At 37.9% G+C, this 72,089-nt stretch overlaps 1 protein-coding gene across 2 annotated transcripts; it reads left to right on the forward strand.

The window, feature by feature from the left end:
• The first annotated feature begins 26,307 nt into the window (after nucleotides 1-26,307).
• Nucleotides 26,308-56,639, forward strand: RAD21 (RAD21 cohesin complex component). 2 transcript variants are annotated; one of them, XM_046016514.1, is made up of 14 exons: nucleotides 26,308-26,495; nucleotides 34,181-34,355; nucleotides 39,630-39,759; nucleotides 41,981-42,080; nucleotides 43,656-43,762; nucleotides 44,843-45,049; nucleotides 45,505-45,630; nucleotides 45,970-46,092; nucleotides 47,797-48,020; nucleotides 49,011-49,170; nucleotides 49,593-49,741; nucleotides 52,113-52,262; nucleotides 54,202-54,285; nucleotides 54,923-56,639. In XM_046016514.1, the coding sequence occupies exons 2-14, from the start codon at nucleotides 34,212-34,214 to the stop codon at nucleotides 55,112-55,114; spliced, it is 1,896 nt and encodes a 631-aa protein (XP_045872470.1). In that variant the 5' UTR covers nucleotides 26,308-26,495; nucleotides 34,181-34,211; the 3' UTR covers nucleotides 55,115-56,639. The 2 variants fall into 2 exon arrangements, with proteins under 2 accessions (XP_045872470.1, XP_045872478.1); XM_046016522.1 differs by lacking the exon at nucleotides 26,308-26,495 and adding an exon at nucleotides 26,784-26,918.
• Nucleotides 56,640-72,089: the final 15,450 nt, after the last annotated feature.

Below are 72,089 nucleotides of genomic sequence, written 5' to 3' on the forward strand. Positions count from 1 at the left end.
GCTCAGCGGGAGCCTGCTTCCCCCCCTCTCTCTTTGCCTGTCTCTCTGCCTACTTGTGATCTCTGTCTGTCAAATAAATAAATAAAATCTTTTAAAAATAAATAAATAAAATAAAATCTTAAAAAAAAGAAAGTCTGCATAGAAAATGTCTAACAGAGTATTTATTATAGAAAGTGTTTAATACAGAATTTCATGTTTATCATTTGTTTTAAATTCTAAAAGGAAGGCAAAATGATTAATATAAAAGGATGAACTTGTATGGAATGTTGTTCAATTTTTACCATCTGAACCGCGCTCCTGAAAAGTACCTCAATCTCAAGGCACTGCAGCCTGGCAGTCTAATGACTGAATCAACAATTTCTGACATTGGCTGGGAACTGATTTTTGTCTGTATCACATGTGTTAAAAAAATTCATTTAATCCCAAAGAAACATCTTCTTAAAGTAAAATAGAATGAGAATCACCTAATTAAATCAATGAACAAACTGCCATCTTTGGCAAAACCAATCTCAGCATAGCAGCAAAGGTTTTTTCCATCAGGGAAAAGGACTTTCCTTCAACCCTGAATTTAGGACAAACTCTACAGAACTAGAGTTCCATGAACTATTAATTTAACAGATAAGAACTAACTCCAAGATGTTTCATGCTACTTAAAGTGAAAGATTCATTTGCCTCTGAGCTACACTCAGAAAACTTAAGATAGTAAAAGGCTTCTCAACATAAATGAACTAAGAAAATTACATGAAAGTCAATTTGCTCTCCTACTTGGAAACTTTCAACTTCTGAGATGAAAAAAATGAGTATAATTTTCTATAAATTTATGGATTCAACCACATGAATGCAAGCACCAGTAATATGTTTGGGAACATGGGAAGTTATCGCTGGCTTCTCTACTTTCCCACTAGAAAACCCAAAGACTCCTGCTGTCCTGTATTTCATAAAGTGGACTACTTGGTCTCTATGGTCTGTATTGGAACAAGAATAATAAATGTAATCCGGGATGAGTTGTAAAACCATATTAGATGTGCTGGAATTGCACAATTTAAAGGAGACACTGGATTTTTGATCCTATCTTAGGCTTCAGGCAGAATTTTTATTTCCTTTTATTGGGAAAGAACTGCAGGATGCAGCAGAGACCACTGGTAAAATTAAATTTCCAAAAGCCAAGTAAGCATTACCTGACAGTTGAGCACATGGTTACGGAGTCAGACAGACCTAAGTTCAAAGAGTGTGCCTGCTACTTATAGCAGATACTTAAACCTCCTTAAGTCTCAGTTTCTCTTATCTGTGAAATGGGATAAAAATATTAACTATAGTAGAATAAATATATGTATATAGATAAATGTAAATATATAAATATAGATAAAATATGTATGGAGATAACATAATATGTGCATAAAATAATTTATTTCTTCTGAGAAACTAAATGGTGTCATGTCTTTCACTCACCACCTATCAAAGCTCCTTTAATAAAATAGAGAAGGCTCAAGAATAGCAGTGATTATCCATATCATTATTACAACTATTGACAAGAATTAACAATATTAGCCCAGTAGTTAAAATTGCAGTCTACGAACCTAGATTTTCAAGATTTAAATACAACCCCCACCCTATTCTAGTAACCTTGGATAAGTTACTAAACCTCTCTGCTATCAGTAAAAGGGGGATGATGAGGGTGCTTAATTCATAAGGTTTTTCAAAAGTATCAAATAAATTAACACCTAAACTGTGCTTAGATTTTCAACTAAAGTGGCTGAAATGACTAGATAGCCACATACAAAAAAAACTAAAAAAAAAAAAAACGAGAGAGAGAGAGAGAGAGAGAGAGAGAAAGGAAAGAGAGAGGAAAGGGGGGGGGAAGAGGAGGTAGACCTTACACTCTTCACAAAAATTAACTTAAAATGGATTAACGACCTAAATGTAAACCACAAAACTACAAGAAAATTTAAATGATCTTCAGTTTGTTGATGACTTTTTAGATAAACCAACAAAGGCACAATCCATGAAAGAAATAATTGAGAAGCTGCACTTCATTAAAATTAAAATGTAATGTTCTGCAAGACATCATCAAGACAATAAAAAGATAAACATGGCAGGGAATATTTGCAAAATACATATCTGATAAAGGAGTGTTACCCAAAATATACAAAGAACTCTTTAACTCAACAATAAGAAAAGTACCTGATTAAAAAATGAGCCAAAGATTTTAATACACACCTCACCAAAGAAAATTCACAATGACAAATGAACATATGAAAAGAAGCTCCACATCACATGTCATCAGGGAAATGCAAATTAAAACGAGATACCACTACGCACATATTAAAATGGTCAAAATCCATTGACAAACCAAATGGTGATGAGGACGTAGAACAACTTTCATTGCCGGTAGGAATGCGAAGTGGCACAGACATTTTAGAAGACAGTGTAGTGACTTCTTACAAAGCTAAACATAGTCTTACCATACAATCCAGCTAGCATGCTCCTTGGTATTTACCCAGGGAATTTAAAAGCTTATGACCACACAAAAACCTGTACATAGATGTGTTTATAGCATCTTTATATTTAATTGCCAAAACTTGGAAGCAGCCAAAATTTGCTTCCAATTGTGAAGGGATAAATACACCGGTACCTCCAGATAGTAGAATATTTTTCAGCACTTTAGAAAAAAGAGCTATGAAGCCACAATGAAAAGACACAGAGGAACCTTAAATATATATTACTAAGTGAAAGAAGCCAATGTGTAAAGGTTATATCCTGTATGATTCCAACTAAATGGCATTGTGGAAAAGGCAAAACTATGGGCACGGTATAAACATCAGACATTGCCAGGGGTTGAGGGGAGAGGAGGGATGGATAGGTACAGCACAGGATTTGGGGGGCAGTGAAAATACTGTGTGTGATGCTGTAATGGTGGATACAAGAGAAAAGACATTTGTGTCCCTCTAGCTCATTGTCCCACTGGACATGTTTCAAGAACATTACTATGATCCATGTTGGATCCCATTGTCCATTGAGCATGTGAGTCTTGTCCTTCTACACTCAGCTTTTTACAGCCATTCCTTTTATTAATTAAATTGTTTTCCTATAAAGATTGTTACCAAGTGTAATCCACTCATGTTGTAGCCACGAAGAGAAATACGAGCTACAGAGTAACTGAATCGCCCTCCCGACATTGTGAAGCCCTGAGAACTGCATGGCCAAATTCGAGCCAAGTTTGAGTTCCCCCTCTTCCTGATAACATTACTCAGGCCTAATGACTTCAGGGGTTCCCCAAACTGGCTTGGTCTCCTTTGTATTTCACAGAGTAATAGGAAATCCCAAGAATTACCCATCATTCACTTTCTAAACATGCCTCGACCCTGTATTTTCTTGGTTCTCCTCCTTCCTTTTTGATTTCTTTTTTTTTTTTTTTAACTTTACTCAGATTTTTATTACACAGAGGTTGTCACATATTTGGAGGCTTCTCTACTTTGTACACAATTATTCTTGCTCTCCACAGAAAGGCTGCTTCTTTTTTTTTTTTTTCCATTTTATTTATTTTTTCAGCGTAACAGTATTTCCTTTTTGATTTCTTCTTCTCTGAGCCAGAGAAGAAGAAATGAAAAGGTATCAAATACTACAACTGCCTTTTTTTGCTGCCTTTTTTTTTTTTTTTCATTATCTTATGCTGCAGTGCCTCGTGTCTTTCAGGCTCTGGCCTCAGCAAGCCGCTCTTTTTGTTGTTGTTATTGTTTCTTTAATAATAGTCTAATCTACTCCCTTGGAAGACGATTTCCAAAAGTATGTCTTTACCTGTATCTTCTCATGAGGATTCTGGAGGTATCCTTTTACTTGTCTGTTTGTTAGACTTATATGTGGCAGCAAAGACCCGTTTTTAGCTTTGCAATGCCCAAAACAAAGTGGTATTGTGATAATACAAACTCCTGTTACGCATAAACATTGGCCACCACGGGTGGAACTTTGCTTATGCTGTTCACGGCGTCTGGACTCTCATTTTTTTTTTTTTTCCCTTCCAGCCGCCTATGCATTCATCAAGCGGCAGCTCAGTCCTTCTCCCTCCCTGAAAGTCTGGTTCATATTCTTTTCTCCCTCTTAGCAACGGTCCCTAGTACAATAGAGTTCATGGCTTTTTTTTTTTTTAAGATTTTATGTATTTATTTGACAGAGAGAGACCTAGCAAGAGAGGAAACATAAGCCAGGGGACTGGGAGAGGGAGAAGCAGGCTTCCTGAGTAGGGAGCCCAAGGCAGGGCTCGGTCCCAGAACCCGGGATCATGACCTGAGCCAGAGGCAGACGCCTAACAACTGAGCCACCCAGGTGCCCTGAGTTCATGGCTTCTTATTGCTTCATACACAATAGTTCTTTTCTGTGCCATTATGTAATAAACTATTCTAAGGGCTCAAGCCCAAATCCTCACTTTTATTTCAAAAGCACAGTAGCCTATTGCTAAACCTATAATAACAATGCAATAAATACCTGGTGACTGATTGACTTTAGGATTATGATGTGAGTCGGACAGTGAGAGACACAGTCCCTGCCTTACGGTATCTTACCGTCTAGTCTGAAAAACACATACTAAAATAGTAATTATGACCATTAATTATGTAACTAGAGTTGTAGTTAATACTAAAACTGTCTCTGAGATCCAGTTTTTAATCACCATGTCTCTCTTCCGTGAGTCCTTCTGCTCCCAATATCCATGAAGTTGTTCCAGATTTCAAGCTCAGATCAACTTAAAAAAATTGTATCACTCCTCTGACTAACTCTGTGGCCCTCAGCCTGAGGTATTTTTGCCCCCAGGAGATATTTGGCTAGAGACATTTTTGGTTGTCATTTAGAGAGGGGAAGGAAGAGGTTACTGGCTTCTAATAGGTAGATCCCAGACATACTGCTAAAGTTCCTAGGCACTGGAAGGCTGCCACAACAAAGAACTGTCCAGCCCAAAATGACAATAATGCCAAGGCTGAGAACTCCTGCTCAAATGCTTACTCTCTCACGTGTCTTCTGAGTAGTCTTCTTCCCAGCCCACCTTCCACGTCACTTTTAATCCCTCGACCTGTATACAATTAAAATGACAATGGTTTTTACAGTAAGATCTCTTTTGTCTCAGACAGAAACTAATAGTCATAGAATATGTATGCTATTTGTGAGGACAGAGTATTTGTCATAAAAAGATAAATGTAAGCCGCTATCTCCTACAGAAATGAATTTATTTTCTCCCTTTTAGCTTTCCATTGAAAAGTAGTGTGTCAAACCTTCCTACTAGTCTCCACCCTTAAGACATGTTTCTATGGGGCGCCTGGGTGGCTCAGTGGGTTAAGCCACTGCCTTCGGCTCAGGTCATGATCCCAGGGTCCTGGGATCGAGCCCCGCATCGGGCTCTCTGTTCAGCGGGGAGCCTGCTTCCCTTCCTCTCTCTCTGCCTGCTTCTCTGCCTACTTGTGATCTCTGTCTGTCAAATGAATAAATAAAAAAAAAAATCTTAAAAAAAAAAAAAAAAGACATGTTTCTATGATGCATCTGACAACTTATATGCAGATTTTCTTTAGATGTAGTAACTGTACTATAATAAAGATGAAGTCTGTTCACATGAAAAACTGCTCCACATCACTTGGCATCAGGGACATACGAATCAAAACCACAATGAGATACCACCTCACACCAGTCAGAATGGCTAAAATTAACAAATCAGGAAATGACAGATGCTGGCGAGGATGCGGAGAAAGGGGAACCCTCCTACACTGTTGGTGGGAATGCAAGCTGGTGCAGCCACTCTGGAAAACAGCGTGGAGATTCCTCAAAATGTTGAAAATAGAACTACCCTATGACCCAGCAATTGCACTACTGGGTATTTACCCTAAAGATACAAACGTAGTGATCCGAAGGGGCATGTGCACCTGAATGTTTATAGCAGCAATGTCCACAATTGCCAAACTATGGAAAGAGCCTAGATGTCCATCAACAGATGAATGGATAAAGAAGAGTTGGTATATATATACAATGGAATACTATGCAGCCATCAAAAGAAATTAAATCTTGCCATTTGCAATGACGTGAATGGAACTAGAGGGTATTATGTTGAGTGAAATAAGTCAATCAGAGAAAGATAATTATCATATGATCTCCCTGATATGAGGAATTTGAGAGGCAAAGTGGGAGGTTTGGGGCGTAGGGAAGGAAAAAAAATGAAACAAGATGGAATCAGGAGGGAGACAAACCATAAGAGACTCTTAATCTCACAAAACAAACTGACGGTTGCTGGGAGGAGAGGGTACGGAGAAGGTGGTTGGGTTATGGACATTGGGGAGGGTGAGTGCTGTGAAGTGTGTAAGCCTGACGATTTGCAGGCCTGTACCCCTGGGGCAAATAATACATTATATGCTAATTAAAAAAAAAGAGGGGCACCTGGGTGGCTTAGTGGGTTAAGCCTCTGCCTTTGGCTCAGGTCATGTTCCCAGGGTTCTGGGATCGAGCCCCGCATCGGGCTCTTCACTCAGCGGGGAGCCTGCTTCCTCCTCTCTTTCTGCTTGCCTCTCTGCCCACTTGAGATCTCTGTCTGTCCAATAAATAAATAAAATCTTTAAAAAAAAAAGAGATGAAGTCTATTGTAAGAATCCCCTAAATGATAGATTTAATAATGTAACTCATTAATTCTTCACACAAAAATGTTACATCAAAGAGATGTATTTTTAAATTTTTCATTGATAACATCTAAAACAAATAAGGAAAAAATACCAAACTACATATGACATCTTTAATAGAACACTGTGTTATTTGAAAGCACAGTGGCTTGAAATATATTGGTATTAGTAGATCTGTTCTTTCATCTCAAGAAACATATATTAATTTGAATTCTATTCAAATCTTTGAACATCCCGACTTAAAATACATGCAATTAATATAGCAAGCCAAGTGATTAATTACTTAGGAAATCTCTGAAGAAATTTCTACTTTGGAATAAGTGTGAATCTCTGACAAAGGGCCCCTGTCTTCACTTTATCCAGCCATTCTGGTCTCCTTACTGCTCCTTGGAACTTTAGGAAGCTTCTGTCTCAGAGCTTTCTCACCTTGCTCCCTCTCCCTGAACACCCACAAGGCTCATCTTCTCACTTCCTTCAAATCGTCATGTATCACTTTCTTGGGGCAGGGGAGAGGGACCTTCCCTCATCCGCTCAATACTCTCTATATTTCCTGCACTATTTTTCTCCCCTGTACTTATCAGTCTCCAACATGACAAATATTTTACTTATTCATTGTAGTAAGTATTCAAGAAACGTGTGTTACGTTCATTTAGTAAATAAAAAAGAAGGAAAGATGAGGATGCCACCAGCAACATCCATTGTGTTGGAATGGATTTAGTAGGTGTGGTCTGGCTCTGGAGTACTAATGCTTGTGGCAGCTTCCAGCTCCAGTTCCAAGCCAAGGCGGTGTGGTTATGGAACCAAGTGTCCCAACAATGCTTTTCTGATTTGTCAGCTTCCTCATAGTGGCAGAAATGACTTTTTCTTAGAGGGTGGTTCTCATCTGATATTCTGAGAGCCACACCTGGAGACCCAGCTAGAGCTAGCCCTTCTCCACAATCTGTCTCCTTTGCCTTTGATTATCCAGATATTTCTGATTATACACAACTGAACCCTGACTAGTAGTATGTCTCCATTTTATGACAAGAAAGCTGAACATCAGGAACACTAAATGATAGCAATAAGTCAAGCTCAAGTTTATATGATCCCACAAACAAAATGAACATTTCTAGATTCTTCTTTCAATGACTCAGAATAGTCAAAACTTACTCAGTCCCAGAAATTCCTCCTACTAATCCCTCAGAAACATCAATTTCTGGAAATGATGAATACATAAATTCTTTCCAGCCCAGCCCTCTGCCTGGAATAGCTTATACCTGCTACTGATGCCTGTTAAGATCGTTCCCAAGAGGCAAGAAATTTTGCATCTCAGTATCTGAGTGTTTTACATAATGTATCCTGTATGATATTTTTGTAGAATTTTCAATATATGCTGTACTGGGAAACTCAAATTGAGTCACAAAAATCAGCTTGGTTTGGTTATGAAACATCTGTGTGGGTTTACAGTGCATATTATGGATTCAGATCTTCTTGCAACTAAAATGGCTTGTTTTTCTTTTCTGATTACTCAGTTGATGACTTGTGTGATTTGGGACAATGAAAGACAGAGAATCTAGCTGTTGCTTCCTATCTTTTGCTCATTCTGTTGAACCAGCTAAACTGTTTTGGTGTCTAGTTATTTTTCATGGGTCTGTAACGTTTGCTTTTGAAACTGAAAACATTTTTAGAGAGAAAACCATCTCAGAAAAACATCATGGGGGGAAATCCTCTCCATAATTTATATAGTGTTATTCAAACAAGCCAAGGAGGGGCTGCTCCTCTGGAGAAACAAACTTGTTAAGAGGGGATTCCATAATATAGAAAACAAATGAAGTGGAAGGTATCAGAGGATGAATAAAACCAACATTTTTTTCAGGGATATTTGAAGCTTAGTAACACAGGGTTATCAAATACCATGTGTTAACTATATTGCACTTTTTAAAAAAATCTTTGCAAGTTAGGCACAACACCATTCCTGCTCTTTTTTTTTTTTAAGATTTTATTAATTTGACAGACAGAGATGACAAGTAGGCAGAGAGGCAGGCAGAAAGAGGTGGAAGCAGGCTCCCCGCTGAGCAGAGAGCCCGACATAGGGCTCGATCCCAGGACCCCTGGGATCACGACCTGAGCCGAAGGCAGAGGCTTTAACCCACTGAGCCACCCAGGCACCTCTATATTGCACTTTTAATACACTGTTTTTTCTGTTTCCTTGAAGAGTTATTCCATGAGTTTTTAAGAATTGGCCAAGAAATTACAGAAGGAATGAACTGCCCTTCTAAAGTCATAAAATAGATAATAAGAAATAGTCATTAGTAAAAGTTATTAAGAGGTATTCTGGTTTTGCCATCAAAACCAACCATAAATTTCCCATTACTCACATTGAAATTAGACTCTAACAACAAAGAAAATACCTCTGAAAAATGGCACTTTCATATTATTTAGCATAATAACTTATTAGGTTTAAAAGGAGGAACACAGAGGAGGGAGAGAATAAAATCTTTCCTACCATCAATAGAAATTATACATATATACATATAATTATAAATATATTTTATATAAGTATATCATATAAATAAATATATAAAACCATATTTATATTATATAAATTATATAAGTAAATATATAAATTACATAAATGTTTATTTGTAAATGAATCTTTAAATATATATAAAGTATACACATAAATAGATATATATATATATAAAGATTTATTGATTTATTTGATAGACAGTGTGTGTGAGTAGGGTGAGGGGCAGAGGGAGAGAAACTTAAAGCACACTCCCCACTGAGCATGGCCTGACCCTGGTCTCAATATTAGAACCCAGGAGATCATGACTTGAGCCAAAACCAAGAATCAGACACTTAACCAACTGAGCCACCCAGCCTTCCCAATAGAAATTATATTTTTAAAAAAGATTTTGTAGTAGTAAACTGTATCATGAAAACCCATTACAAAAAAGTCATCCTTGCAGTGCCTGGGTGGCTAAGTTGGTTAAGCTTCTCTGCCTTTGGCTCAGGTCATAATATCAGGGTCCTGGGATTGAGCCCTGAGTTGGGCTCCTTGCTCAATAGGGAGTTTGCATGTCTCCCTCTCCCTCTGTCCCTCCCCTGCCCTCCCCTTCCCCTGTTCTCTCTCTCTCTCTCTCTCTCTCTCTCTTATTTATTTATTTGACAGAGAGAGAGAGACAGAGAGGGAACACAAGCAGGGGGAGTGGGAGAGGGAGAAGCAAGCCTCCCACAGAGAAGGGAGCCCAAGGCAGGGCTCAATCTCAGGACCCTGGGATCAGGACCTGGGCCGAAGGCAGACGCTTAACGACTGAGCCACCCTGGTGCCCCCAACCCCCATCCCACACTCTTTCAAATACATGAAATCTAAAACAAAACAAAAACGTTTTCCTAAAAACATTATATAGTAAGAATAAATAAATAAGATAACTGCTAGGATGTACCAGTTAGACTCAAGGCAAAGGAATTGCCTGAAGTGTGTAGAGGTTGGAGAAAGACCCTGCTGTGCAAAGTCAAGCATGTGTAGGGTAGAAACAGAAACCCTAGAAAGGACAAGTCTCATATTTGGATCTGTAGGAAAGGCCCACAATGTACATTTTTATAAAATCATTAAATTCCACAGCCTGACACATTGCCACACACACAATGGTTCAATAAACTATTTGTCCAGCAGTTTGATGGCAATGATGTCTACTGAGCACGAGTGAACATAGCAACTCTTTTCTTCCTTCTTCTTGTCTTAAATGCTGAAGTGATACCAGGGGCAACAGATGCCATGTTCCAACTATAAAGCCACGAGCCAATATTTTAAGGATGAAAGAGCAGAAAGATGTAAAAGATGTGGGTCTTTGAGGCTATCAAAGAGCTTCTTCCTTCAGATATTTTGTCGTATGAAATGATTAGCTATCTTATTCTTTATTCCTGCAACCACTGTTATTTATTACTCACAGGGGAAAAAAAGGTCATTTATCACTTTCAGGGAAAAAAAAAATGTATTCCTAATTGATACACACCTGAAAGGAAAAATTTATCTTTTCTCCTCAAAAACAGATCTGGTCTAATTTCAAGTCCTCTTTGCCACAGCATTCCCAGACAAAACAAACAAACAAAAATGTCATCTGCTTGCTGCTATCTGCAGTTCTTCATTTAATAGAACACTTTATCTTAAACATGTGCTATTGACTCATTCTTCATTGTATCGCACCTGCTTTTGGCATTGCCTTTGGGTCTGCTGCAAAAGAGAATTTCCTGTTTAGGGAACTTTTGGCTCACAAATTCAGATAATCCCCAACCTATCTATATTTTAATTATTACAGGTTTCCTGGTTTAGCTATGGCTAAACTTTTGTACTCAAACTAATCACAGTGCCATCATGCATTGCACAAATAACCACCTTTGAGTCTTTTCCGCACCAACCATATTTTTTCCTGGATTCTTCTCTCAAACAGTCTCAAAACACCATGTGTGCCAGTTATCAGTCCAAATCCACCTTTCCTTGTCTTGCTTTGTGATACAGAATCTGAACTATGTGAACATCTCCCCTTCAGCAGCTGGTGAAATGTCACGCTTTGTCAGCAGGGAGGGTAGAAGGGACAGTCTTGGAGAATGTCCAGGCCGGGGTGGGGTGGGGGGGCTGGTTTAGCTCCCACAACCTTTCCTTTTTTTTTAAATGATTCATTTATTTGAGAGAGAGAGAGCATGAGAGGGTGGAAGAGCAGAGGGAGAGGGAGAAGCAGACTCTGTTTAGCCGGGAGCCAGGTGCAGGACTGGATGCCAGGACCCTGGGATCATGACCTGAACTGAAAGCAGAAATTCAACCAACTGGCCACCCAGGCCCGCTGCTCCCACAGCTCTTAAAAGCAAGCAACCTGTGGGACACCTAGAAGTGTTCATACTCCAGCAAGTTTTGCAAGGACCACTGCCAAGTCTCACTAGCACCGCAGAGGGGAGCTTCCCAATGAGTTTCCCCAACATCCCAGAACACTGATTACCAGCTAGTTTCATTGGTGCCCCAACTGGCGGTTTCCAGTCAGCCATGACTGGTCACACTGCAGTAGACTTCTCTGCCATTAAGTAGGTCACAGCCACACCCTCTCCACCATGGTCTGGGTATCCGTGTTGGCTTCCTTTCTTTTCATTCCATGGCTACTGGCCCTCAGCTGTAGAGGTAGCAGCTGTTCCCTGTATCTACTGTTCTTGTATTCTGAGTTCTCTTTATTGCTTAGTCATTAATCCTCTGTTATTAGTTAACTATTAACTATTAAATCCCTTAGTAGTTAATTCCATGCTATAAATTCATTATTGGTTCATTATTAAATAGTAATTCCTTATATTAAAGTGTACCACTCAAATTACTAAGTGATTTCTATCTCCTGATCCCTGATCGACAGGTCTTCTCTAGGGCATTTATAAGAATTCTGCACGTGGTATCTTTATTTTACACAAATGTTAAGAGTCTATTGACTTCCAAATATCAGTTGTAATGTCAGGTCAAATTTCCAAGCCTGGTAATCCAGTACATTAAATTTAATCAATATATATTATTTCACCAAGGTCCAGCAACAGGAAAGACTCAAAAACATTGAATTTCAGTTGTGGTGTTCTTCCTTAAACCCATTAACATTCATTTTAATTGTAGTCCAAGATAATATTTCCAATATCAATCTGAGATTTATATTGCTTATTTAAATACTTCAATATTTGGGGAAGTGTTTAGGTATTAGAAATAGATTCTGCTATTGCTTACAACTGAAGAATTTGAAATATTTTTTTATTTCTGCTAATAATGAGCCTATAGACAAACTACAGTTTTTAATCTATACTTTCAACCCACGCTATTGAATATCAGAATATTTGAAATCCTTAGGCTTTGCACTGTCCTTTGCAAGAATGACCAATCGTAGAGAAAATATTTGCAAATCATGTATCTGATAAGGATCTATTATTCAGAATATGTTAAGAATTCATACAGCTCAACAAAAAGACAACCCAATTAAAAATGGACAAAGTAAAAAAAAATGGACAAAGCATTAGAATAGACATCCTTCAAAGAAGATATATAAATGGCCAACAAGCACACAAAAAAAATGGCTAATGTCATTAGTTAGGAAAATACAAATTAAAATCATAATGAGATATCACTTCATATCCACTCAGATAAATTTTTTAAACTACAACGTGAAATAACTAGTGTTGGTAAAGATATAGAGATACTGAAACTCTGGTACATCGCTGGTAAGAATCTAAAATAGTGCAGACACTGGGAAAGAGATTCATTGTGCCTCAGTAATTATCATGTGACTTAGCAATTCCACTCCTCAGCATATATCCAAAAGAGTTGAAAACAAGCGTTCAAACAAATATTTGTACACAAATTTTCATAGCAACATTATTCACAATCGACAGAAGGTGGTATCAATCCAAATGTGCATCAACTTATGAATGGATAAACAAAATCTGGTATATCTGGAGCATTGTTCAGTCATAGAAAGGAGTGAAGTAAGTATACAATGACAATGTGGATGAATCTAGAAAACATTATGCTAAGTTAGAGAATAAGGCAAGAGGGGCACCTGGGTGGCTCAGTGGGTTAAGCCTTTGTCTTCAGCTCAGGTCATGATCTCAGGGTCCTGGGATTGAGCCCCACATTGGGCTCTCTGCTTAGTGGGGAGGCTGCTTCCCCCTCTCTCCCTTCCTGCCTCTCTGCCTACTTGTGATCTCTCTCTGTGTCAAATAAATAAATAAAATCTTTTAAAAAGAGAGAGAGGGAAAGAGAATAAGGCAAGAAAAATGTCACATATTGTGTAATTCCTTTTATATGAAATATCCAGAATAAGAAAATCCTTGGATTAGTGTTTTCTGGGGGCTGGAGGGAAGAGAAAATAGTAAATGACTGCTGAATGGATATGGGGTTCTCTCCTGGGGTGATGAAAATATTCTAGATAGTAGTGATGGTTGTACAACATTGTGAATGCACTAATGCCACCGAATTATACACCACAAAATGGTCAAAATGGTAAATTTTATATGTATTTTACCACAATAAAAAGATAAATTGTGGAAGGGAAGGAATTGGAGGTGGAAAACATAACCAATTCTTTCAAGATGTTTTGTTCTAAAGGGAAACAGAGTACAGTAGCTGGAAGGGGATATGAAGGGAAGAATAAACTTTTAAAATATTGGAAATCTTGCCATCACGTAACATTTTATCAAAAAGATACTCGTTGGTTGGATGATTAGATGTATGGTTACCAGAGAGACATAGAGGCTGGCAGAGCTCACCTCAGGATGAAAAAGTGAAGATCACCATTGACCTGCTAGATCCTTAACAGATGAAATCATGACCAACCTTTGCCCCTGGTATTCATGGCCTCGCTATGATTTAAAAAATAAAAAATGAATGATGATGGTAGGGAAGCAATATAAGGCATGAAAGACCATCATACTAACTAATGCATTGCTTAAAATATCAGGTAGATTTCACCTCAGTTCTCTTTCCCATAGTGAGAGAATAGATAAAGAGTCTGTGCTAACAGCAAGGTGTGTGAATGAGAAATCCTATTTCCAATTGATTGTTGATGAATGAAAGAGATGAATAACTTGTCAAATTGGGTGGTGTTTTATATATATATATATGAATGTACTCTAATAAATTCCAAATGGCTGACAGTAAGTGCTGTTTGAAAAACATTCTGTAAATCTTTGGAAATTTTCTTATTTAAGGTTGAAATTATTCATGTCTCGATCTCATATTTTTACTTTTTAAAAATTTTCAATATCTGAAGCATATGCAAAGGTAAAGGATAAAGTGATGCTTTATATACACTTCACCCATATTCGACAACTATCAACTCACAGCCAATCCTGTTATATTTATAATCCTACCCACTCCTCTTCCTACTTTGGGGGGATTATTTTGAAATACCTGCCAAACATCCTGTCATTTAACATGTAAATATTTTATTATGGATCTCTAAAGGATAATGGTGCTCTTTAAAAATACAGCCACAAGTGGAATAACAAGATGGCAGCAGAATAGAAGGACCCTAGGCTCATCTTGTCCCATGAACACAACTAAATAACTATCAAATCATCCTAAATACCCCAGAAATTGTCCTGAAGACTGACAGAACAAACTCCACAAATAAAGGGAGAAAAGAGGCCACATCAAAGAAGGTAGGAAGTACAGAGATGTGGTTTATGGGAGAAACAGATGGTGAGTGCTGTGGAGGAGAGAGAGCCATGGTTACAGAAGAGGGCAAGAGAGAGGAGTACACAGGAGAATGCACAAGGAGGACATTTTCTAAGTCATTGGCTTGGAAAGCGAGAGGGGCTGAATTTCATGAGTTCTTAAAACCAACAGGGCTTAAAGCTGGGAGTTTTAAAGGTCAGTGAGCTTGGCTGGTATAGAGCCTGGAGGGCACTGTCTTGTTCCTGGAGAGAAGGCAGGCAATCAATCCAGGGGCAGACAGCATGGAAACCACAATCTGAAGAATGCTTGGGGCACACCATGGGGAGATTATTCACTAGTCTAGGAGCACTTTCCTGAGAGGCATCATTCATGGAGATGCCTCTCTGGAAACAAAGGACCTGACTGGTGCCATTTCCCTTACTCCTCTCTCAGCATAAACACAGAGCCACCTGCAGGAAGCAGTGCAGCCCTGACGCTGGCTGCCTAACTTGCTTACACCAAGCGCCACCTCTCTGCACTGTGAAGAGACTGCCCTTTTTGGTCAAGCTTGCTTCAGTCCCAGTGTGGTGGTCTCCTACCCCGGAAGACCAGTACAAAGCCCTGCCCACATCGTATCTCCTGACCAGAGTTCTAGAGGGCCTCAGTACTGGTAGATTTGGTGTCAGGTGTCATTTCACAAGCAGCCCAGAGCACACTTAGTTAAAAGTCACCACGTTTAGGTCAGGGACAAAACACTGATTGCCCACAGCAGGTAAGGAGGACCTCTGCAAATGATTGTCCTAAAGGATAGAGCAGCCAAAGCAGGGAGCACATACAGCACACACTGGAGGCTCCCTGAAGTACCAGACCCTGGGCACTACATGACCTTGTCTTTTTCATAAGGCCATTACTTTCAGGAGCAGGAGACATAACTAGGTCTTCTAACACAGAGAAGAAGGCAGAGATATAGACAAAATTCCAAGATGGAGGAATTTATCCCAAATGAGAGAACAACATAAGGCCACAGCCAGAAATCTAAGCAAAGCAGGTAAAATTTAGGGCGCCTGGGTGGCTCAGTGGGTTGAGCCTCTGCCTTCGGCTCCGGTTGTGATCTCAGGGTCCTGGGATCGAGTCCCATGTCAGGCTCTCTGCTTGGTGGGAGCCTGCTTCCTCCTCTCTATCTCTGCCTGCCTCTCTGCCTACTTGTGATTTCTCTCTGTCAAATAAATAAATAAAATCTTAAAAAAAAAAAGGCAGGTAAAATTTAACATGACTAATGGAGAATTTAAACCAACAATCATATGGCTACTCACTGGCTCAAGAAAAGAAGATATCAGTGATTACAAGAGATAAAAGAGTTAAAAAAGAATCAATCAGAGATGAAGAATGGAATAAATGAGATTGGAAAGAGGCTTCATGCAATGAACAGCAGACTGGAAAAAGCAGAGGAATAAATTAGTGACCTAGAAGATAAAATAATTAAACTGAACAAAAGAGAAAAAGAAGAATTATGCAACACAAGAATAGATTTAGGGAACTCAGTGACTCCATCAAACATAATATTCATATTATGGAGTCACAGAAAGAGAGAGAGAAGAGAGGGCAGAAAAAGTATTTCAAGAAATAATAGCAGAAAACTTCCTTAATCTGGGGAAGGACACAAACATCCAGATCCAGGAGGCACAGAGAACTCACATCAAAATCAACAAAAGCAGACCAACCCCAAAACATACTGTAATTAAATTTATAAAATATAGTGATAAAAAATCTTAAAAGCAGCAAGACAAAAGAAATCCTCAACTTACAAAAGGAAACCCATAAAGCTAACTAGAGAGTCTCAACAGATACTTGGCAAGCCAGAAGGGAGTGGCGTGGTATATTAAGAGTGGTTAGTAGTGAAAATCTACAGCTAAGTAGTGAATAGTAGTGAAAATCTACAGCTAAGTATACGCTATCCAGCAAGGCTCTCATTCAGAACAGTAGAGATAAAGAGTTTCCCTAACTAAAGGAGCTTGTGACCACTAAACCAGCCCTGCAAGAAATATTAAAAGGGACTTTTGAATGCAAAAGAGACAAAGAGTGACAAAGACAAGAAATGATCAGAGAAAATCTCCAGAAACAACAACAAAACAAGTAATAAAATGGCAATAAATAATTTCTATCAATAATTACTTTAAATGTAAATGGACTAAATGCTCCAATCAAAAGACACTGAGTGTCAAAATGGATTTAAAAAAAAAAAAGATGCAACTATACGCTGCCTAAAAAGAGACTCATTTTAGACCACAAGACACCTGCAGATTGAAAGTGAGAGGATGGAGAAACATTTATCACATAAAAGAATGTCAAAAGAAACTGAAGGTAGCAATACTTATATTGGACAAACTAGACTTTTTTTGTTCTTGTATTGTTTTTATCCTGCTTTGGTATCAGTATAATACTGTCCTGATGGAATGATTTTGAATGTTTTCCCTCTATTCCCTTATTTGTAAGATTTTTATAAAGCTTGTCATTCTTTAAAATATTTGGTAGAATTCACCAGTGAAACCATGTGATTTGGGCTTTTCTGTGCTGGGACATGTTTTTTTGTTTTTTGTTTTTGTTTTTGTTTTTAAATTTAAATTCAATTCACCAACTTTCAGTAATCATTAGTTTCAGATGTAGTGTTCAGTACTTTATCAGTTTTGTATAACACCCAATGCCCAGTGCTGAGAGATTTTTGATTCCCAATTCAACTTTAATTCTTATTATTGGTCTAAGAAGATTTCCTACTTCTTGGATTCAAGATGCATGATTCAGTCTTGGTAACTTGTGCATTTTTAGGAATTATCTGGGTTTTTTCTCTGAGTTATCTGGACATGTCCGTATATAATTGTTTGTAGTAATATGTTATCACATTATGTATTCCTGTGGTTATCTGTTGTATTGTTTTCTCTTCCATTTCTCATTTTGGTTTTCGAGTCTTCCCTCTTTTTTCCTTAGTTAATGTAGTTAAATCACTGCCAATTTTATCTTTTTGGAAAAAACTGTCATTACTTTCAATGTTATGTTATTGTTTATTCTGGTCTCTATTTTATTTATTTATGATTTTTCATTGTTATTTCCTTCCTCTACTAAATTTCAACTAAGTGTCTTGTTTTTCTAATTCCTTGTAATGTTGTTTATTTGAACTTTTTTTCTTAATATGAGCATTTACAGCATAAATTTCACTGTAATATTTGCTTTTGCTGCATCCCATAAGTTTGGGAATATTTGTGTTTTCATTTATTTTTGAGACATATTTTGATTTGTCATTTGACTTATGACTTAGTCCATTGTTTTTGCAGTAGTGTTATTTAATATTTATAAATTAAATATTTAATATTTACACTGTAGATTTTCCAGCTGTGTTTTATTGTTGATCTTTAGTTTTGTACCATTGTGGTTGGAAAACATACTTGTTATATTTCAGTCTTCTTAAATTTGTAATATTTGTTATGTCTCTTTTTATGTGATTTAAACAGGGGATTCTTCTGTGTGTATTTGAAGAAAATGTGCATTCTATTTTTCTTGGATAGGATGTTTTATATGTATCTTTGAGAAACGTGTATTCCAAAGTATGCTTCAAGTAAAAAATGTTGAAAAAAAAACCTTTAACTGAGGGTACTCACTTAAAATAAATAAAGCATATCAGAGGGAAAGGGGTGGGGGGATGGCTGAAATAAGTGAAGGGGATTAAGAGTTCACTCATCATGATGAGCATGAATAAAGATGTATAGAATTGTTGAATCATCATATTGTACATCTGAAGCTAATATAATACTGCATGTTAACTATACTAGAATTAAAAGATTTAAAAACTTAATAAAAACTTTTTCAGTTTTATTTATTTATTTATTTGACAGACAGAGATCACAAGCAGGCAGAGAGGCAGGGAGAGAGAGAAAGGATGTGGGGCTTGATCTCAGGACCCTGGGATCATGACCTGAGCTGAAGGCAGAGGCTTTAATCCACTGAGCCACCCAGGCACCCCAAAACATTTTTTAGTTTTTTAAAATGTAAACGACAGGGGGCATCTGGGTGGCTCGGTCATTAAGCGTCTGTCTTTGGTTCAGATCATGATCCTAGTCTACGGCCATACCACCCTGAACGCGCCCGATCTCGTCAGATCATGATCCTAGGGTCCTGGGATCGAACTCAGCATCGGGCTCCCTGCTCAGTGGGGAAACCTGCTTCTCCCTCTCCCACCCCCCTGCTTGTGTTCCCCCTCTTGCTGTCTCTGTCAAATAAATAAAATCCATAAAAGAAAAAAAGTAAATGGACAGAAAAATATATACCATGTGAATAGTAACAATAAAAAGGGTGTGGTGAAATTAATAGCAGATAAAACAGATATCAAGACAAAGATCATTATTAATGGTAAAGACATTTTTATAATAATAAAAGGAATCTGTTTATTAGGAAGTGACACAGTCATAAATGTATGTAAGCCTAATAACAGAGCTTTAAAATTCATTAACTAAGAATTGATAGAAATAAAGGGAGCGGTAGTCAATTCCATAATTATAATTTGAGATTTTAATATGTCTTTCTTAGATACTGCTAGAACTAGACAAAAATAATCAATAAAGACATAAAGTATCAGAACATTAAAAAAAACATATACTATTTCACATCTAAAATAAGTAATTTTTTACTATCATCCTTTTTTAAAAGGATTTCATTTTAGAAAGAGAGTGAGCATGCCTGCATGGGCAGAGGGAGGAGCAGAGGGGGACGGAACAAGACAAGCAGACTCCGCTGTGCTGAGCTTGGAACCCGAGGGGGGCCTCAATCTCATGATCCTGAGATCATGATCTGAACCAAAAATCAAAAGCCAGATGCTTAACCAACTGAGTCACACAGGTGCGCCTACTATCATCTTTTTGAACCTGACCTTCCCTGAGCTAGTAGACAAAGAATGTGCCCTGTTTTAAAATTTTATTCTGCAACTTTAAATCCTGTCAACAGTTGAAGTAAAACATTAACATAAATTAAACCCAACAGATTCCATAGAAAAAATACAGTGCATAAGAAAAGAGTTTTATACCAGATGTACCTTTGCTAATAAAGGATGATTGATTCTGGACCATCCTGAGAAGCAGCTATAGTTACCTACATTCAATATAATGCTAAGAAGGGAAAGATTCTAGTGAGAAAACTCTATCCCAGGAATAATCCATGACTGTTGCACCTTGATAATTCTACAACATTTACAGAGACTCTCCTATATGGACTTGGCATGGCCAAAGAGAAATGCTGTTTGGTTTAGGAGACAGCATCTTGGAGAGAAATGTAATAAAAAGCTTTCTGGGCTCAACATATTCATCATCTCGTAACAATTTCAGATAACATAAAATGCTGCCTTCAAAGGAAACCTGTGAAATATTGCCAGTGAACCTAAAATCTAGAATAGGGAACTGCCAAGTCTTGGGATTAAACATGTAAATTTATTTCTTTACTATGAAGCTAGTAACTGTGAAAGCTAAAGAAAAATGCTGGAGAAACTGACCATGACTATTGATTTACAGGTCCTGGTTTTCTCCTCTATGATTTAAAAGTGGTTTAAAAAAAAATGGGGGCGCCTGGGTGGCTCAGTGTGTTAAAGCCTCTGCCTTCGGCTCAGGTCATGATCCCAGAGTCCTGGGATCGAGCCCCACATCAGGCTCTCTGCTCAGCAGGAAGCCTGCTTCCTCAGTCTCTCTCTGCCTGCCTCTCTGTCTACTTGTGTCTGTCAAATAAATAAATAAAATCTTTTAAAAAAATTTTTTTAATTTAAAAAAATAAAAGAAAAAATGGAATGTATGACAAAGACTTGAAATAACACATTTAGTGGGAGACTCATCTGCATCATCAAAAAATAATAATGAGACATGGTGCTTGAAAGTGACATTTATAGGTGAAAAAATTCTTCCAATGAAATTATAAAATATAAAATATAAAAAATATATATTATAAAATATATAAATATATAAAATTATAAAATATATTAAAAATATAAAATACTCTATGAAAGACCACTAAATGATATAACATAGAAGACTGAGGTACTTGAAGTTAGAGACTAGACATTCATTTTTATATCCCTTGTATCTTATAAAACACTTGAACCAGGTAAGTGTTTGTATCAGTGGAGGACTGGATACAGCTGCAAATAATAGAAGAAACAAAAATATCAAGCAAGGCATGACTTTATTTCTCTTATTTTATAAGAAAGAAGTCTGGGAGTGGGCACTTGAGAAGTCACATGAGAGTTCTACAAAGTTATCATGGATCCAAACATGTCCATCTCACTGCTCCACTACCCTTAGCATAACCCTTGTACTCATGGTTCTGACTGGCTGCTGGAGCACCAGCCATCACATCCACATTCCACATTCCTTCATCCAGCAGGATGAAGAAAAAAGAAGTCTGAGCTGCTCCTTCTTTAATCTTTTATGAACACTCACATATCACTGAATACAACATATTTACTTCACCACATCTATATGCAAGAGAGGTTGGTAAATGTAATGTTTTACCTGGAGCCATATGCCAAACCAAAGGAAAAGAGGAAAATGTTGGGAAGCAAATCTCAGATTTTGTCATGTAACTCAATATAGATCTTTATTCTATGTGAATAGTGAAGGAGAAAATTATCAGATCCAACTACAATGATATTAGAATAGTAACTGTTATTTATTAGGCTTAAATAATGTGCCAAGCACTACGCTAGATGCTTTAGATCATCTTGGGTAGTGAACACCACAACCAAGAGGGTATAGATATAATTAGCCTGATTTTACAGATGAGAAAACTGAGTCTCAGAGAAGTTGAGCAACTCGTTGAAGGTCACACAGCTACTAAATGGAAGAGCCATGATATAAACTCAGGTCTATTTAGTTCCAAAGTCTGTTGTGTAAAAAATCTTTGTTGCTTGATGTGGTCCATGTACTAGCAGCCTCAAAATACCTGGAAGCTTGTCCCCCCCCCCCACCACCAAAAAAAAGAATTTTGGACCCCACCCCAAACTGCCAAATGCAAATTAGCAATTTCACAAGTTCCCAAGTTATAAGCCTATTAAAGTTGGACAAGCATCATTCTTTCTCATTCTACCATAAATATATCAGACCTCATTGATAATAAAGTTTGCCTTTAGTCTTAGGGAAATAATTTTGGTCCATTATTTTTCATTGTGCGTTTATATAATAGTGTTAATTCCTCACACAGGATTAGCAGATAGGGAAATAATTTCCAAATCACATGAAAGTTACAATAGTTCAGGTATGATTCCTTTCCCCGGCTCATTAACCTTTTTGTCCCCATCAAGTTAAAGCAAAGCACATTAACACAGCTGAGGCCACGGAAGACAGGGGACTGTACATGATGCCCATTCACTTCGAGTCAGCTCTTGGCTTGGTTTAGCCACAAGCTGTCTCTCTGAAGTGCTTACTGCTAGAGTTTCATTTATCTCTGCCCCTGTCTCATAACTCGGCAGCTTCTACCTTCCTTTCCACCTCTTCCAACAAGCCACCATCATCTTCTTTTTAGAAAAAGTACTATATTTACTGCATGACTTCTTTATTAGTGGTAATTTAACGTGTCTGTTTTAAGTTGGCAAGGACTTTTCATTAAGATGTTACCTTGTTAGTCGTATAGGATTTAAGAGATCTACCCAAACTTACTTGCTTCCAAATTGTCCTACTATTTTTAGTAAGCAGTTTCGCAGAATGAAAGGAACAAAGTGAATCGTGTTACAACAATAAAAATGTCTGAATTCTGCTATGGCTAGAAGGGTTCAGAGGAAACACTATCCATCTGCTTTTGAATAAACACCCAGTCTCAAAGGTGCTGTAGGTTGCACAGAAGAGATGATGGGCTTGAAAACAGAAGGAATGAATCCAAACGGTCGCAGACAAAAACTCCCAGCTTAAGAGTTAAAAATGCTCTCAGTGTTGAAATGCAGTTAGCAGGACATTTTCTGAGAGAAGTCTAAATAATTAGCATAGACCCTGGCCCTGCTTCTGTGTCTGCGGCACTCCCTGGTCTCAACCTTAACCCTTGACAAACTCCCAGTCGCACCTGCCCCATGCACCTGCAGATCCCAGGGCCTGCTCTGGCCCTTTGCGATTCTTTGGTGAAACTTACTTGCCCAAGCAGACCTTTAGTAAACCCAGACAGAAATATTTGCAGCCCCCCTAGAGAGCACAATACTGACTCAAACCCCCATGCCCCATGCTGAGCATGGGGCTATGAATAGGGTCTACCATTTCTGTGACTTACAAAACCCTCCCTCACACCCCATTACCAATCATTTTCTTGATATCTAAGCATAGTAAGAATTGATATTTCAATGTTTTGTCCTTAATCTGTCTGCTTCTTATATGACGTCTTTGTCTGATTATAACATTTTTGACTGGGATTGTTGTCCTTAAAATGCATTTCCTTTCTGATAAAAATAGTACAGTCTCTTTTAGAGACAAAAAAGGATATTGACAAGAAAAGCCAGAATATACAAGTTTTTTCAGTTATTTTCTATCCATTTCTCTGCCTAGCCCCAAATCTGAAAGAAGTTATTCAGTCTTTCTGGATTTTCTTTAATGAGGTTTAAGAGTCTCATGCAACAAATATTTTATACTTTGATTTTTCTTTGTTTGAAGAAGATTTTTTAAAATTCTGGGATAAAATGTTCACTACTCACCCATTACTATCATTGAAATACTCCTGAAAATCTATCCATTTTCCTTATTTCTCTCCTAATGCAATGCCTCCTACTTAATATACATACAAATAATATATAATTAATTCTGTTTTTGAAATTTGGCAATTCAGAGGAATAAGTCTACAGAATTCTGTCTAATTCTTAAATAACTCTGCTATCGGTTGTCTTTTTCTGTAACAGTTTTTATTTCACATTAAGTCTCAGTTATGGGTGTGTATGTCATTGTGAAGTAAGACAGAAAGAGCACAGTTGCTTTCATAAATGTATGATGATGATTATGCATATGTTTATATATATGATGATCGGGATGATGGCATCATCATTCAGTGATTATCCCAAATCAGACAAGTCATCAACTAAGTAATTAGAAAAGAGAAACTGACTGTTTTCAACTAAAGGAAGATTAAAGCTATAATTTAAATCAGCCCCGTCATGGTTTCAGTCAAACAAATTCACAATTATTAAAATTAACTTATGCAGATTCATCAAATAAGCCTTTCCAGGTAAGTCTTTTCCAGGTAAAGGAGATGTTGACTGAAGCTAACTTCTGTAACAAGAAAAGTTAACTTGACATTTTAATACACAGAAATGAACGAATATGTTGATAGGATGGGACTTTGAGCCAAAACAGAACGTATACCTTGTTCAAAAGAATTAAATCTAGCAGATTTAGGGGACTAGGGGTGTATATGAAGAAATTATATAAAATCCACAAAAGGGAAGAAGGTGGGCTTGGGTGGAGATCTAATGGATAAGAATAAAAAATAGTTCCAGAGAGGAGAAGTGATAGTACCTTGAGAATTCAGAACTGGAGGGAGGGGGGGGAGGGGGAGGAGAAACAGCCGGGAAGAGAGAAAGAGGGAGAAAGAGAGGGAAAAGGAGGGGAGAGGTGGAGAGAGAGATAAATTTTCAAATAAGGATTACAAAATGGGCCTAGAGCAAGTATAGTTAAGAGGGACATTTAGAGTATCCAGGTATTTTCAATGTTCTTAAAAGTTGGGTATCTGATAAAGATTTACCCTACCTTGCTGGCTATTTCATTGTTCAGAAAATAGAAGGAACAAGAATAATAGCCACAATTTGCTGAGTAATTACTCAGTTTCCAGCATTATGCCATGTACTTTGTATATATGATCTCATTTAATTCTTTCAAAAATCATGAAAATTATTATCCCCATACAGGCAGTAAATGGCAGGGCCATCTTGTAAAGTCCTGAAATTTGGGGTAAGGAGAGGATTTATTTTATAACAATAGCATTACCCTAAATAATACAGAGGATCAGGGAAGACTCTCTTGAGGAAGTAACTGTGGAATTAGGATGTGGAAGATTCAGCATTAGACCAAGGGGAAGGGATGGAAATGCAAGACTGTTTTAAGCACAGCAAACGGCCAGTGCAAAATTCTTGAGGCAGAAGTGCTCATAGTGCTTTTGATGATTCAGAAAGTGGAGTGTCTGAGCACAGTGAGAAAGCTGGGGGAGCAAGCAGCAGAGGAAGCTAGAGCAGGAGGCAGGGGCTTCATTAAGTATTCTGGGTAATAACCTGAAAGCTATGAAAGAGTTTTTAGAAGGGAAGGGGAGTGATTAGACATGTGTTTTGCAAAGGTTCTTTAGGCTGGGAAAGTTTCTTTGGGCTGCAAAGGTTCTTTGCAGGGAAGTGAATAATTGAAGAATGGGAGTGGAAAGACCAGTTGAGGCAGCCATGGAGAGAATGGACACTTGATGGTGGGATAGACAACAAACTGAACAAAACAAAACTAATCTTCATATAACCTTCCTCCATCTGTTCTGTCTCCATGTATGGTTTCCCAGTCCAGTCCATTTATTCCTTGCAAGTAAGTCCCAAACCAGAGGAATCATCTTTGCAACTCCCTCCACTACAACCTCATAAGGAATCTGTTGACCATTCCTCCTGGTTTTATTTCCTTTAAAAAAACCCACAAACGACCAGAAATTACACCTAGACATTTACTCTAGTCCTCTCCAATATACCTGAATGGTCTTTCTAAAATGAAGACGACTCCATTAGTGTACAGACACATGACACTCTGCCATGAGACGTTTGCACATGATGACATGATGTTCTCTCTTCTTGGAAACTCAACCTCCACATCCCAGCTCCTCATCAATTGCTCAAGGAAGACCTTCTCTTCCACTCCCAAATTCCCCATTTTTGGGTCTCCTTGTACATTTGGCTTTTTTTGTGGCACAAGTATTTCTAAAAATTCCTCCCTAGCTATACCGGAAGCTTCATGAAGGCACGTACTATCTCCTTCAATTTCATCATTATGCCCTAGACCCTATCTGTCACAATACATGGTTCGGAGAAGACCATCTATAAATATAGATTGATTCAATGAAACCCCCCCCCCCCCCATATTTTGTGGATCTTAAGGGTTTTATGTTATCTTCGTCACTATGGAACCATTAAAATTAATTTTTGTGTCCTGGCAAATAAATCTGCACAACAGATACTCCCTCTAAAACAAGCGTAGGAATAAAGGTAAACCAGAAATTCACTCCACTGGCAAGCACTGCGCGTGCGCTATCTGCCAGGTCCACAACACTTGAAGACCCTCTGGCAAGAGAATCACTTTTGCGCTTGCTCAGTTTGGGGCCGCACAACCAGAGGGCGGTGGGGGGTGGGGGGTGGGTTCCGAAGAAAAGGAAATGGTCACTGCGCCTGCGTCGCTCCTTCTAGGGCTCAGGCTGGCTGCGCAGGCGCATAGATACCATTTTGACCGTAAACATCCTGCCGATTTGAACCGAGGATTTGGGCGGCAGGAAGAGCCGCGGCGTAACGGCAGCCATCTTGTTTGTTTGAGTGAATCGGAAAGGAGGCGGTGGCTGTTGCCGCGGCGGGTGCTGCTCCGAAGCTACACCTCACAGGGGCTTCCCCCCCTTTCCCCGCCCCCTCCCCCGACCCTTTTCCCCTCCCCAGGCCACCCAGCCCGCCCAGCTCCCTGGCGGAGAGCAAGGTAAGATACTGGGCCAGCCCCTCTTATCCTAGGGCTCCCTCCGCCTACCCCTTCCCTGCTGCCTTGCTGTCTAAGAGCTGGACCAGGGGGGCCGGGGTGGGGGGAGAGGACGAGGGAGAAGAGCACTCGCTGCGCCCCAAGACGGTGGCCGTGCTGCCACCCTCCGAGCTCCGGAACGGCAGCGCCTCCCGCCCAGGCCTCTTCCCCTGGGCCCGCCCTCGACCAGGTCCCGCGCAGCCTGGGCCCGCAGTATCGCTTGTTTGGTAGCAAATGGTTCTGGTCCGTTCCAAGGCGGAAAAAGCCGTTACTCCGCTAGTCCTCCGGGAGCCGCATCTCCTGGAGGAGGTAGAGGAAACCCTGCGCCGCAGAGGGAGAGGCGGAGGTTTGAACGAGCCCGCTCTGGGGACCGGGCCGCCTACTCCGGTAAAAATGGCTGTCTAGGAAGACGCGGGGCGGGAGGCGGCGGCGGGTCGGCGCCCGTGTTGGCAGCTCCGAGGGGGCAGCAACCGTGCGCCCAGCTTGGGTTCGGGGGTCGGAGATGTGCGGGCATAGCCTTCGCGGGCCCTGTGGGGCCTCAACACCGCCGCGGGCACCTCTCCAGGGATTGCTGCTGTTCCCCCTCCCCCTTTTTAAAGGAAAATTTTGTTGGGAATATTAAATATTGGACAGACCAATAGAAAACCCGACCAAGGGAAGTTGCTTTTGATTCCTAGGGAATTAGCCTAATTGGTCCCCCACCCCGACTTTTTTAATGATTAGGATATTGAGTGTTTTGATGCTGATACAGGGACGCTTTGGGAAGGTGTGTGTTCTGACAAATACTTGACGTCTTTTTTGCTCGCCGGGAAAGATTGATCTGCTGTGATAGAGCGGGGTGTCACTGTCTCGCGCTGCCAGACCTAGCAGCCTCCTTCAAATTTGAAAGAAGAAAACGCTGGAGGGCTTGTCTGCCCACCCCATGATTTGTTAGGCTGTCTTAAGCGTTCAAAAACGCGTTTGTGTTTTTTTAAGGTTTTCTGGTGAAGGCTTGTGTTGATCGGCTGTCTTTGCAAGCGAAGATTAATATTTGCTCTCATAATGCTGTTTAGAATCATCACTGAATTCCAGAAAAAAAAAAAATCTTACTTTCATAAAATGAATGCAAATGCCAGTGACTTGTGTGAGTCGGCAGAATTTTGGAGACGGGGACTGGAGAAGCTTTCCTTAGTTGTAGTCATTAAATTTCCTTTTTTAATGTTGAAGGCAACTCATAATTATTTTTTAATAAAAGACACTGATGACATATACCATATCCAGTGATTAAATTATTAACAGTTCGTAAATGGTTGAGGTGAGAGCAGTGCATAACTAATGGACATCGTGCGTTTTATACAAAATTAGAATTACATTGGTGAAGTGTAACCTAATTTAATTTTTTTGTTATTTATAAAGACAGTACATTAGTACACTCAGGAATTAAGTTTTCCACTTAGAGTGGCGTATGTTTAAAGTATTTTTAAAGTTGACTTTTTCTTTCCTGATGAATTTCTATTTACTGGAACACATATTCTGAGGAATTTTATCTTTTACAATTTTGTACAGAAGGGAAATTTCTAATTTTTGAGAAATAAAGGTTTTGTGTTATTTGTTTAAATGTGATGTCAGATTGTTAGGCATTATTATGCTGACATGTATATGCTCTGCTGTGTGATTTTTTTCAAAGTTACTGTTTACTTACATCTAGTGGGATTGTGTTTGCTGTTCCGTATCGTTCTCATAACCCTGCTTGGTAAATATCCTCAATTAATAGATGTGTAAGCTAACACTCAAATGTTAAGTAACTTTTAACCCTTACTGAAGAACTAAGGAGGGAGCCGAATTTGAATCTAGGACCTTCTGATTGTAAAACTCTTGTTCAAAGAATGTTAGTACCAGTGTTAGTGTGCAGGGTTGGAATTAACTTCTGTTCTTTTTTTTTTTTTTTTTTTTAAATATTTTCTTTATTTGACAGAGAGAAATCATAACTAGGCAGAGAGGCAGGCAGAGAGAGAGGAGGAAGCAGGCTCCCTGCGGAGCAGAGAGCCCCGTGTGGGGCTCGATCCCAGGACCCTGGGATCATGACCTGAGCCGAAGGCAGAGGCTTTAACCCACTGAGCCACCCAGGCGCCCCTTAACTTCTGTTCTTGAGACACTCCCCAGTCCCTCAGAGATAATTACATGAGTTAGGTATAGTTCTCCGAAGTTAGTAAATCCCTGAATTTCAGTCTTCAGAGTGTTTATAGTTTGTGAAAATGAACCACACAGACTAAGTAGCTTAACTTTACCGTTAATGGCAAAGCAGGATTATGTCTTGACATCCAGTATATTGGTATTTACTTTGAGTACGTGATATTTGTGTATGTTCCCCAGTTAACAGTACAAAAAGGTAGGTCGCACTTTCCCAGCAGGCTCACCTTCCAAAGGTAACCAGTGTCATCCGTTTCATTTGTATGCCACAGATATTTTATGCAAGAGCATGAAGTATATATTAGAGCCCTCCTTTTAGGAAAAAAAAATATATATATATGTATATCATAGTTTAAGGCCACACAAAATTCTGTTATATGGCTGTATTTTGTTAAAATTCATGCTGGTAGGGCAACACAGTGTTGCAGTTAGAGATGTGGGCTCTGAAATTCAAGTTCCCACTTGCATTATATGCTAGTGACCTTTGGCACATTGTCCTCTCCTTTTCTCTGTTTTCCGGTCTGTAAAATGGGCTAGTACTTATACAACGGTCATGGAGAAGATGGACACACAAAATTCTTAGATCTTATTGAGATTTTTAAGATTTTTTTGTTGTTATAAATATTTTACCCCTCCAAGTATATCTTTGGCATTGTTACTGGAAGTGCATTTTCTGGTTTAAAAGTATCAGTGTTTGAGGTTTTCATAAGATGTTGGCAAATTGCCCTTCAAAGAGGTTATACCAATTTATACAACCATTATCCTGCCCTGTTTTCTAACAGTGAAATACCATAATTCATATTGTAAAAACATGAAATTACTTTTTAGGATATATTGAGAAAAGTTTGCTGCTTTAGGAAAAAATGAGAAATCATGAAATTGCTAAACTCTGCTCTGGGACCAAATGCAGGCTTTATGCTAAGATCTTTTGCAAAGGATTAACAGAGATATACAGAAATTAAAAATCTACAGAGATTAATCAACTTCTTTTTTAAGATTGGTTAAAGGATAGTGATACTAAGGAAAAAGATTGTTTAGAAGCAATGATTATACTTTCTCCATATTTAGATATAAGCCAGTACTTGATCCACCACTGTTCTTCAGGCTTCCTTTAGTTATTAGGGTGATTTCCTCTTGCTAATTGTTTCCCAGAATAATTTTAGCACCACTCTACTTTAGTTACCCCCGTCCCATGCCAGGAAAGCATCTATTTAGGAATCTCTGCCTCCGCATAGCTGGGATATTTTAGGCATGGTACTCTGACTAGGAGCTTAAGTCCTGGCCATGAGCTACTGACACCTGTTGAAAAGAGCCAGTGTTAATTTTTAAAATCTCTAGAATTTTTTACATGTGTCAATTATGAGATCACTTGGTGTATTTCATTTCCTTATTAAGTATGTATTATTGCAGTGAGCAATATTCTAAGAGCTAAATATTAAGGAGATTTTTTTTTTGAGTACAGCTATCTTCTGCAGTGAAACTTGGGACGTCTTATGTATGACAGTGACCGTGTTTCTAAGAACAGACTGCCATATTGAATTTCTACAAAATCCTGTAGACTTTATAGTGCTGTTGATGGAGCTTAATTTTCATACTAACAAATGTTTAGGCTTAAAGTAAAAATAAAAACACTGCTTTGCAACATAGATTCTTTCGTTATGGGAAGCATATTTTGAACTATAAAATACTGCTGAGCAGGATATAAGATACATTTGAGGTGTTACTTAGTTCTTCTACCTTAGAGTTTTTGATATGAATTTTTCCTAGTTTCATATTCCTTAGTTCTTTTCTTCACATTTGAGAGAAAGAGTTCACAGCATTGAGCAATTGATGAAGTCTGTTTTTTTTTCCTTTGGACACAATTTTTCTTGTGTAAATTAGAGATCCCCTGGGAGCATCTGGTTCAGCAAATGAGAATTTCAGGACCCTTTGCCATTAAGTGAGAGGAGGCAAACCTGACTGAATTACTTTTGCGCCACCACCCTCCACCCTTTCAGACATTTTTGACAGACGTCTCTTGCTTATGATATGTTTAACTAATAAATATTTTCTGTATATCATTGGAAAGAAATTCTATATATCACTGGAAAGAATTAAAGACTTAATTCACAGTAAAGTAAGCAAAGTCTCATTTTAAAATTTACAGTCTCTCTAAAAACATGAAAATTAGTGTTTATTTACTTTGGATTTTTTTAAGCTAATTCAAAAAGGAATTTTTGTTCTAACTAGCAGTGTATAAGGGTTGAAACTTCTGTATATCCTCATTGGACTTTGGTATTGCCATTACTTTTTATTTTAGGTCTTATAATAGATGTGCAGTGATTTCTCATGGGTCTAAATTTGCATTTTCTTAATGACTGGTGATGGTGAGCATCTTTTCTTGTTCTTATTTGCCATTGTTATGTCCTTTTCTGTGAAATTTCTTTTGCCTGTTTCCTAATTAGACTTTTTTTTTTTTTTTAATTTATTTGACAGAGAGATCACAAGTAGGCAGAGAGGCAGGCAGAGAGAGAGGAGGAAGCAGCCTCCCTGCGGAGCAGAGAGCCCGATGCGGGACTCGATCCCAGGACCCTGAGATCATGACCTGAGCCGAAAGCAGCGGCTTAATCCACTGAGCCACCCAGGCGCCCCGCTAATTAGACTTTTTTACTTGAGTTTTTAGAATTCTTTGTTCTGGATCCAAGTCCCTGTCAGATTACGTCATTTTCAATTTTTTCCCCCATTTTGTACCTTATCTTTACATTTTCAGCTCTTTCCTAGAACAGAATTTCCTTATTTGTTTTTTTTTTTCCTTTATGGGACATGTTTTTAGTGCTCATCTGAAAAAACTTACTGGGGTGCCTGGTTGGCTCAGTCAGTTAAGCCTCTCCCTTCTGCTCAGGTTGTGATCCCCGGGAGCCTACCCAGCAAGGAGTCTGCTTCTCCCTCTCCTCCGGCTTGTGTGTTTGAGCACATGCGCTCGCTCTGGTGCGCTCACTCTCTTATTCTCTCTCAAAAAAAAAAAAAAAAAAAAATGTGTGTGTGTGTTTATACACCAAGCTTTAGGTATACCAAAGGTTTTTCCCTCTGTTTTTTTCTGAAAATTACAAACTTTTACATTTAAGTCTGTGATTTATTTTGAGTTGCTTTTTATATAATGTGTGAGGTTTGGATTGGGATTCTTTTTTTCCCCACCTGTGGATTATGTCCAGTCACCCAAGCATTATTTGTTGAAAAAACTATCCTTTCCCTTTTGTCAAGCTTCTTCATCTTTGTGAAAAATCAGTTGGACTTACTTAAGTGGATTTCTGGGTTCCCTATCCTATTGCATTATCTGTGTCTTTTTCTGTCTGCCATATAGTGTTGGCTATTGTAGCTATGTAAATCTTGAAATTGGTTAGACAAATTCATCCCAATTCTTTAAAAAAAAAAAAAAAAGCTATTCTCATTCCTTTGCTTTTCCATGTAAATTTTAGAAACATCTTGTGAATAGCTATAAGAAAACTCACTAGGATTTTGGTAGGTGTTAAAGTTTCTTTTAAAATTAAACATACACTTACCATGCTACCCAGCAGTCATACGTCGGGACATTTGTCCCAGAGAAATGAAAACTCTGTTCACTAAAATTCTGTATACACAGATACTTATAGCAGCTTTACTTGAAACAGCCTCAAGCTAGAAGTAACCAAATATCTTTCAATAAATGATTGACAAAGCAAATAGTGGTATATCCATCTCATGGAATGCTACTCGGTGATAAAAAGGAACATACTACTGATACTTGGAATAATTTGGTTGGATTGCAAAGAGTGTTAGAGGTTGAATCCAAAGGGTCACATACTGTATGATTCCATTTACGTAACATTTTCAAAATGACAAAATTAGAGATAGAGAACAGAGTGTTGGTTGGTGGGGCTTAGGAATGGTAGAGAGGAAAGAATGGGTGTGACAATTTAAAAGGATGGGAGAGGGAGAGCATTGTGTTGATGAATTAGTTTTGCATTTTATTTGCTTACGATGTTGGTTACACAAATCTGCACATGTGATAAAATGGTGTAGAATTATATATACACATTGTACCAATGTCACTGGCCTGGTCTTGATACTATATGTATATAAGATGTCACCATTGGGGGGAAAGTAGTTAAAGGATAAGTGGGACCTCTCTGTACTATTTCTGGGACTCCTGCAAATCTACAATTTTTTCAAGGTCAAAAATGTTTTAAAAATGTTTAAGTACTTCTCATGTGGTATAGATGTGCTTGAGTTTATTTATGTGAAAATATGACATACATCTTCTAGTTCTGGGTGTTTTAGAAAAAAATGCATCTGGCAAAATAGATTTTTTTAATCTTCTGTGAAAGAGGGAAAATAATATAAGGGAACTATTGGGGTGCCTGGGTGGCTCAGTGGGTTGGTTAAAGCCTCTGCCTTCGACTCGCGTCATGATCTCAGGGTCCTGGGATCGAGCCCCACATCAGGCTCTCTGCTCAGCGGGGAGCCTGCTTCCTTCTCTCTCTTCTCTGCCTGCCTCTCTGCCTACTTGTGATCTCTGTCTGTCGAGTAAATAAATAAAATCTTAAAAAAAATAATATAAGGGAACTATCAACACAGGAAATACAGGAAACATGCACAATTAATGTACTCTCCAAGCTGGAGTTTTTAAGCTGCTTTTTTTTTTCCTTTATGTATTTATAACAGCTTGCTGAAAGAAAAATAAAATGTGAATAACACTTACATTTCTACTAAGGCTATTTCAGTCATAACATAAATATTATCCTATGTCATTGTCTTGAATATAGTATTTAAATTATAACTGGACGAGTGCTTTTCAAGTTCCTGAGTTGGGAAAACTATATATAAAATAGCTTTTAAGCCTCAGTTTTTCTAACTAGTCACCTGTAAAATGGAGCCGACCCACCTTCTTATCTTTATTTGGTACAATATGAAATCTGTATTTTCACAGTGCTTGTCAAGAGATAGTAGTTATTGTATAAAGCATCTAGGTGAGTATCAATTGTTAATGGGATTCTTTAAAAAATGGAAATTTACACATTAATTAATATCTGTTCCTGAGTGTTTTTCTTCTTGGACATAGTTTTCTTGCCATGAACAATGTATTACCTAGCTTTTGGCCACAGTCAGACTCTACAGTCAGTAATCAAGGTAGGAATGGAATGAACACTTGATGGAACTTCAGAATGAGCAAGAGTTGTCTGGTGACAATTTTTACTAAAAAACTAAACAAAATCCTGGTACTTTTATTTGGAGTATAGAAATGGTTTGGCTCCTGTCCCTTCAGCTCCTAATATTTTGAGGTTTTTTCCTTCCCCTCTCAAAACTAAGCAGTAGGTTCTTTTAAATGTGTATTGTACTTTACTCAAACCTTTCATAGTTCTTATATTTAAAAGAATTGAAAACTTTTATTTTCAAATTTCTTACATGTCTTGATAAATCTTTGTTTTCATATGGTATTTATATTAACTCTTTTTCCCTTTCAGGTTTCCTCCTGTTTCATAATCAGTCGGAACAATGTTCTACGCACATTTTGTCCTCAGTAAGAGAGGGCCTCTGGCCAAAATTTGGCTAGCGGCCCATTGGGATAAGAAGCTAACCAAAGCCCATGTGTTTGAGTGTAATTTAGAGAGCAGTGTGGAGAGTATCATCTCACCAAAGGTATGTTTGATATTGATACTTTTTATTCAGTTTGATTGTTTACTGATCTGTAAAATAGAATTCTGTAAAATTAGGTTAACATCTGTGTATATTAGAGGCAAAGAAAAATTTGTAGATTATCCATAGTTCCAGTTTGATATGCTGTTCCCTTTAAAAATTCTGTAAGTGCACTGATACTTTGATTCATGGTAGATAAGAATGAGATCAGGCAGTACCCAGAAATTTTATATTTGTCTTTCTAGATGTTTTTGTACTAAAATATGTATGTAAGTGTTTCTAATTTGGAAATTTTAAAAATATTCAAAGAAAGGATCCATTAATTGGGAAAGGTTGTAGGGATCAAGATCTAATTATCTTATCCACCTGGTAAATAGTGTCCATAATGCTTGTTCCTCCTCAGCTCCAAGACCTACTTGCTCAAAAATACCCAGATTCTTACTGTTTCTTGAAGATAATCCCACTTTTTCCCTGTCTCAGAACTTTTATACTTGCTGTGCTCTTCTCCTAAGTATTTAATTACTCCCACTAGAATGGAGGCCTCATGAAAGTCCTTACCTTATCTGCCTGTTTACTGCTCTGTACCTAGAGGAGCTTTTACTGACATCCTCTGAAACTGTTCTGAAGCAGTGGTTTTTCACCCTTGAATTTCACAAATAGTGTAACTAAGTAAACCAGGGTTTTTGTATTGCCAAGAAAGGACTTTAGAACACACAATTACATCTATTAACATCATTAGCACTTCATTGAAAAGCAGATACATTGACTTCAAAAATGTGTAAGGACTAATCTCAAAGGAAAAGTTCTTAAATACGATTTTATAGAAATCTGTGTTTTAATGGTCCCTTCTTGGACTTTGTATTAACACACAAACATACCCATTGTCCTATTGAGAAAATGTTTCAGATCACAGCTGTCTGGACCAGCATTGTGAGCTACTCTTAGATTTGGCAGTTTGGATGCTGCTGGTTGCCATAGTGTGTTAAATAAGAGTAATTCTTGATTGCTGAAAGAGCAAGAGGATCTGAAAGGAATAAAGCTGGGATCTAGACGAGACTTGTTCAGAAAAGTCGTGTGGGAAAGGGTATGTTTTACGTGAGAAAGTGAAAGTTTGTATTTTTAATTAGAGCTGAATTATAAAATTTCCATCTGTCTGGAATTTTGGCTGGTTTTAGAGTTAGAGTTGGTGGAATTTGTTACTAAAGACATTTCTGTCATGTTAAAATTTCTAAGACAATATTAAAATAAAAACTTTACAGACCGGAAAATAGGTGATCTCTAGTCCTACAACTTAGAGAAACCTTTAGTGTTTTGGCATGCCTTCTAAAACGTGTCCATGTTTTTTACAAATAATTTTTCTCCTTATTCTATGTGTACACAACTCCATTATACGTTTTGTAACAAGTCTCTGTTCAGGAAAACTTCTGCTCATAGCTTTATCATCATTTTTGATATTGCATTGTACTGTGTCCTAGTCTCTTATCCACAGATTAAATACAAAAAACGGGAACAGACTTGACTGACAGAAGTTGAAGTGAGGTCACTTGTATATTCATATATTCAGTATAGAACCACTAATGGCTATGATTATTAGAAACTGCTCTAAATAGATGCTACTGGGAGTGTCTTTTTTTTTTTTTTTTTAATATTTTATTTATTTGACAGAGAGAAATCACAACTAGGCAGAGAGGCAGGCAGAGAGAGAGGAGGAGGCAGGCTCCCCACGGAGCAGAGAGCCCAGGACCCTGAGATCATGACCTGAGCCGAAGGCAGAGGCTTTAACCCACTGAGCCACCCATGCGCCCCCTGGGAGTGTCTTAATATCCATTACATGTGCCACATTATCTTTATGACCAAGAGGCTCTGAATTCCAAAACACCTAAGATTTAAGATAAAGGATTATGGACCTGTAATTCGTTGTTCTGATTGTACATGATTTATTTTACCAGTCTCTTCTTTGGATAATATATATTTTTTTTCATAATTTCTTGAATTTTAATTCCTTTGACCCTGTACAGTGTATTAAAATATATAAAAGAAAAAATATATACAAAAGATTTCTTTAGGTAGTAGGACTACAGGTTTATTTTTGTCTTCTTAAAAAATAACCATTGAGGGGCACCTGGGTGGCTCAGTGGGTTAAAGCCTCTGCCTTCAGCTCAGGTCATGATCCCAGGGTCCTGGGATCAAGCCCCGCATCGGGCTCTCTGCTCAGCGGCAAGCCTGCTTCCTCCTCTCTCTCTCTCTCTCTCTGTGCCTACTTTTGATCTCTCTCTGTCAAATAAATAAATTAAAAAAAAATAATAACCATTGAATAAATACTGCTTGCAAATATTTTGTTCACATCTGGTCTTTCTTGACTTAATTTTTATGTGAGATTAAAATACATCAAAACCAGTATTGCATAGAGAAGCTTCATGTTCAGTGATCTTTTGTTCATATCTGTAAGTTTTCCCTTAATGTTGGTGTTTAGGAATATAATCAATGGGCCAAGTGATAAGACTTCTGATAGACATTCGTGGTTTGCTGCATAGGGAGATAGTACCAGTTTGCACTGCTCGTCAAATTGTATGATAATATGAAGTTTTCTACTTTTTATAGATATGCTTACTGAGGTAAGTGAATGGAAAAAGGAGCTGTTTTCTTGAAATTAATATGTGCAGCTAATCTTTTTAACATCTATAAACATATTGAGGGTGATTTGGCTTAAAAGGATAACAAATTTTTTGTAGTATGTGCAGAGTATTTTGTACCCTGTTAGGCTACAAAAGAGTACAAGACAATCTGATAATAAGGTATGTATGAATAGCCACAAAGCACGGCACGCGGTTTAGGAATAATGTAAAAGACTAGACTGTGTGTGAGAGAAAGAATAACTTATTTTTTAAAAACCATTTCTAAGTGGGTTATTTGATCTTGTTTTCTTTTGGTAGACTATAAAGATACCTCCACAGAGTGAACTGACTTGAAATTTCTAATGTTTGCTCTTGGTGTGCAGTTGTTGTGGGTGAATGTCGGTTTAGTTGTTTCCAGCAAGTGTCAGATATATAGCTCAGTTGCAGCTTGCTTTCTGCCCCTTTACCCCCATCCCTCTGCTGGAACAGCCACTGGTTACCCTTGTAGAGCTTTCTCTGCATATATAGCCCATGTTCCTTGTTACACCTACACTCTTAACATGAGCTAGCTCAACAGATATGGCATACTTCGTTTTACCTACTCAACTCTGAACCAACTAATATACAGGGAAAGTTTTTGCCCATACTCCACCTTTTCTCATAGTTTTTAATCCTTTACAAGATAATTGCATGCAAAGGGTTTTGAACCCCTCATCCTTTTTTTTTTTTTTTAATTAATTATTTATTTATTTTTTTATAAACATATAATGTATTTTTATCCCCAGGGGTACAGGTCTGTGAATCGCCAGGTTTACACACTTCACAGCACTCACGATAGCACACACCCTCCCCAATGTCCGTAACCCCACTCCCCCTCTCCCAACCCTCCCTCCCCCCAGCAACCCTCAGTTTGTTTTGTGAGATTAAGAGTCACTTATGGCTTGTCCCCCTCATCCTTTCTTAAGTGAAGGTGCAGTCAGTATTTTAAATTTCCTAAGACCACCTCATAAAAGTAGATTCTCTTTTTCCATAAGGTTCAATATTTTAATTGGGTATTTTCATATCAAGGATTTTTCATATGATAAGTCCTAGATTTGGTCACAAGTTTATACTTTTAGATACCTAAGAATTTATAGCAGTAAATTTCAAAATTTTTGCTTTAAGTCATGTGAATTTTTTCATAAATGTAGAACCTGAGAGTCATTACAAATAGAATCCTAGGCTGCTATAGACAGTAGACATACAACTTAAAAATATACTGTTTCATTTTTTAAGTAACAATGTATTAATCATAACTTAAGCAAATGATTAACAGCTTTATTTGCTACTTCAGAAATTGAGGACTTTATGGTATGATTTGGAAAATGATCTGGGGAAGTTTGAGTTCATGTTGTCTTGCTCTCAAAAAATTTTCTGTATTATATTTTGGATATATAATTTTGAATCATTCTGAACTTTGAATTCATTCTGTTGAGAAATGAATCATCCTGTTTTTTGATTTTTGAATCATTCTGTTTAGATTGGGTATTTACTTTTCTTTCTTTTCCCAACTACTGTATCTCATCCCACACAGTAGATCTCACATAAGTGCTGAATGAGATCTATCTTTAAAAAAAGGAAAAAACAGGCTGAAGAGTATATTTTCTTGTGAAAAAAGATGGGTTACCATTACCCCTTATTAGTTTGCCTTCCAGTCAACTAATAAAACTCGGTGAAAAATGGCTTAAACAATAAGGAAATTAATACTTAACCAGAAATGTAGAAATAGGGAGATTTAGGATTATTCGAGCAGTTCAGTGATGTCATTCATCTAAGGACTCACCAGTTTTGTTTTTTTTTTTCTTTTTAAAGATTCATTTATTTATTTTGCTCGGGAGGTGGGGGCAGAGGAAGAGGGAGAGAGTCCCAAGCAGACTCCACACTAAGCACAGAGCCCCATGCAGGGCTCAATCTCACAACCCTGAGATCATGACTTGAGCTGAAACCAAGAGTTGGGTACCCAGCTGATTGAGCCACCCAGGCACCCCAGGACTCACTAATCTTAACATTGGTTTCTTGTCCTTGTACTTAGGGCTTCATGACTACAAACGGCTCCAAACCCCACCTACTCACAATATAGAAAGGGAGAAGAAAGAGGCAGGTGTTCTTTTATTGGGAAAATCTTTCCCAGAAACTGGCCTACTTTGCTCCTCTTTCTTGTTGATTGAACTGGGCTTTGTGCCGGCTCAAGAAGCATTAGCGAAGAGGAATGAGTCAGTTCTTCAGGGCTGGGGACATTCACTTCCCAACAAAATCAGAGTTTGGTTAGCCAGCAAGGAGCAACAGTTATGGAGTAGCAACCAGAGTGTTCCATGTTCCTTAATGTGCTTATGACAGCAGTCTATGGAGTACCTTACAACCTGTTTCATAGCTACCTTTATATCTGTGTTAACTGATGAATTACTACCAGTCTGTTCTTTGTAGATATTGAAGATTTACTGATAAAGGCATAAATAAAATATAAGTGATTATAAGGAAATGTCAAATAAATGATTAAAAGTATAAAGAGAGAAAGTAAAAGCTGCCTACAAATTGCTCAGAGTATAAGCTTTTGAAGTGTGATACCTATAAAACCAAGAAATTAACTTTATAAATTAGATTAATATTAATGTTTTACTCATAGGTGAAGATGGCACTCCGAACATCAGGACATCTCTTACTGGGAGTAGTTCGAATCTATCACAGAAAAGCCAAATACCTCCTTGCAGACTGTAATGAAGCATTCATTAAGATAAAAATGGCTTTTCGGCCAGGTATTGTTGACTTTTTTTTTTTTTAACCGTGGAGTTTTATGTAGTGTGAAAACCTGCAAAGCGTATGTTCTAGATCCGTTCATTTTAATTGTAGAACAAGGAACCCTTCAACAATAGGACAAGGCTTGGAGAGGCAGTGGGTCAAGGGAAGAAGCCCACATTTTTCATGCATTTGGAATTATGATACTTTACTCTTTTTTAACCCCTTTTCATTAGTTTTTGTAGAACAGAGTTGAAATCTTTAAAGATTTTATTTATTTATTTGACAGAGAGAGATCACAAGCAGGCAGAGAGGCAGAGAGAGAGAGGAGGAAGCAGGCTCCCTGCCAAGCAGAGAGCCCAATGTGGGACTCGATCCCAGGACCCTGAGATCATGACCTGAGCCGAAGGCAGTGGCTTAACCCACTGAGCCATCCAGGTGCCCCAGAGTTGAAATCTTGAAAACTAATTGTTCCATGATTTTTTAGAAATGTAGCTCCAAAAAGAAAAATCTTGGGATTTAAATTTTTTTTCTGGATAATTTTAGCATATTTTTAAAATTCACTTTTAACCTGAGAGTTTTATTAAATGTTCTTTGTAGTTTTTTGCTGTTTGATCCTAGGTCATGATTGATTCTAAAGCTGGACTCTAAGAACCAGATTTCCGTAGATAATAACTACGGTTTTTCATCTGAATTCATGTTTCACTTATAATTTTTTAAAGCACTGATGAAATTCTATTGTAATTAAAATAATCAGTGTATAGGAGAGATGCCTTTTACGGTAGTTCCTGCTGCGGTTGTATTTTAGTACTATAATATGTGAACAGTGAATCTTTTGAGATCTAAGATCTTATTTAAAATAATAGTTATACAGATGGCTAACAGACACATGAAAAGATGGTATCACTCATCAGGGAAATACAAATCAAAACTACAATAAGAAATCACTTCACACTTGTCAGAATGGCTAAAATTAACAACACGGGAAGCAACAGATGTTGGTGAGGATGTGGAGAAAGGGGAACCCTCGTACACTGTTGGTGGGAATGCAAACTGGTGCAGCCACTCTGAAGAACAGTGTGGAGGTTCCTCAAAAAAATTAAAACCTGAACTACCTTATGATCCAGCAATTGCACTACTAGGAATTTACCAAAAGGATACAAAAACACTAATTCAGAGGGGCACATGCACCCCAGTGTTTATAGCGGCATCATCTCTAATAGCCAAATTATGAAAAGAGCCCAAGTCCATTGACTGATGAATGGATGAAGATGATGTGAGGTGTGTGTATACGTACTCACATATACATGTGTGTACATACACAATGAAGTATTATTCAGCCATCAAAAAGAATGACATCTTGCCATTTGCAATGACATGGATGGCGCGAGAGTGTTAGCTTATGCTCAGCAAAGTAAGTCAGAGAAGGGCAGATACCATATGATGTCACTCATGTGAAATTTAAATAAAACAGATGAACAGAGGAGAAAGGAAAAAAAGAGGGAGGCAAACCATAAGAGACTCTTAATTATGGAGAACGAAGTGAGGCTTGCTGAATGGGAGGTGGGGTGGGGGTAGGCTAAATGGGTGATGGTTATTAAGGTGGGCACTTGTTTAGATGTAAGTGTTATATATAAGTGATGAATCACTAAATTCTACTCCTAAAACTAATACTAAACTATATATTAACTAACCAGAATTTAAATAAAAACTTGAAACAAAACAAAAACCAAAGATGTTTAGGCAGAGGGTGTGATACTCAAATGATTTCAGACCTGTGGATACTAACTGCATTTTGCTTAAATAACCATGCTTTTTGTTTGTCTTTTAAAGCAATGCATTTTTAGTATAGACCACTTGAAGAATATAGAGAAATAAAACAATGCAGTCCCACTTATCCTAAAGTAAACAATTCCTCTTTAACATGGAAAGTGCTCCTTTGCAGTCGTTCCTCTTCTTACAAATTTCATGTTATTGAGAAAGTGGTTATTAATATTTTTTTGTTGATACATCCTTTTAAAAACATCACTTTAATGCATAGGTAGTGCTTTGACTTTCTTGTTGGAAAGCAGATCGTTTGGCTTATGATTATTGAAAAATAGAAGTACTTGTCTTTCAGTGGTACATTGCATATATTACCATTCTTTCTAGACTATAAATGTACTGACTTTACCTTCCTTTGATCTCTTGATAATCTCTGCTCTAACCGTTAGACCTTCAAGCTTACTATTTCTTTTCCAGGTGTTGTTGACCTGCCTGAGGAAAATCGAGAAGCTGCTTACAATGCTATTACCTTACCTGAAGAATTTCATGACTTTGATCAGCCACTGCCTGACTTAGAGTATGTCTCTCCTCCCTCTTTTAATTGTTAATTTGGTCTACAAATAACGTTACATGCATCAGACATACAGTTTTCTTTGGAATATTTTGGCATTAAGTTAACAGGTTAAAATACATAAACTTTCAAATAGGATAGTATGCACATATGGAACGTGTAACCTAGAATTGTTTTTTCTGTGAGAAAGTTGTATAGATAGCAACTTTAACAAAGCTAAGATGGGAGAATTCTGATATTCTTAGGCCAAAGCTTGTATAATCTAAACAGTTTTCTGGGTATTAGTGCTTTACATAATGAAATCAGTGAACATGAACTATTGCTTTATGATTTTTCTTTGGAGGTATATGTTAAAGTCATCTACTGGTTATCATTTTCGCAGGTTATACTCACCCATAATTTCTTTTCTTTTTTTTTTTTTTAAGTAAACATAAGAGATAACTCTTTGAAGAGCAAGAAAAGATCATTGTTACCACGTACATTTAAGAGGGGAAAGTTGTACAGAGAAGGCCATTATAGCAGAATACTGTAGTGTGTTTCCCTTTTCTTAAGTCCTCAAAACTCAGCTGTCTTTACCATGACAGGGAATGTGGCGGTAATTTCCTGTGATTTAGTAGCACAACTGACAACCAAGAAACCCTCTATACCAGGCCCCATTTTTTTTTTCTTTTTTTTTTTTTTGGAGAAATTTCTCTGCTTCTTAAAATGATCTGTGATTCCTATTTATGATATATTTTGATGTGTGTGTGTGTGTGTTAATGTAGGTGCTATCTAGCTGATTTCCTTTTTTTTTTTTTTTTTTTTTCCCTCTTCTAATGTATTTTTTTAAAGTTTTCATCATGGAAATTTAACAGCTAAAAAGTAGAAAGATTAGTGAATTTATTTAATTACCAATATGTTGCCAGTTTTGTTTCATATGTATTTCCACAACTCACCTTCCAGCTCCCACTGGATTATTTTAAAGAATAGATATCTTACTTTCTTTGTAAATACTTCAGTATCTCTTTTGAAGGAATTTTCTAAATCTATCCATAATAACAGCCCACCTTTAAAATAAGTTACAATAATTCCTTAATGTAATATTCAGTCAGCATTCAGATATCCCCAGTAGACACACAAGCCTTTTTTTCTTCAGTTTGTTTAAGTTAGAATCTCTGTAAATTCTCCAAACTGTATTTGGTTGATATGTCTCAGAAGTCTCTCATACTTCTGCTTGCCATTTATTCTAAATTTGGCCAATGATAATTCCACGTTGTTGCTTAATATTACATGTCTTTCATTTTAATATTTTTAAACAGTATGAGATTAATTTGTTAGAGGAAGAAACAGTCTCAGAAAAGCTGGGTAACTTCAGCGTTCACACCACGACCCTGATGAAAACCCATACCTACCTAGACTGTGCATTTTTAAGTTTTTCACGTGTATAGTATATTACCTAGGTAGTGATTTCAAGTACTAAGGCTTATAAACCATGGTGACTGTTGTATGTATGTTTTTTCCTTGTAGAGAGAATTAGGATTTTTTTTCTATATACATTGCAGTGAAATTTGAGATGAAAATGTATTTGAAATTCTTTTAAAGTGACATCGATGTGGCCCAGCAGTTCAGCCTGAACCAGAGTAGAGTGGAAGAAATAACCATGAGAGAAGAAGTTGGGAACATCAGTATTCTACAAGAAAATGATTTTGGTAATAGAGAAACAAATCACTAGCCACTAGCTAGTAATGTTAGAATTATGTTGCAGCACATCTAGTGATTTGAAAAAGAAAACCCAGACACATGTTACATTTATGATGACAGAAGGACAAAATTTCATCTCATGCTTTTTCATCAAGAAAAGAATTTGCCTTCCTACCAGTATATTAAGCATCAGTCATTTCCGTTTATGCACCAAACTTTTTTATTCTTTGCCTATTCCTGCTTCCCATATAGTGATAGATCCTATATATGGATCTGTGTGAAAAGTCCCAAGTCTGAAGTAATGCCCTTTTTTTTTTCAAGATTTTATTTATTTGTTTGACAGAGAGATCACAAGTAGGCAGAGAGGCAGGCAGAGAGAGAGGAGGAAGCAGGCTCCCTGCTGAGCAGAGAGCCCGAAGCAGGGCTCGATCCCAGGACCTGAGATCATGACCTGAGCCGAAGGCAGAGGCTTAACCCACTGAGCCACCCAGGTGCCCCAGTAATGCCCATTTTTAAACTAATCCCATGGCAACAATTTTAGTATGTACCTACCCTTTTTTGCTTTTTTAAAGATTTTTTTTGTGAGAGTGGGCTAGGATGAGGTGGGTGGGTTGGGGTGCAGAGGGAGAGGGAGAAGCAGAGTCCCTGCTGATCACAGAGCCCCACACAGGGCTGATCCCAGGACTCTGGGATCACAACCTGAGCCAAAGGCAGATGCTTGACTGAGCTACCCAAGTACCCCATCTACTTCTTGAACAGTGTTTAAAACAGGTAGCCAAATTGTTTTCTTGATGAAAACATATAACAAAGTTTAAGTCTGAATGTTTATGCAATGTAACCTATAGACATACTTAAATTTACTTAATATATTTAGGATAGCCTAAATTTTAGCCTTTGTTTGAATGTGCTAGTCATGCCCCAGAATCCGTTTATAAAATAGAGATGCTATGGGTTTAAAGTTTTAAACTGGATGTTTTAATACTCAAAGGTAAATAAGGTTTCAGATAGTAAATGTGACATTCCAATTATAATCATTAGCTGTTTTCTTTTATGACATGTTTTTTCACTAACAACTAAAATTTGTTCAGGTGACTTTGGAATGGATGATCGTGAGATCATGAGAGAAGGAAGTGCTTTTGAGGATGATGACATGTTAGTGAGCACTAGCGCTTCTAACCTCCTGTTAGAGCCTGAACAGAGCACCAGCAATCTGAACGAGAAAATTAATCATTTAGAATACGAAGACCAATATAAAGATGACAATTTTGGAGAAGGAAATGATGGTGGTATCTTAGGTAGGTGACAACAAGGTGATTATTCTAACATTTCTTCGTTCATTTGTGGTGTTTAAGAGAAGTCGTGAATTCTCGGTTGTAAGCAGCTCTTCAGGTATACATGTGTGGATTGTGACTGGTTGATTTCATTGAAGTTCTCTGTGCAACTGTAGCCTAAAAATGTTACGACATTATTGCATTTTGTAAAGGTGCTTGTCTCGGAGTTTTAAGTTTTACTAGTTCTTAAACTGCGCCATTTGTGTTTGATACCATATATTAAATATTTTAAATAGAGATGTCAGCTAGAAAATAGAATTTTTTCCCTATACCATTATACTTTTGTATGCTACCTTGAAGAAAAAAACAAGTGGAACACAAATTTTTAAATTTGGGTGATTTTAATGTAATTTTCCCAGTGATTGGCTCTTCTAGCATTTCTTTTTCAAGTCCTAACTAAATTTTATTCCCTATTTCAGATGACAAACTTATAAGTAATAATGATGGTGGTATCTTTGACGATCCCCCTGCCCTGTCTGAGGCAGGTGTGATGTTGCCAGAACAGCCGGCGCACGATGATATGGACGAGGATGATAACGTATCAAGTAAGCGCTTCCTGTTCAGTGATGTGGGCATGATTGTGTGCAGCTAAAAAGGTACGAATGTAGAAGACCAAAACTGAAAGTTCCAGCTCTTAGTGAATTATAAATCTCCTTAAATACAGTGCTTAGGATCATTCTGATTCTCTTCCGTGTTTAACCAACTGCACCACTCCCCCTTTTTTAGCCAATAGGTTCACCTCTGGAGGGCCTTCTTCATAATTAGGAAATGTTTGTTACTGGTACCAGTGTGTTTCTTTATTTCTCATAGGGATTTTTTTCCCCCACTTACAGGAGATGTATTATATATCCATGCCTTTTTTAACCAAATTTCTGTTTTTATAGTGGGTGGGCCTGATAGTCCTGATTCAGTGGATCCTGTTGAACCAATGCCAACTATGACTGATCAGACAACACTTGTTCCAAATGAGGAAGAAGCCTTTGCTCTGGAACCTATTGATATCACTGGTGAGCAAACAGACTTTTTGACTTACAAAATTCAGAACATAAGGTCTTAATTCTGACTCTTCTCTGTTCTGTTACTCTTGTTTTAGATCGCTAAGCTTCTTTCTCCTTTGTCAGTCATATGTTATAGAATCTTTAGTTACAATCTCAGTATCTTAGAGAATACCTGTAGAAGTTGCTCTGAAATACAGAAACATAGAACTAGGTTTTTTGCTGACCTTTATCTTAGTCTTTTGGAGTTCCCAAAATAACAGGTCCCATGTATAAAAATTAGAAAACATTACAAAACATTTTACAGTGAAGTACGAGATGGACTATTTGTTCCAAAGTTCTAGATTTTGTCTAATAGTTGGGCTACAATCTGGGAAAGCCTAAGAATATTTTTCTAACTGGAAATTTGATAGATTTTAAAATCAGTGTTGTAATTCTTTTAGACATAGCAAAACATACTGGGGTACTGCTTCTCAGTGAAAGAAGCAAGATGCATAATTTGGATGTGAAACTAAAATTTCTAGATGGTTTATGGGTACAGAATACATTTCAGTTATACTTGAAATTAGAGTGTGATTCAAGATACAGTTAATATTTTTAAGGAGAACAAGACTGACTTTTTAGGTTTTCTCCTAGGATTTGATTATTAGAAATTGTGACTTGGGCTTCTTGCTTATAAAGAGTGTTTGCTAGGCACCTACTCTATTTAGAAACTAAATAACAATGAACAAGTCTTTATCCTCCTGGAACTTAAGTACTAATCAGTGGAGCATGGGTAAGTAAATATGTACTATATTATGTGACAGATATTACAGAGAATGGTAAATGAGGCAGGATGGTGGATACATTGCACTGTTTAAAATAGGATGATCAAAAAAAATAAAATAAAATAGGATGATCAGACTTTGGTGGCCCTTTTAAGAACACTGACTTTCAGAGAAGGATGGGAACTCAGTAGCTGGAGGATAGGAGTTGGACAGAGGCTGTCACTGAATAACGTTTTTACCTGAATATTTTATGCAGAAAAGTCTTTGGGCGTATAACATTTCTGACAGGATGAAATCTTGAGGAACTTACTTGTATCTTAAGAAATTGAGATAATGCTACCTACTTAGCAGTTTTAGTAAGGATTAGAAATGAATATAAGTAACTAGGATGGAGTTCCATATCTATCTAAGGGGATGTGGCCTTTTTTTCTTTTCACTTAATCTGCTTGTCCAACTGTCATATATGAATTGTAACTTTTCCACTAAAAATCATGGTAACTGCAGCCATTTATGGAGAACTTAGTAAGTATTTTACAACTTCTTTGTAAAGAGGAAATAGAGATAAGCAAGATAAAGTTAATTTTTCTTAGTGGTCACTCAGGTGTAATAAGTCATAAAACCCAGAACTTGAGCCCAAATCTGAATCAAGTGTGACATGTTTTGTATTTACAGTATAAACTTATATGGGCAAAACATACTGGCTTTTACATTATTTTACTCAATTTTGCCCAAAGTCTGTATACATTAGTTCAGCAGATTTTTATTGAGTACCTATTATATGCCAGCCTGTAGTCTACATGGAACTGCAGAAACATCAGTTAAAACGGACTCTCCCCTCTTGAGGCTTTTCTACCAGGTATACAGAAAAGCAGAGATTCAATGAGACCAGGTCTCTAGGTTTCACGATGGCCTCACAGGAAAATGACCTTATTTTCTTCTGTCATTCCAGTCAAAGAAACAAAAGCCAAGAGGAAGAGGAAGCTGATTGTTGACAGTGTCAAAGAGTTGGATAGTAAGACAATTAGAGCTCAACTTAGTGATTATTCTGATATTGTTACTACTTTGGATCTGGCACCACCCACCAAGAAATTGATGATGTGGAAAGAGACAGGGGGAGTGGAAAAACTCTTCTCCTTACCTGCTCAGCCTTTATGGAATAATAGACTACTGAAGGTAATACAGTTTGCAGAATTTTTTTTTTATATATACATTTGGCCATTTTTTAAAACTAACTCTTAAAACATATTTGGCATTTTTGATCAGGTATTTTCAACTATGTGGCACCTTTTTAAAATTAAATCATGGTATAAGATCCTGCTGATACCTGTATTTTTAAATGATGTATAAGGAATTTTTTTCTATACTAAAAAGCCATTGAGGTTTTTAATACTTATTCTCCCTTTTCAGCCTCTCTATAATGAATTACTCTACCATTGCCTTAGTGTACACTGTGCTTCAAGTCTGCGGTCTGTAGATCTTGCTTTCTAGAAAGCTAAACCGTGAAGTGGTTCTCCTTTTTTCCACAATAAAGAATTCTCTGGCTTTATGAGAATTATATTTTCACCCATAAGCCCTTTTCTGCTCACTTTAAGTTCCAGGCTATTTCAAAACAAGGTTCCGAAGTGAAGAACTGAGTGAAGCAGTCTATGAGACTGTTATTCTGAAGTTGAAATATACATAGAAACGGGATTCTACTGTAGACTATATGATTGTTCTTCCAATAAACAGTAATCATTTGGAAGAAAGTCCTTAGACTATTTCTGTGACTCACTGATCTCATCAAAGTGTGGAAAAAACCATTTCTGTGAAGATTTTCATTACATTGCTTGCAGTTAAACTTAAAAAAAAAAAACAATTGAATGTTTCAAATGTGATATATACACACATACAGATAAATGTATCCCCACTCTGGAATATTATGCAGTCATTAATTATTAAAAGTGATAGTTAACAAGATTTCCATACTATTAAGTGAAAAAACATGTAAAACTACTTCATACGATTCCATTAGATGGAGTTTTAAGTGTGTGAATATGAAAATAAACTGCAAGAAAATTTAAAATTTTCATGTTACTTTCAGGTTACAAGACAGTGGAGAATTTCATTTGACTTCAGTGTGGTTTGTTTTTATAATTGAGGTGTTTTTTTTTTTTTTTTTAATAGCTCTTTACACGCTGTCTTACACCGCTAGTACCAGAAGATCTTAGAAAAAGGAGGAAAGGAGGAGAGGCTGATAATTTGGATGAATTTCTCAAAGAATTTGAAAATCCAGAGGTTCCCAGAGAGGACCAGCAGCAGCAGCACCAGCAGCGTGATGTTATCGGTGTGTTCTATTGGAAGAGTTCCCTGAGCAAGTTTAAATGAGCATTTGGCTTAAGATTTACCTGTATATTTCTAGAGTAAGAGAAATCAGGAGCAAAGGAGTATACTCAAATTTTCAGACAGGGAAGTAATTTGACTGCTTTGTTAAGTAGAAAGCTTTCTGGTTTGGGAAAGGTTTAAAGATTAGGACTGGCTGAGTGATCTACTAAGAGGATTATCCCGCATTAGATTACAGGTGGTAGAATTTTGCTCTTTTCCAGCTTTTATGTGTTTTATCACAAAATGAGTAATCATTGCAGAGGTAAAATTTTTATTTGGCCTCCTTCATTAGAGAAAGTACTTTTGTCTTAATGCATTAGTATTAAATTCTGAAATATTGTTAAAGACCATATAATTCACGTCTCTTCATATGACTAATTGCAGATGAGCCCATTTTGGAAGAGCCAAGCCGCCTCCAGGAGTCAGTGATGGAAACCAGCAGGACCAACCTGGATGAGTCAGCCATGCCTCCACCACCTCCTCAGGGAGTCAAGCGAAAAGCAGGACAAATTGATCCAGAGCCTGTGATCCCTGTAAGCAAGCACATCAGTCATCAAGAATTTTACATCCCTTGTAATAGTATTGTCTTAAGGAGCCCTTTTGAAATATTTTTGTTGAGGAAAAATTGACAAGGAATAGGTCCAGAGAGAAAGAATGGCAGCCAAGGATGTGAACACAGTTGTGCCCTGAGGGAGAAAAGATATTCCAGGAGTTTGAGCCTTCTTAGTCTTGTTTCAGGGTGGCCTAATGTGACCATCCTTGTCTAATGTGGAATCTTTGAGTCTCAACTTGGTTCCATTTTAGCTCAAGGTGAATCTGACAACTTTAGATAAAGATGAAAAACAATATAAGGAACCTATTAATTTCTTAAAGCATGTCATGAGTTAAATATGAACATAGACTATCAAACTTTTTTTTTTTTTTTTTTTTTTTAATTTTTATTTCTTTGACAGAGAGAAATCACAACCAGGCAGAGAGGCAGGCAGAGAGAGAGGAGGAAGCAGGCTCCCTGCCAAGCAGAGAGCCTGACGCGGGGCTCAATCCCAGGACCCTGGGACCATGACCTGAGCTGAAGGCAGAGGCTTTAACCCACTGAGCCACCCAGGCGCCCCACTATCAGACTTTTTAATTAACACCTAGTTCTTTTTTTTTTAAGATTTTATTTATTTATTTGACAGACAAGGGACCACAAGTAGGTAGAGAGGCAGGCAGAGAGAGAGGAAGGGAAGCAGGCTCCCTGCCGAGCAGAGAGCCTGATGCGGGGCTCAATCCCAGGACCTTGGGATCATGACCTGAGCTGAAGGCAGAGGCTTTAACCCACTCAGCCACCCAGGCACCCCCATCTAGTTCCTTTTTAAAAAAATACTGGTTTTCCTTGTCAGCAAGATTGAACAGTTTTTCTCCAGTCTTAATGAGATAAGATTGAAATATAACATCATACTAGTTTATGGTATACAACATAATGATGTGATATTGTGGGATCATTTCACAACGCGTGTATGTGTATAATATCTATCGCTTTACATAATTACATATTTTTTCTTGTGTTGAGAACTTTCAAGATCTATTCTTAGCAACTTTCAAGTATATAATATAGTATTAACTAGAATCACCGTACTGTGTATTAGATCCCCAGAATTTAGAAATAGAAGTATCTTTCTAACCCCTAGTAACTGCTTCTGCACTCTGCTTTTATGAGTTTTGCTTTTTTTTAGATTCTACATAAGTGGTACCATATATATTTGTCTTCTGTTTCACCTATACTGCCAAGTCTATCCATGTCATCCCACTTGCTTATTTTTTACTCTTACTGCCTTCCAGAATCCAAAAATCATTACCAATACCTATTTTGAGGAGCTTACCTGTCCTAGTTGTTTTTTGGTTTCAGGTCTTACATTTAAGTTTTTAATCCATTTTGGGTTGGTGTTCATGTATGGTGTAAAATAGTGGTCCAGTTTTCCAGAACCATTATTGAAATAAGATTTCCCCATTGCATGGGTCAATTCCCCAGCTCTCTATTCTGTTGCAGGTTCTTGCAACATGAGACAGTTTTAGGCTACCTTACTGATTAATCAGAATATACTTGTCAAATTGCTTTAAAAAAAAAAAATGTAAAGCAACTTCTGGCTACTTCATGCAGACTTTCTACCATGAAGTTCATTTAGGGTCGGAAAACTAAACTACAAAGGAAGTAAGGTCTAGTGTAAGGCTTCCCAATCTTAAATTTCTAGAATAAACTTGGGCTCTTGGTTCAGCCTCCATCAAGAGGTACAGGCTGAAGATTTCCTCTGTAATTTTAAGAACTATTTTTTTCTGTGCCCTCTGGTGGTAGAATTGTCCAAAAGAGCATCTTTTTGTATGAGCTGAGGAATGGGGGTGGAGACAGGTAACAAGTGGGTTACTATAGTATCACAGCCCTGGAAGAACTTGTTTTTTAACATTCTCAGCTGTTTATATTAAGCCTGAGAGAAAGAATTCAAGAGATGGAGTCAGAAAAATGGTCTCCTCATTCCTATTATTTGCTGCCATAAGAGCTCCTAGGCTCTGATTTAGAGCCCAAGTTTGTGATAGCCTTAAGACAGTTTCATGCAGTAATGGTTGACAGTACAAGCCTATTTAATGTTAAAGCCTTTTTGCATTGTGTTAGTGGGTGGTTCTGTGGTTTTTCCTAAAATGCTGGTGCAGAAAGTTCGGGTGTTTTTTTCTGTTTGTACTTTTTCTTGTCATTTACAAATTTCTCACATACACTTTATAACCCTTCGGTTTCTTAAAGTGTAAGAACAAAATACTTCTGTTAATTAAATTCTTCTGTTAAAACTTTGTAAGAACAACAAGATATTATCAATTTTTGATTGTGAGAAGGTATGGCAGCATGACCTCAGTATTTCTTCCCCTTGCTTTAAGCCCCAACAGGTAGAGCAGGTGGAAATACCCCCAGTAGAGCTGCCCCCTGAGGAGCCTCCAAACATCTGTCAGTTAATTCCGGAGTTAGAACTTCTGCCAGAGAAAGAGAAGGAGAAAGAGAAGGAGAAAGAAGATGATGAAGAGGAGGAGGTAAGCAAACACTGTCAAGGAGACTTGAGGAATAAATGCCATCCCAGATTTAACGCTGATCTTCAGCCCGTTGTCCTTTATGTTCATAGTGGAGCCAAGGTAATTGATGTTGAGCATCACAGTGATGAAAGATGTTCAAACAGAAACAAAATTTAACCAAATTCTTAATGATCTAGATCATTGTTAACAACATCAAATTTTATGCTGTGCTGTAACTCATTAGCTTCCTTCTGTAACTCATTAGCTTCCTTCTGGACTTTTGAAGGACATAAGACTGACTGCCCTTTCACTGATTTCTTAGTTGACTTCTTAATTGTAGCTGACTTTATTATTTGGTGGCCAATTTTTACTGCTTTTTTAGCATCTCCCTCTGGTCTGACATCTCACTGTGTGCCTGGAAATCTGATCACCTTTTTCCATTGGTAGGAGGTTTGTTTTCATTAGACTGGGGTGAGATGTGACTTGGCTAAAATAGATTGAGTAAAGGTTTGAATGGCTTTTATTTTTTTAAAATAAAGGGACTTTTGCAATGGATTTCCTTTTCAGGGCCTTTATTTGGCTGTTCAAGGTCTTCCCCCGCCCTTTTTTCAGGATCTTTATTTAAATGTAAATAAAATCATTAAAATATTTTCTAGAAAGCATTGAGTCTTTTTGAAATTCTTCTAAGTTTGTGGACTGGGTACATATTTTCCTTAGTATCCATTTGTATTTGTGATTTATTTATTTTATTTATTTTTTTAAGATTTTATTTATTTATTTGACAGATCACAAGTAGACAGAGAGACAGGCGGCTGGGGGGGTGGGGGGTGAAGCAGGCACCGCGCTGTGCAGAGAGCCCAATGTGGGGTTTGATCCCAGGACCCTGAGATCATGACCTGAGCTGAAGGCCAAGGCTTTAACCCACTGAGCCACCCAGGCAACCCCTGTATTTGTAATTTATTATAGCAACCATAGATTTTACAACCATTTAGTACTGGAATACTGTGGGGTTTTTTTAAGTCAAAATTTAGCCTCAGAGCTACTCTAGTCTAAGGTATGCCGTTATCCTAGACTTAATGTTGAATCAGTATTTAAAATTGTTAAGCTTTCTATTATGTATGAATCCCTTAACTCCTGGCTTTTTGAAATATGGCATGTAGTTCCAGCACAGTATGGAAACATCTCAGCTAACTTCAGAGTTTAGAAAGTCATTTAGAAGGCAAGTCCTGTAGGGCACTGGGAGCTGGGCAGCTCAGTAAAATCAAGTATTATGGATTATAGTGCCCTCCCCCTTTTTGAAAGATTTTATTTATTTGACAGAGAAAGAGGTGGGGGAAACAACAGAGAGAGAGAGGGAGAAGACGACAGTCTGCTGAGCAGGGAGCCCGAGTGGGACTGGATCCCAGAACTCCGGGACCATGACCTGGGCCAAAGGCAGGTGCTTAACCAGCTGAGTTACCCAGGCACCCCTATACCCCATTTCTCTTAATACTCATCTGCTAATCTGTGCTCTTCGATGATTGGGAGCTGCCAGAATATAAATCATCTAGAAAATCATGCTCCTGAAAAAATACAAATAAATTCAGTAGAAATAAGCAGTGTGCTTAGTGACATAAGTTGATTTATATCCAACATAATTACCTTAACGGGGGCCAGTCCGTAACCAATAGCTCACCACCCAGCGGTAGTCCAGGGCCCACGTGGTATAGACCACATACATCCTTTATATAGACCAGTATAGAATCATATATTCAGCCAAATGCTTGCTTGCCAATACAGAAGACTTTCTTCTGTAATTTAAAAAAGACAAGCTTCAGAGTTCGTACTGGGTGCTAAGAGATTTATTACAGTTTTCTGTTATTCAGAGTACACAATTTAAAACTTTCAGGACATAAGGCAATAGTTCATTTTGCAATAGACCACTTTTGTCAGCTTTTTTGTGTGTTGGGGCCATTTTCAGGATGAAGATGCTTCTGGAGGTGATCAGGATCAAGAAGAAAGAAGATGGAACAAAAGGACTCAGCAGATGCTTCATGGGCTTCAGGTAGGTATACCAGTCCTGACTGAGGCTTCAGCAAAGACTTAGCATTGCTCCCTTAACAAAAAATAGCAAAATTCTGAGACCAGAAAACCTACTTTCCTAGCACTGTGTATTTTGATACATAAATTGGTGGGCCCAGAGTAAGCCTGGAGAGCATCCAGTTGAATGCTTTGCTGTGGTTATGCTGCAAAGGGAAGTTGTGGTGATGGTTTATAGAACACCTTTGTGTGTCTACATCTTGGTTTTCGTTGGACATATTTAATATGTTGAATCATTAAATTTGTCAAGTCAGATACAGGTGAAATATTTTGAGCATCTGAAATACCAGGCAAGTTGCTCAAGGTTTCCCAAAATAGAGTCAAAGGATAGTTGGATTTTAAAAATAAGTTGAAATTTTAGGAACTGTATGTGTTCAGTTTTACTATTATTATCACTTCTGTTGGAATGTTGTTCCTTGATCTTTGATTTTAGATAAGCTGTAATATACTTTGCCCCATTGCCTTCAGACCGTTCAAAAAGTCCACTCCAGCAGAATATACAGTGTACTTTTTCTGGTATCCAAAATTGGCACCTTTTTAAAATTACCACTTTACTACTGTGAGATTACTTTGATTTAATTCTTCCTTTGATTTTATTTCAGCGAGCTCTTGCTAAAACTGGAGCTGAATCCATCAGTTTGCTTGAGTTATGTCGAAACACAAACAGAAAGCAAGCTGCAGCGAAGTTCTACAGCTTCTTGGTTCTTAAAAAGCAACAAGCTATTGAGCTGACGCAGGAAGAACCATACAGTGACATCATTGCAACACCTGGACCAAGGTTCCACATTATTTGAGCAGCTAGAAGCATTATAGCTAGTGTTCATTTCACTAGTGTATACGAATTGCCCCCATGTGTAGGGCACACAAAACCCTTTGAGGAAATTTAGATTTTTTTCTGTACAAAGTCTCTGCCTTTTTCTTCATTTTTTCCCCCAGTATTTTATCCATTTCATCTTTAAGGGAAACTGCTTATATGGATGTGTTTGTGTTCTGATGGAGAAACAGGCACACCCAAGGACCCGGATGATCATTTTAACAGTTGAGAACAGATGTGTGCAATATTGGCGCATGTAAATGTCGAGTAGCAGGTGAAAGTCAGGATTTTTATCATCGTTCTCCATCACCGCATTGGAAAGGAAAACATGTCAGGGAAAAAAAGTCTGACAATTAAGTGTGAGTCTTTGAGAGAAATAAGTCGTCTTTTCCCACTAGTAACACTGGCAGTCTTGTTAACAGCTGTTTTGGGGGATGGTGCCCAAAACAGACTGTTCTCTTGAGATACTATTTTAAAGTGTAATTCCGTAATGACCAAGAGGGTGTGTGAAACTGTGCTGTCAACTAAACCCCTTCAGCTACAGAATGATAGGCCTTGGTTTCAAATATTCTTTGGTAAGTCATTCCATTTGAAACTTTTTAATGAACCTGACTATCCTAAAAATCTGTTGTTTTAGGAGGCTCTAAAATGAGCAGAAGTAGACTTTTTAGAGTAGAATATAAAAACGTTTATAACTTTTCAGAAGCTCTAAATCAAAGTTTTAAAAAGATGTTTGGATATATTTGAGTACTCAGATCATGAAAATGGAAATTGCTATGCCAACTAAAAGGACAGACTGATGGGAAATGAGACACCTGGTTGACTTAACCCTTATTAAGCAGACAATGCTGTTAATAACTAATGGCTTCTCTGATATTTATTATAAGTTTTAGTGCTGATCTTTTCCCAATGCTGCACACTCCTGTGTTTGAAACTTTATTTTAATGGCTTTGCAACAGAAATCCTATATCCAGTTTCCTGTAATTTAAGAAAAGCATCCAAATAAAGGCTTTATTATTAACAGACCAGGTAGCACCAGAAATTATGTGACTGTTATGATTATCAGAACATGTCTTAACTTTTTAGGGCAAAATTACACACTGAAAGTTCTAGCTTAAGTGTTGGCACTTTTGTGGAAAAAAAAAAATCACTTTTGAAACTCAGACTTCAGTGTATACCCAGTAATTTTAAATTATGTGAAATGTTTTAAATTAGTGACTCGTAATTACTGTTTTGGTGATTCAGTTTCTTGAGAATGGTAAGTGTATAAAATTACTATTGCAGCTTTATTTTCAATACGTGCCTGTAAACCATGGATTTTTCTCCCTTGTAAAAAGTTATTTGTAGATAATTGAATGTTTGATTATAGAAAGGTCATTAGTTTCTTGTTAACACATTTTGTTAGTCTGGTTTTGTTGCTTATCGGGTTTAATATTGTTCTTGAAAATAGTTGATGCTATGTTATGTATAACTTTTCTAATAAAAGTTGTGGTATAAGCTGTAAATTTTGGATTGTTGAGTAGTTGGTTGATGGTGTTCCCCCAGGAAAATGTTCATTAGGTGTCATTTATTGTTTACCATATCTAGAGTAATTTTCCATACAAATAGTAAGTGAATTTTTCAAGAAGTCTTCGGTTAAAAAAAGGAAGACTGGTATGTCTTTTTAAAGAAGAGCCACGTGATCTGAAACTTTGATAGATATGTAACTTTGATGATGTGTATTAGAACATACTAAGATTAAAATGGAAGTAACAAATGGCTGGTCCTGAGGAATCTTGGGGGTACATATCTATCCCTGTAACTGCCAAGTAGCCACAGATTATGACATGCCGTCAGTGTAACCAGTGAGCATGTACTGGAAATTTCTGGGTCTGAGAAGCCTACTGCAAGCTGGGGGATTCAATAACTGGGAATGTACCTTCCTGGGCCTTTAATTAAGCCTTATCCTGCTCCAAACCGTGAGCCTTAAGACACTAAGACTTTATGCTTATGATATAGTAAAGCTTATGGGATACTTGGGTCAGTCATTCAGTTAAGCCTCTGCCTTCAGCTGTGGTCGTAATCCTGGTGTCCTGGGGTCAAGTCCCGCATCCTGAGCAGGGAGCCTGCTTCTCCTGTTGACTCTCTCTCTCAAATAAATCTTTAAACAAACAAACAAACAAAAAAAAAACCCAGCTCTAGAACTCCACTGAACAGCAAGGGAGCTGCTATAACTGAAGTCAGGTTGGCAAGCACCATGGTTTCATGGTTTTCATTTGCCCTACACTTTGGGTGGTTAGGAGGTAGGGTCTGGGTGCCCTAGCCAGCTTAGCACCTCAGTGAGCTGAGGCCCCTAGTCTATACCAACCCCAGCCATCTCACCAACACACCAACACATGAGGAAACTCCTGGTCATGACTTTGGCTTCAGGCCACTTCTCAGGAAGCCCCAGCAAAGAGTACTCTGGGACCTCCCAGTCACTCCAGCTGCCTTACCAGGTTACCCTCTGTGTAGAGCACCTCAGGAACTGGCAGACCATGCCCACCTTGATTCCAGCCACCCTGCCAGGATGCCCCCTGTGCAGAACATCCTGGGAAACCTGGGCCCATAACAGCCTCAGCTCCAGCAGCCCCACCATGGCACTTCTTGTACTGAGGATCCCAGGACATGCCAGCATGCACCCACTTCAGCTTCAGCTGTCCTTCCAAGACATCCACTGCACAGTCCCACGATCACCATGACTTATGCCCATTTCAGCTACATCATGCCAGGGTGCCCCCTGTACAGATGACCCCAAAGCCCCCTCCAGCCACACTGCAAAGGCACCCTCTGCACAGAGAGCCCCAGAACACTGGCTTACACCCACTTCGGTTACAGCTAGCCTGCCAGTGTGCCCTCTGCACATAGAGCCTTGGGCCCCTCACCTAGTACCCACTTTTCAGCTTTACCTGTCCTGACCGGGGAGCTTTTGTGCAGAGAGCCCTAGAACTCCCTAGCTTAGACACATTTAAGCTTCAGCTGTCCTGCCAGAGAATTCACTAAGCAGAGAGTGTCAGGACCAGTCCATCCCATGCCCACTTCAGCTCCAGCCATCCCTCTAGGGAAGCCCCAGCACACAGTGCTCCAAGGCTCAGTCCACACCAGCCACAGCTCTAGCCGGCCAGTAAAAGCCATCAGGCCCATACAGTCTACGGACGACCATACACAAGACCGTTCTTTGAAGTTTAGGGGAACTGTTCCACTTAATTCACAGAAACGAACACAGAAAGCTCAAATGCAAAGACAGAAATATGCTCCAAACAGCAGAACAAAACCTCACAAAAAGAACTAAATGAAACAGATAAGTAATATGCCTGATAAAAAGTTAAGTGATCATAAAGATGCTTGCTGGACTGGAGAAAAGAGTGGTAGAATTCAGTAGGAGCTTCAACAAAGAGAAAATATAGAAAAGAATTGGAGCTGAAGAATACAAAAACTGAATGAAAAGTACACTGGAGGGAATCAGCAGTAGATTAACAGATGCATAACAGATAAGTGATTTCTTGGACAACACTGAGAGAACAAACATTCACATGTTTGTGATCCCAGAAACAGAAGAAAGAGATCCCAAAAACAGAAGAAAGAAAAAGGAGAAAACTAACTTAAAAAATTACAGCTGAAAATTTCACTAACCTTAGGTAAGAACAGACCTCTTGCTCAGGAGACAGAGTTCCAAACAAGATGAATCCAAGGAGATCCACACTACAACACATAATAATTAAAATGTCAGTGATTAAAGATAAAGAAATTTTAAAGCAGTAAGAAGGAAAATGTTACATGCAAAGGAAACCCCATAAAACTATCTGCTAATCTTTCAGCAGAAACTTTAAAGGCCAAAAGGGAATAGAATGATACATTCAAAGTGCTGGGAGGTAAAAACCTATAACTAAGAATATTTGACCTGGCAAGATTCAGAACTGAAGGGTTGAGATAGAGTTTCTCAGGCAAACGAAAGTCAAAAGAGTTCATCACCACTAAATTGGCTTTATAAGAAATGTCAAAGGGACTCTCCATACTTAGACATAATAAAAATATGAATAAAAAGAAAATATGACAACATACCTATAAAATGTAGAGAGATGAGTAAAAGAAATTTTAGAATATGTTTGAATTTAAATAGCTATGAACTTAATGAAGACTGCTATGTACTTAAAACGTTGTATATGAACCTTACGGTAACCAAAAACCCAAAATCAATAATAGACAAAAAAAATTTATACACACACACACACACACACACACGAGAAAAAGGCAGACATGACACTGCAGAAAGCCATCAGTTACAAAGAGGGGGAAAAAGGAAGAGAGAGAACTACAAAAACAACCAGAAGATGTCAACAAAACACCAATAAGTACATATGTAGTAATAATTACTTTAAAAGTAATTGGTCTAAATGTTTCATTCAAAAGACATAGAAAATGGATTTTAAAAAGCAGGACCCATCTATATGCTACCTACAAAGACCCACTTTAGACCTAAAGACACATACACATGGAAAGTGAAGGGATGAAAAAAGATACTCCATACAGGTGAAAGCAGGGAAAAAAAAAAATAGGCCAAGGTGGCAATACTTCTATCAGAGAAAATACATTACATAACGCATTACATAATGATAAAGGGACCAAAGGCATTGCATAGTGATAAAGGGACAATCCAACAAGAGGACATAACAAAAAATATCTATCCACCCATCACGGGAGAACCTAAATACATAAAGCTAAAGTTAACAGACGTAAAGGGAGAAATTGACAGTTATAAAATAGTAGTACAGGATTTTAACACCACAAAACAATGGAGAGATTTGCCAGGAAGAAAATAAGGAAATGGTCTTTGAGTGACACATTAGACCAAATGGATATAACATATATATATATAAAACATTCCATCCCAAAACAACATAATATATATTCTTTTCAAGTACATATGGATATTCTCCTGGATAGATCATGTTAGGCCACAAAATAAGTCTCAAAAATTTTATATGTGAACCACACTAATGCCACCTGAGACGAATCTATCACAGGGAACTTTCTGTGACCAGAAATCTCAAATACAGCTCCCTCCACCCTGATTCTTTTTGTTTCACCACCACCCTGATATTTTTTGTTTCACCACACCCAGATCAAGGCATAATGTCCTTGATCGGCTCTAGAGATAAGACTATGATACACATCTATTCTTAAACATTCTCTGGTGTGGTCTTTCCTCAACATGTACTCCCAGACTCTGTTAAGGGAGGTGAGGTTACAGAGATCTACTTGTCTTGCAGCCATTGAAGACATGCTTCTGTCCATAAATCCCCTTAATAAACCATATTTCATCACTCTAGATTTGTCAGACTTCTTCAGTCTCCATCAGTCTTCATCTCCTTTAGCCTTTAGAGGTCATTTTACATATACCTCCCTTTCATGGAACACTTTAAGAAGACTGAAATCCTATCGTTCATCTTTTCCAAAGTCAAGAGTATGAAACTAGAAATCAATTATAAGAAAAAAACCTGGAAAAAACACAAACACATGCCATCTAAGCAAGGTGCTACTAAACAATAAATTGATCAACCAAGAAATCAAAGGGGAGACCAAAAAATACATGGAGACAAATGAGAATGAAAATACAACAGTTCAAAAGTTTGAGGACGCAGCAAGAACAGTTCTAAGAGGAATATTTATAGTAGTACAGGTCTACCTCAAGAAACAAAAATCTCAAAGCAATTTAACCTTACTACTGAAAAAACTAGAAAAAGAAAACAAAGCCCAAGGGGAGTACAAGAAAGAAAGTGATATAGATCAAAACAGAAATAAATGAAATAGAGACTAAACAAACATCAGAAAATATCAGTGAAACCAAGAGCTAATTTGAAAAGATAAAATTAATAAACATAGAGATAGGTACATTGAGAAAAAAAGAACACAAATAACTAAAATCAGAAATGAAGAAGTAACAATACCACAGAAGTACAAAGAATTGTAAAAGATTTTTAAGAAAAAGATTTTTATGAAAGATTCTTATGAAAAAAATAAAATATTCTTATGAAAAATCATATGGCAACAAACTGGACAACCTAGAAGAAATTAATAAATTCCTAGAAACATATAGTCTTCCATCTGAATGGGAAGGAATAGAAAATCTGAACAGAATGATTCCTAGTAACAAATTGAATCAGTAATCAAACTACTAACAAACAAAATTCCAGGGCAGATGGATTCACAGGTGAATTCTACCAAACATTTAAAGAAGAGTTAGGGGTGCCTGAGAGGCTCAGGTCATGATCCCAAGTTCCCGGGATCGAGCCCTGCCTTGAGCCCCCTCTCAGCAAGCCTCCTTCTCCCTCTCCCTCTGCCTGCTGCTCTCCCTGCTGTACTCTCTCCATCAAATAAACAGAATGTTTTAAAAATAAATACAATGTCTTTACTATCCAAGCAATCTACAGATTAAATGCATGCTCTATCAAAATACCAACATTTTTTCATAGAACTGAATCCTCAAATTTGTATGGAACCATAAAAGACCTCAAACGGTCCAAGCAATTTTGAGAAAGAAGAACAAAACTAGAGATATCACAATTCCAGATTTCAAGATATAAAACAAAGCTGTAGTAATCAAAATAGTATGGTACTGACACAAAAATATACACATAGATCAACAATACAGAATAGTGAGCCAAGAAATAACCTTGCCATTATATGGTCAATTAATCTGTGGCAAAAGAGTCAAGAATATACAATGGGAAAAGCATAGTCTCTTCAATAAATGGTGCCAGGAAAACTGGACAACTATATGCAAAAAATTAAAACTGGACTACTTTCTTCACTGTACACAAAAATAAACTCAAAATAGATAAAGACCTAAATGTGAAACCTGAAACTATAAAACTCCTAGAAAAAAACATAGGTGGTAATCTCTTTGACATCAGCTTTAGCAACATTTTTCTAAATGTGCCTTTTCAAGCAAGGGAAACAAAATTAAAAATAAACCATTGGCACTCCATCAAAATAAAAGACTTTTGCACAGCCAAGGGAACCATCAACAAAACAAAAAGTCAACCTGCTAAATGGGAGAAGATATTTATAAATGACATATCCAATAAAGGGTCAGTAACCAAACTCTCTAAAGAACCTACACAACTCAACATCAAAAACCCAAATAATCCAATTTAAAAATGGGCAGAGGACCCAAATATATATTTTCCAAAAAAGACATGGAGATTAAAAAAAAATAATAAAAATAAAAGACATTCAGATGGCCAACAGACAAATCACTCAGATGCTCAACATCACTAATCATTAGAGAAATGCAAATCCCAGCCACCATGTGATATCACCTCATACCTGTCAGAATGGCTTGAATCAAAAAGACAAAAAATAACAAGTGTTGGCAAGGATCTGGAAGAAAAGCAACCCTCATGCACTATTGGTGGGGATGTAAACTGGTACCGCCACTGTGAAAAATAATATGGAATTTCCTCAAAAAATTAAAAATCGAAATACCATATGAACCAGTAATTCCACTACTGGGTATTCACCCAAAGAAAATGAAAAGATTTATTCAGAAAGATATATGCATCCCTATGCTTATTGCAGCATTATTTACAATAGCTGAGATGTGGAGGCAACCCAGGTGTTCAACAATAAGAAGAATGGATAAAGAAGATGTGTTCGATACAAAACAATAGAATATTACTCAGCCATAAAAAATAATGAGATCTTGCTATTTGTGACAATAAAGATGGAACTAGAGGGTGTTACGTCAAGTGAAATAAGTCAGAGAGAGACAAATACCGTATGATTTTACTTATATGGGGAATCTAAAAAACACACGAATAAGCAAACAACCAGAAAGCAGAAATAGGCCTCTAAATACAGAGAACTGGTGGTTGCCAGAGGTGAGTGGGTAGGGATGTGGGCAAAAATGGGTGAAGGTGAGTGGAGATGCATGCTTCCAGTTATAGATGGAATAACTCATGGGGATAAAAGCTACAGCATAGGGAATATGGTCAATGGCATTGTAATAACATTACATGGTGATACATGGTAGCTACATTTACGGTGAGCATAACATAATATGTAAGCTTGTCAAACCATTATGTGGTACACCTGAAATTAATGTAACATGTGTCAACTACAGTTCAGTAAGAAATAAAAATGTAAAAGTAATAATAAAATAAACATTTAAAAGTTGGCTCAGGGGCGCCTGGGTGGCTCAGCGGGTTAAAGCCTCTGCCTTCGGCTCAGGTCATGATCCCAGCATCCTGGGATCGAGCCCCGCATCGGGCTCTCTGCTTGGCTGGGAGCCTGCTTACTCCTCTCTCTCTCTCTGCCTGCCTCTCTGCCTACTTGTAATCTCTATCTGTCAAAAAAATAAATCTTAAAAAAAAAATAAATAAATAAATAAAAAATAAAAGTTGGCTCAACCATAGTAGATAAAGTGAAATGGTTTGTTTTAGGTATAGCAGAACCATGAGTATTTGAAGTGGTACTAAAATGTCTAGGTGGGGACTTTGAGGTACAATCCTGTCTTGGCTTCTGTCCTCAAGCTTAGAGCTACCAAAGGGGTATAGTTGAAAGACCAATGATCAGGGGTATTGAAATCCAGCTTCTAAAATTATTTTGATTATGGAGCCTAAAACTCCATAAAGAAACACATCCCACTGTTTCCAAAGGTTGTAAAAACGCTATGAGCTAATTAAAAGCAATCTGAGGAATTTCAGAGGCCAGGTGGGGGGTCATGGAGGGTAGGGAGGGGAAAAATGAGACAAGAAGTGACTGGGGAGGGAGATAAACCATAAGAGACTCTTAATCTCAGGGAACAAACGGAGGATTATTGGGAGGTGGCAGAGGAGGGAAAGGGTGGCTGGGTGATTGACATTGGGGAGGGTATGTGCTATGGTGAGTGCTGTGAAATGTGTAAGAATGGTGATTCACAGACCTGTACCCCTGGGGCAAATAATACATTACATATTAATAAAAAAAATTTTTTTAAACCCACATACTAATATGTTGACAAAGTAAAAAATAAATACATAAATTAAAACAACCTGAAAGGCTCCTAACCTTTATTGTGAAGGGGATACCCTGACTTTGATTCAGGCCATGCATTTGTGCAAAGTTCTTAATCTTTCTGATCACAGGGCAACTTGTGAGAGGAACATCTTCACTTGGAGAGATCACAAGAATCTCAATCCACCTTTGGCATCTACAATTCCTGCTGATTCTTTTTTTCTTTCATTCTTTTTTTTTTTTTTTAAAGTAGGCTCCACACCCAGCATAGAGCCCAGCACAGGACTTGAACTCAATACCCTGAGATCAAGACCCGAGCAGAAATCAAGAGTTGAATGCTTAACCGACTGAGCTACCCAAGCACCCCTATCTGGTGATTTTTTTATTTCAATACATTCCTCTGTTATCCCTACTTAAAGACTTGCAGAGATTACTGCAATGGCCTCATTCATTCAAGAGGTATGTAATGAATTCTATCAACAATTCTCAAAATGTTAAAATGCTCATCTAACTAGAACATACAGAAAGCTCTGGTTACTCATTAATAAGATAACCAGCAGAATAATAATTAAAATAAGAATTTTTTAAAGGAGACTTTTTTATGTTGTCAATGAAAAGGAGAATGCTGAAATAAGATAGTTGATTCAAATACAAAGGTAGCTAATATTAACAAGGCGAAGCAAAAAACAGTTGTAAGGTATCTGAGCCCTCATCAATTATGAATCAGTGCTGTCAAATATAAGTCCCCTTATGTAATTTTTTCTAGCAGTCACATTGAGAAGGTGAAGTTAATAACATATTCAATCTAATATATCCAAAATACTTCAAAATGTAATCAGTCTTTAAAATTTATACTAAAATTTTTACTAAATATTTTTACTAAATCTTAAAAATCTATCTTGTGTTTTAGAACTTCTCAATTTATACTAACCACAATTCAAATGTTCAATAGTCATATATGTCTAATGGCTATCATTTTTTTTAAAGATTTTATTTATTTGACAGAGAGAGATCACAAGTAGATAGAGAGGCAGGCAGAGAGAGAGAGGGGGAAGCAGGCTCCCCGCCGAGCAGAGAGCCCGATGTGGGACTCAATCCCAAGAGCCCAATGCGGGACTCGATCCCAAGACCCTGAGATCATGACCTGAGCCGAAGGCAGCGGCTTAACCCACTGAGCCACCCAGGCGCCCCCTAATGGCTATCATTTTGACACAGCTCAATATAACAATAAAAATTTGCAAAGTCTAGGGGTGCCTGAGTAACTTAGTTAAGTGTCTGACTTCGGCTCAGGTCATGATCTCAGGGTCCTGGGATGGAGCCATGTTGGACTCAATGCTCAGTGGGGAATCTGCCTCTCCCTCTCCCTCTGCCCCTACCCCTGCTTGTGCTTGCTCGCTCTCAAATAAATAAAATCTAAGAAAAAATTGGCACAGACTTAAGATAATTCTCCCTAATTGATTCTAGATGCTTACAGTCCAAAAATGCACAAAAAATAGCTTACATTCCAGTATGGAGACAAATAATCAACGATAAACTTAAATTTAAAATCTAATATGCTGGGGCATCTGGGTGGCTCAGTAGGTTAAAGTGTCTGCCTTCGGCTTAGGTCATGACCTCTGGGTCCTGTGATCAAGCCCCACATTGGGTTCCCTGTTCAGTGGGGAATTTGCCTCTTCCTCTCCCTCTGCCTCCCACTCATGCTTGCTTGTTCTCTCTCTCAAATAAATAAGTAAATCTTAAAAAAAAAAAATCTAACATGTTACGGAAAATACAGGTTGCAAACCAAGTAGTCAGAGTCAGCCTCATTTAAAAGGTGAAGTTCTGAGCAAAGGCTTGAAGGAGGTAAGAAAGATAAGGTGTTGTATAGGGGAAGAGTGTTTTAGAAGGAATGAACAGCTACAGCAAAGACTCTGAGGCATTAAGTATGCCTAATATGTTCAAGATGAAACAAGACCAGACAATGATTGGAACAGAGTGAGCGGGAGGAAAGTAATAGGAGTGAAGGTGGGAGACATAAGAGGGGCCAAATCATGTCCAGCTGAGGTTCTCAATCTTGCTGCCCTTGGCTATCAACCAGGATCTTTAAAAAGTACGGATGTCTGGGTCTTAGTCCCTACAGAATGTGTCTCCAGATTCCTATTTCCCAGTGGACACAAAATAGTTGAATGGATTTATGGATGGAAGGATTTATTAAGTGATGGATCTCCCACATAGTCTTTGAGTAAATTGATGCTCCTGGAATATATACCTTCTTTACTACATGAATGAGAGTAACCCATGACATTTTGCCACCAGTACCCAAGTTTGAGAAAGACAGGTCAAGGCAAAATCTGGTATTTGCAGTTAAATGCAGCAGGGTTGCCATGAGGCTCCACTTACTCAACTACAGATTTGGACCATCTGTGCAGAACTGGAAAAGTCTTGTGAAGATTACATGAAATAAAGAATACCTACATAGTGAACACTCAGTAAGTAGTGACTACTGTAAACATGTTTAAAACAAAGGATCCATATTAGAAAATGGAGTTTTCAGAATATGAATTTAACAGAGTGGGAGGCAAAATAGGAGAATGAGGCGACTAAAGATCACTGTCAGTGCTAGGGGATCTGCGTGAGATGTCAGAGGAACCTGGAGGATGGGTGCTCTCTGAACACTCCCTCCTTTTCAGCGTATTATCCTCTTTCTGTCTGCAATGCCCTTGGAGATGAGCAATCCTCAAACAGCTGCTCAGATGGTGACGCAGGAGGCTCCTGAACTCCCTTCTTCCCCAAACACACCAAATGTACTGCTAGACATGACCAATTTCCTTTCAAAGAAATCCAGAAACGAGCCAAGCAACTCCTACACGTTGAGTGAACAAAAAATCCTACATCAAAATAGCTAAGAAAGGGAGTCAAACCTCAACATAAACCTCACTCCTAGTAGGAGATACATAAAATCATGAGGGAACTCAACTCCCATCTTCTTTCTGAGGAGAAATGGGCTTGGACCGCCACATCTACAGCCAAAATTTTTAGGACTCCCCCTCGAGGGTCAGGCCCCAAAATGCCTAACTCAGAGAGCCAGTGGGGGCTCACATCCATGAGACCCACAAGACTATATCAAACAAAGAAGATTTTTTTTTTTAGGACTTTATTTGTTTATTTGAGAGAGAGGGCATGAGAGGAGAGAGGTCAGCAGGAGAAGCAGCTCCCTGCCGAGCAGAGAGCCTGATGTGGAACTTGAACCCAGGATTTCAGGATCATGACCTGAGCTGAAGGCAGTTGCTTAACCAACTGAACCACCCAGGCGCCCAAACAAAGAAGAAATTCTTAACAGGTACATGAGTACTCACACAGCTATCCCCCAGGCCTTAACACAAAGGGAGCAGGAAAAATCACCCATCACACAGTCTTTCTCTGGAAGGGGTCTATTTGCATGATTTAAAAGCTGCTACAGGGGCACCTGGGAGGCTCGGTAGGTTAAAGCTTCTGCCTTTAGCTCAGGTCATGATCCTGGGGTCCTGGGATGGAGCCCCGAGTTGGGCTCTCTCTCTGCCTGCTTCTCTGCATACTTGTGATCTCTCTCTCTCTCTCTCTCTCTCTGTCAAATAAATAAATAAAATATTTAAAAAATAAAATAAAAGCTGCTATTAAGGATCAGGCTTTCCCCACCCCTCCTCTTTCAGGCTTTTAATTTAGTGTATTTATAGGAGTTACTGTGATCCTCCCCAGAGGCTAGGGAAATCAGCAGACACCTCCTCTTCCCCTCTCCCTGTAGCTCACTATAAGCCAGTATCTTCCCCAAATGAGCTTGTATATAGGTCAGTTAGGTCCAGTACCTCCCCAAATGGTTCTGGGAGTGTCATAGCCAGTAACCAATCTGGCTGGGTCTTGTGCCTCCCAAAAGCAGCACCATTGCTGCCATACCTAGTGGGCAGCCTTGGCTGGGACAGGCATCCCAACATTTCCCCCAAAGAGGCTCTCACCTGGGGGGTTAGGCGAGGCAGACCACATATCGCTAGTGTCTCCATAACAGCTAACAAAAGTTAAAGTTCATTACCATTAAATTGGCCATACACAAAAAGTTATAGAGAGGATTGTTTCAAGAGGAAAGGAAAAGCTATAACTGAGAAGAAAATTATGAAAGGAAAAAATTTCACGGATAAAAATAAACATATAAAAGGGATACCTAGTTGGCTCAATGGGAAGAACTCATGACTCTTGATCTCAAGGTCATGAGTTCAAGCCCTACACTGGGTGTAGAGATTACAAAATTAATCAACCTAAATAAATAAACACATAGCAAAGGTAGTAGATCAGTTACTTACAAAGCTAGTATAAGGTCAAAAGACAAAAGTAGTAAATTCGATTATATAAAAATATTAGTTAAGGCATTCACAAGATAAACAGATGTAAAAATATGACTTATATACATAATAAAACATGGAAAGGGGAGTAAAAACATACTGCTTTCAGAATTTTTTTTAATTAAGAGGTCATTAACTTATTATAGTTATATAATTATATAATATAGTTATATATTATATAATTGTATTATTAGTTATATAATTATATATTATAATACTATTATAATATTATATTTTATTATATTATAATAATATTATATATTTAGGATGTTATAAATGAACCTCATAGTAACCAAAAACTAAAAAGTTATAATGGGGGGGAGGAGTCAAGATGGCGGAGAAGTAGCAGGCTGAGACTACATCTGGTAGCAGGAGATCAGCTCGATAGCTTATCTAAACATTGCAAACACCTACAAATCCAACAGGAGAGCGAAGAGAAGAACAGCAATTCTAGAAACAGAAAATCAACCACTTTCGGAAAGAACTCTACGGAAAGCGTTCAGGGAACAAAAGCTCCCACAAGCGAACCTGAGCGGATTACTTAGTCCGGCCGCCGGTAAGGGCGGTGCAATTCCACCTCTGGCAAAGACACTTGAGAGTCACTACAACAGGCCCCTCCCCCAGAAGATCAACAAAATATCCAGCCAGGATGAAGTTCATCTATCAAGGAAAGCAGGTTCAATACCTAGGACAGCAGCAGAATTCCAGAGGAGGAGAAAGCAAAGCACGGAACTCATGACTTTCTCCCCATGACTCTAAAATATATATTTTTTCTTCCTTTTTTATATTTTTTCTTTTTCTTTTTTTAATTTTTTTTTTTCTGAACATCTTTTTATCCCCTTTCTCCCCCCGCCCCCCAATTTGGGATCCCTTCTGATTTGGTTACAGCGCATTTTTCTGGGGTCTTTGCCACCCTTTTAGTATTTTATTTGATCCTTCATATCCTCTTATATAGACAAAATGACAAGGCGGAAAAAATCACCACAAACAAAAGAACAAGAGGCAATACCAAAGGCTGGGGACCTAATCAACACGGACATTGGTAAAATGTCAGATCTAGAGTTAAGAATGACGATTCTGAAGGTTCTAGCTGGGCTCGAAAAAGGCATGGAAGATATTAGAGAAACCCTCTCTGGAGATATAAAAGCCCTTTCTGGAGAAATTAAAGAACTAAAATCTAACCAAGTTGAAATCAAAAAAGCTATTAATGAGGTGCAATCAAAAATGGAGGCTCTCACTGCTAGGATAAATGAGGCAGAAGAAAGAATTAGTGATATAGAAGACCAAATGACAAAGAATAAAGAAGCTGAGCAAAAGAGGGACAAACAGCTACTGGACCACGAGAGGAGAATTCAAGAGATAAGTGACACCATAAGATGAAACACGTTAGAATAAATGGGATTCCAGAAGAAGAAGAGAGAGGGGAACAGAAGGTATATTGGAGAGAATTATTGGAGAGACTTTCCCTAATATGGCAAAGGGAAAAAGCATCAAAATCCAGGAGGTGCAGAGAACCCCCCTCAAAATCAACAAGAATAAGCCCACACCCCATCACCTAATAGTAAAATTTACAAGTCTTAGTGACAAAGAGAAAATCCTGAAAGCAGCCCGGGAAAAGAAGTCTGTAACATACAATGGTAAAAATATTAGATTGGCATCAGACTTATCCACAGAGACATGGCAGGCCAGAAAGAGCTGGCATGATATATTCAGAGCACTAAACAAGAAAAACATGCAGCCAAGAATACTATATCCAGCTAGGCTATCATTGAAAATAGAAGGAGAGATAAAAACCTTCCAGGACAAACAAAAGCTGACAGAATTCGCAAACACCAAACCAGCTCTACAGGAAATATTGAAAGGGGTCCTCTAAGCAAAGAGAGAGCTTAAAAGTAGTAGATTAGAAGGGTACAGAGACAATATACAGTAACAGTCACCTTATAGGCAATAGAATGGCACTAAATTCATATCTCTCAATAGTTACCCTGAATGTTAATGGGCTAAATGCCCCAATCAAAAGACACAGGGTATCAGAATGGATAAAAAAACAAAACCCATCTATATGTTGCCTACAAGAAACTCATTTTAGAAGCGAAGACACCTCCAGATTTAAAGTGAGGGGGTGGAAAACAATTTACCATGCTAATGGGCATCAGAAGAAAGCTGGAGTGGCAATCCTTATATCAGATCAATTAGATTTTAAGCCAAAGACTATAACAAGAGATGAGGAAGGACACTATATCATACTCAAAGGGTCTGTCCAACAAGAAGATCTAACAATTTTAAATATCTATGCCCCTAACGTGGGAGCAGCCAACTATATAAACGAATTAATAACAAAATCAAAGAAACACATCAACAATAATACAATAATAGTAGGGGACTTTAACACTCCGCTCACTGAAATGGACAGATCATCCAAGCAAAAGATCAACAAGGAAATAAAGGCCTTAAATGACACACTGGACCAGATGGACATCACAGATATATTCAGAACATTTCATCCCAAAGCAACAGAATACACATTCTTCTCTAGTGCACATGGAACATTCTCCAGAATAGATCACATCCTGGGTCACAAATCAGGTCTCAACCAGTATCAAAAGATTAGGATCATTCCCTGCTTATTTTCAGACCACAATGCTCTGAAGGTACAACTCAATCACAAGAGGAAAGCTGGAAAGAACCCAAATACATGGAGACTAAACAGCATCCTTCTAAAGAATGAATGGTTCAACCAGGAAATTAAAGAATTGAAAAAATTCATAGAAACAAATGATAACGAAAACACAACGGTTCCAAATCTGTGGCACACAGCAAAGGCAGTCCTGAGAGGAAAATATATAGCGGTACAAACCTTTCTCAAGAAACAAGAAAGGTCTCAAGTACACAACCTAACCCTACACCTAAAGGAGCTGGAGAAAGAACAAGAAAGAAACCCTAAACCCAGCAGGAGAAGAGAAATCATAAAGATCAGAGCAGAAATCAATGAAATAGAAACCAAAAAAAAAAAAAAAAGAAAAGAAAAGAAAAGAAAAGAAAAAGAAAAAAATCAATGAAACTAGGAGCTGGTTCTTTGAAAGAATCAATAAGATTGATAAACCCCTGTCCAGACTCATCAAAAAGAAAAGAGAAAGGACCCAAATAAATAAAATCATGAATGAAAGAGGAGAGATCACAACTAACACCAAAGAAATACAGACAATTATAAGAACATACTATGAACAACTCTATGCCAACAAATTTGACAATCTGGAAGAAATGGATGCATTCCTAGAGACATATAAACTACCACAACTGAACCAGGAAGAAATAGAAAACCTGAACAGGCCCATAACCAGTAAGGAGATTGAAACAGTCATCAAAAATCTCCAAACAAACAAAAGCCCAGGACCTGACAGCTTTCCAGGGGAATTCTACCAAACATTTAAAGAAGAACTAATTCCTATTCTCCTGAAACTGTTCCAAAAAATAGAAATGGAAGGAAAACTTCCGAACTCATTTTATGAGGCCAGCATCACCTTGATCCCAAAACCAGACAAAGATCCCACCAAAAAAGACAACTACAGACCAATATCCTTGATGAACACA

This window comes from Meles meles, chromosome 1 (assembly GCF_922984935.1).
Source record: "Meles meles chromosome 1, mMelMel3.1 paternal haplotype, whole genome shotgun sequence".
NCBI classification, from domain to species: Eukaryota; Metazoa; Chordata; class Mammalia; order Carnivora; family Mustelidae; genus Meles; species Meles meles.

What these genes read in the sequence shown, in the direction of transcription:
- RAD21 (XM_046016514.1), top strand. Translation starts at nt 34,212, where the DNA reads ATGTTCTACGCACATTTTGTCCTCAGTAAGAGAGGGCCTCTGGCCAAA. An exon ending in TCTACAAGAAAATGATTTTG is followed by an intron (nt 43,763 to 44,842) that starts GTAATAGAGAAA and finishes AAATTTGTTCAG; the next exon opens with GTGACTTTGGAATGGATGAT. An exon ending in ATCCAGAGCCTGTGATCCCT is followed by an intron (nt 49,742 to 52,112) that starts GTAAGCAAGCAC and finishes CCTTGCTTTAAG; the next exon opens with CCCCAACAGGTAGAGCAGGT.